General features: G+C 36.9%; 5 protein-coding genes across 10 annotated transcripts in view; 3 read left to right on the top strand and 2 right to left on the bottom strand.

Annotated features, from left to right (window-relative positions):
• Window positions 1-13,179: 13,179 nt before the first annotated feature.
• Window positions 13,180-13,686, bottom strand: LOC114294619 (disease resistance protein RPV1-like). Its single transcript, XM_028238743.2, has one exon. The coding sequence runs from the start codon at window positions 13,684-13,686 to the stop codon at window positions 13,180-13,182; it is 507 nt and encodes a 168-aa protein (XP_028094544.2).
• Window positions 13,687-15,235: 1,549 nt separating this feature from the next.
• On the bottom strand, window positions 15,236-19,102 carry LOC114294607 (disease resistance protein RUN1). 6 transcript variants are annotated; one of them, XR_003640505.2, is made up of 5 exons: window positions 18,358-19,102; window positions 17,647-18,061; window positions 17,177-17,520; window positions 16,178-16,283; window positions 15,236-15,963 (listed from the first exon to the last, which is right to left on the bottom strand). XR_003640505.2 is itself a non-coding variant. In XM_082914776.1 (3 exons), exons 1-3 carry the CDS (start codon window positions 18,544-18,546, stop codon window positions 17,240-17,242), a joined length of 879 nt encoding a protein of 292 aa, XP_082770902.1. In that variant the 5' UTR covers window positions 18,547-18,962; the 3' UTR covers window positions 15,547-17,239. The 6 variants fall into 6 exon arrangements, 2 of the variants coding, with proteins under 2 accessions (XP_082770902.1, XP_028094526.1); XR_003640506.2 differs by having other exon boundaries at window positions 16,063-16,283; XR_014361063.1 differs by having other exon boundaries at window positions 17,647-18,207.
• A 6,797-nt stretch (window positions 19,103-25,899) lies between these two features.
• On the top strand, window positions 25,900-29,264 carry LOC145820102 (uncharacterized). The gene is made up of 3 exons (XM_082914778.1): window positions 25,900-27,560; window positions 28,287-28,385; window positions 29,144-29,264. Exons 1-3 carry the CDS (start codon window positions 27,426-27,428, stop codon window positions 29,192-29,194), a joined length of 285 nt encoding a protein of 94 aa, XP_082770904.1. The 5' UTR covers window positions 25,900-27,425; the 3' UTR covers window positions 29,195-29,264.
• A 14,377-nt stretch (window positions 29,265-43,641) lies between these two features.
• Window positions 43,642-44,127, top strand: LOC145814147 (uncharacterized). Its single transcript, XM_082910673.1, has one exon. The coding sequence runs from the start codon at window positions 43,642-43,644 to the stop codon at window positions 44,125-44,127; it is 486 nt and encodes a 161-aa protein (XP_082766799.1).
• A 23,829-nt stretch (window positions 44,128-67,956) lies between these two features.
• LOC114268177 (Pyridoxal phosphate (PLP)-dependent transferases superfamily protein) overlaps window positions 67,957-72,089 on the top strand; it is a 4,935-nt gene continuing 802 nt past the window's right edge. Inside the window, exon 1 of the mRNA XM_028209292.2 lies at window positions 67,957-69,536. Within this exon, the coding sequence (XP_028065093.2) occupies window positions 68,138-69,532 (1,395 nt within the window). The 5' untranslated portion in view covers window positions 67,957-68,137 and the 3' untranslated portion in view covers window positions 69,533-69,536. The remainder of the gene's footprint in view (window positions 69,537-72,089) is intronic.

Here is a 72,089-nt window from a genome sequence, read left to right on the forward strand (position 1 = left end):
AGGTGGCTCGCAACACCTTCTAGGTCTCTAGACAAGGAAATACCTCAAACAGTATCTCTATGCTGAGGACCCATGCTTCAGCCTTTAATAAACCCAATCCCCCATGAAAATGTGGCAGTTTTATTTTCTTAAACTCTTTGGTGAGAGCTATTGTTCGGTCATCATTCTGTGGATCTTGTACAGGTGGCACTGGAGGCGGAGGCGGAGGGTGTGGCTATTGCCACTGTTACTGCCACTGTTGTTGTTGCCTCAATGTTTCTACCATATCCTGTATCAATCTTTCCATCCTATCCATTCTAGCAGTAGAAAACTCTTCTAACTTATCACCTCTTGTTATCACCATTACCTGATTAAACTTGCATTATTCCTTATACGAAAATGTTCACAAGTATGCATATACGAAAGAGTATACGTATTCAAATAATTTACAAAGCAAGTATCACAAAACATATAGCACATAGTCGTTCGTTTCAAGACATTTAAGCATATGTTCAATGCCTTCAAGTTCAAACTTATCACATAAATGCATCCTAGATCTTTTCTAGATGCTTATTGCTCATTTGGACAAATGTGTGAGTTATTAACTCGTGCTCTGATACCACTCTATCATGACCCAAACCCGCCCCTATGTATTAAGGTCATAACCGGCCAGTAATCATGAGATTACCTATGGCCTCAATCAAAATCAGACATATATTAGGGGCCAAACGGAAGCAGACTTAAAAATTTTGTCCAATGAGCTGTGCTTACATGATAACGTAAAACACTTCATTAACATTCCATAATAACTCGCACATGTAGTCGTCAAAATTAACATCTTATATGTCCAGGAACTTTCAAACATGCAGTCAGCCAAACAAAAAGCTTATATCCATGGTGATCCAATATATTCACCAAGTTAACAAAAAGAGAATCAAAGCAAAAGAAACGAAACAAAGTCTCATGCGTGAGAAGTTCGGGCTGACTCCACAAAACTCGACTTCTTTTATGTCTTTCACTAAGGCTGGCTTTGGACATCTCTTTGCTCACCTCCACACACATAAATGAGAGTGAGCGATAGCCCAATAAATAATATCAAAATAAAGGAGTACATGAATGAAATTTGTAGCAGTCATATCAAATGGCCATAGGTCCATTTATGTTTCTATCTAATACATCAGACGGCCTTAGGCCCAAATGTATCAAACGGCCTCAGGCCTAAATGTATCAAACGGCCTCAGGCCCAATTAGTTTGTGTCAAACGGCCTTTGGCCCCTTCATTCATGTCAAACGGCCTTTGGCCCAATCATTTATGTAAAACGGCCTTTGGCCCAATCATTCATGTCAAACGGCCTTTCGCCCAATCATTTATGTCAAACGGTCTTTGGCCCAATCATCTATATCAAACGGCCTTTGGCCCAATCATTCTCACATTCGTATTTGTGTGTGTCTTATATCCGTGATCATGATCACATTCATATTTAATTAGTCTTATGCAAAAGACTGACATCTTCATCCATAATTCAAAATACAAATCCATGAGGCTCATACAGAAGTAACGTTTGGAAAATAACATACTTGAACATACCTTTACTAAGATATTACTCACAGTGATCTGAAGGATGACTTGTCCTTGCACTTGACCCTACACATTTCATAACACATTGGGTCACAAGCGATTCATTCCATTCTTAATTTATTTATTTCTCTTAGGCCTCTTTCTTATCCTTTTAGGCCATTTATAATGCCCAATGCATGCCTAAGAGTGTTTAGAAATGAAAGAGAACAGAAAACAAAACACAAAATGACTTTTCAAAATTTCTGAAACAGGGCTCTCCGCTCGAGCGGACCCCTTTTGTCTGTAAAAGTACTGGTTGCTTGCAATTTACGCTCAAGCGAAGCTTCCGTCACTTGAGCGAGAAGCTTTGCAAAATGGGGTACGCTCGAGCGCAGCTTTGGCCGCTCGAGCCTCCATGTATTCTCTGTAAAACTTCTGGGAACTCGTTTTCTACGCTCGAGCGGCACTTTCCCCGCTCGAGCGAACAAGCCGAATTCTGGGTTTTCCAAAACTCTGTTTGAGCTTCAAACTTGGTTTTAATTGATATAACTTGCTTGTTATGACTCATAATTCACTCGCACATCATCTAACATGATACAAATACTAAATTTACAACATTATGAAGCTCAATTCCCATGAATTAACTAGATGCATACTCAATTTATACCAAACTTATTTCCAATACTTTAAATTCATGCAACCAAAACTTATACTTCCATGAATTGTGCTTGCATGTGGAATATAACTTTCATTCTCAACTTAAGTGATGCAAAAGATGATCAAAAGCATGAATCTTAATCAATATTCAACATGGATCATATGTTTCATACTCAAATACATAAATTCATGGCAATCTTTTACATGCATTTTTATAATGACTTCAAATTCATCAAATTCAACTTAATTCTTGTTCTCGATTACCATTTAACTTTGAATTCAAAAAATTACAAACTCAAACTCATGAATTTATTCTTAATTACTCACCTAGGAGCTTCAACCTTCACAATATTAGCTAGTTCTAAAGCCTAGCCTTCCAAAACTTGAGTTCTCTTGCAAAAATCTACAAGGATGGCTTCTCCCTCTCTCTAAACCGGCCCTCTCTCTCACTCTCTAGAATGTGATTTCAGCCAAGATGAGTTCAAAAGAGGGAATTTGAGTGTATGTAGGCCTATTTATAGGCTTGCCTAATCAAATTGAGTAAGGCTAAGTAATGGTGCTCTAATTTAATTATATTGAATCTAATTATTTTGATCTGAATCAAATTTTTTTAATTAATTTCACCATAGGTTCTAAAAATCATGCTAAACACAAAAATAAAGTCAATTTCACTTTCTGACGCCTCTACGGCCTTCAATTAAATTTGTATAGCAAGGAATCAAATAGATTTTCCTACGGTGAACAGATAAAAATTCAAAGACACACATAATCGTATAAGTAGCACTCAAAATCATATTAAGCACACAATCACAATCAAAATTAAGATTAATTAACATAATACGGGACAGGGTTATCACACCTTCGGTATCGGGTAACATATCTCATACATGGGCCACAGTATTGTTCCCTCGGGCAAGGGCCTAGGCCACGGTATTGTTTCCCCCAGAAGAGGGCCTCATAACTATAAGCCATAGTATTATGTCCCCTGGGCGAAAGCCTCTGCTAAGGATACCACAAATACATCTCAAAGAATTGAATCATCATTCAATCATACAAAACATAGCGTTTTAGAAAACTGATCATTTTATGTCATCAAAAAATAATTAGTGTCAAACATAACTTTACAGAGTTATTACTCATAGATGGCTCTAGAAACAGACAGATAGAGCAAGCAAATCAAATAGCTTATGGCGTGTGACCTACACAAACATAACAAATATTCATATTGAAGCACACACTTGGCTAGTACTTAACTTATTTCGTTTTGTTCTTAGTGTGTTTCTAAATTTTATCCTCATTGTTGTGTCCTAATCATGGCCTAGGAATGCCTAGGATGCAATGAGGATCCTAAAATGCACTTGAAAACACTTAGTCAAATATGCTGAAAACAGGGGCCTCGCTCGAGCGGACGTTCAAAAATATAAGAAGTCGTTCGAGCGCAATTATGGTCGCTCGAGCGATCTGTAAACTTTGCAAAAGTACTGGTTGCTTGATTTTTTCGCTCGATGCACGCTCGACAATCGCTCGAGCGTAAGACTAAAGTCTTCGCTAGCGTAACTGTAACAACCCTGACACATGATTAACATGTAATCCATGATTAAGCATGCCTAATAAGTAATCAGGATGAAATCTTGAGTTAATTACATGTGCATTGTATTATTTGAGTTTCTATATGTCCCTCGTAGGAATATCTGTTTGCGTTTCTATTTCGTTTTGTGAATTGAACGCCTTATCGGTATCCGATCGCGAAATTGATTCGGTATATGTGTAATTTGGAATTTTTAGAACTTTTCGATAGGTTTAATTGAAATTTGATTTGGAGTGAATTAAATTAAATTAAATTAATTAATGCCCATTTGCTTTGTTTAATTAATTAGCCACCACCAATGAAGCCTATATAAGGCTCCTTATGTTCCCCCACTCATTCCTTTCCTTATTTCAACACGTCTTTGAGCTTATACACATACCAAACGTGAGAGAGAGGGAGAGTGAGAAGAGGTTGTGCTCAAGCTTGAGTTGGAAGAAGATTGAAGAGAAATCAAAGGGATTGAACTCATTTTCTTGAAGGATTTGAGTCTTAGGTAAGAATTCAACTCATTCATGTAACCTTGAACTCATTTTCTTGAAAAATCAAAGAGAATTAAGTTATGTCAATCAAGAATTGAACTAGAAGTGTAGGAATTGAGCCATACCATGCATGCATGCATATTTCATAACATTTTGAAGTTGTTTTCCCAAGAACTTCCTCATGCATGTTACCAATTCACCTTATTTTTGGGAATTCATCGAGTTTCATATCATTTTGTGTCATTAGATCATGTTTTGAAAGTTATGAAGTCAAGGCAATACATGCTTGTCATGTTTTCTAATAATTGAGTTTTGTTTTGCACAATTGGCAAGTTTTTGGACTTTGATTTTGCGACATGACTTAGAATTTCCAATGTTTTCCAAGTTCACAGATGATTCCTCAAGTGTTTGGCCAGAATGATGAGTTTTGGTGTATTTGAATTGAGTTTGAAAGCTTGGAAGTGAGTATGAAAATTCCAGAATTTGACCTTTCTGCTCGAGCAACAGATCCTGGGCTCGAGCAGCCACCTTTGTTTTTGCCTCTCTGCTCGAGCGACCAGAAGTCCACTCAAGCGTGAAATACAAGCTCCTAGAAGATCACATGTTTTGCAAACTACTCGAGCGACAAGAGTTGCGCTCGAGCGAGGACTTGAGTCTCACGCTCGAGCGACCCTCGAGCGTCCGTTGAGCGTGAAAAGCACACAACCAGTACTTTTGCAGACTACTCGAGCGAAAAAATGTGTGCTTAAGCGACCACTCACATTTTGTATGTCCGCTCGAGCGAAGGAAATTACGCTCGAGCGGGACCCCTGTTTTGAGCAAGTTTTGTTAAATGTTTTTAAGTACATTTTAGCATCCTCATTGCATCCTAGGCATTCCTAGGCTAAGATTAATACATAATAATGAGGACAAAGGCTAGAAACACACTAAGAACGAAATGAGATAAGTCATGTGTGATCCAAACCTATGTTTCAGTATATGTATCTGTTATGTTTATGTAGGTCACGCGTCGTAAGCTGTTGATCCGTTGGTTGACTAGCGAGCTGTACAACAATCTGTGAGCAATAACTTAGTAAAGCTATATTTGATATGAAAATGCTTTCTGAATATTATGGAATGATGTGAAATGCTTCTGAAAAGGCTATTTCGGGAATCCATTAATGATGATCCATGTTTTTTAATAGCATTTGTGGTATCCTTGGCAGACGCCCTTGCCTAAGGGAAATAGTATTGTGGCATATGGTCATGAGGCCCTCGCCCGGAGGAATAATACCATGGCCTATGTATGAGATATGTTACTCGATACCGGAGGTTCCATTATAGAACTTGAAATGCTTGACCAAAGAGATATGTTAATGCTAATGGATGTACCATACATGAATTGAATACGAACATGAATATGACTCTGTTTTTTATACAAACATGACTATGTTACGATGTGATTACAGATTTGAAATCTATTCCAGACATCGTTCACTAAAACCTTTACTTTGTTATTATTCACTAGGCTTTCGCTTACTATTTATATTATGTATGTAGGTGAGCAAATGAGTGACTAGGCCTAAGATGCTGCTTGGAGTTTTGGGTCTGCCAGCCATTTGCCTCCCAGGGAGGTTCCCTTTTGAGATGTCAAGTTTGTAACTTTGCTATAGATGTTTTGTTTTGTTTTGTTCTGCTTATTTATTCATTGGGCTAAGTCCCTTTTTGGCTCTATCTGTGTAAATGGGTGACGTAAGACTAATGTATTTATGACGTCACATGTATATATAAGTTTGTTTGAAGATTTTTGTCTCATATACATCAACACAACTCTATGGAGACTGTATTTTTATATATTTGCTTCTGTAGCTCCTCGTATTTCATAATAATCAGGTCAAAGGCCTTTGGTAATCCAAGGATTACTGGAAGGTTATGACGCTAAACCTATAGGGGTGGGTTCGGGTCATGATAGCAACTCTTGTCGCTCGAGCGGTCTACAAAACATGGAAACTTCTGGGAGCATGCAATATACGCTAGAGCCAACTTTTGGTCGCTCGAGCGGAGATGCAAAAATAAAGGTCCTCTGTCGCTCGAGCAGAGGAGTAGAATTCTGGAATTTTCAGATTGCACTCCCAAGCTCAAAACTGGAATTTAACATATCAAAACTCATTTTCTTGGGCCAACACTCAACAAAAAATTTAGAAACATGTAGAATATCATGAATTGAAGATCATTTCACAAAAATCAAGGCCCAAAAGCATGTTAATTGAGTGAAATCAAACTTGATGTTCCATGAACATAACATGTATGAAGTTTCTTGGCTTCAAAGCATTCAAATCTTGTTCAAATGAGGTGTTAAGCACAAAAACATATTGAATTCTTAAAACAAAAGCAAGAGAAGCACATGCATGTGAGAATTCTTTGAAATCAAACTCAAATTGTGGTGAAATGAACATGCATGCATGATCTTACCAACTTATTAGCTCAATTCTTATATTACACAACTTAATTCTCTAGAATTTATGTCCTAAACATCATAATTATACAATCTAAGGGTTGAATTCTTACCTAGGCTTTCCAAAGTGAGAGCAAGAGGCTTTCTTGAGTCTCTAAGTCCAATGCCTTCACTTCCTAGCAATTCCCTTAGCTTGAGCTTAATTCCTCTTCAAAATGACTCTAAGTTCACTCTTCTCACTCTCCCTCATGTATGGAGCTCAAAGAGGATAAAATGAAGGTGCAAAATGAACTCATGGAGTCAAATTAGCCTTATATAGGCATAATTAATTTGTGTTAAAGATAACTAATTGGAGTCAGTTTATTCTAATTATTTGGTTTCGAATCGAATTTCAATTCAACCTACCATAAAATTTTAAAAATTCCAAGTAACACATAAATCAAGTCAATTTCATGATCGAATGCCGATAAGGCCTTCAATTCACAGAACCAAATAGAGACATAAACAGGTACTTCTACGGTAGACAGATATAAATGCAATTAACATATAATTCATGCACTTAACACATGATTTCCTCTTAATTACGTAGTAGGCATAATTAATCATGGATTAATAGTTAATCACAGGTCGAGGTTGTTACAGTCTCTAAGGTTCATTGGGCCTTGCGAGATATTGGAGCGAATTGGGGAAATGACATATCGGTTAGCCTTACCGCCACAACTTTCGGGGGTTCACAACGTGTTTCATGTATCCATGCTTAGGAAGTATGAACCCAACCTTTCTCATGTACTAGATTAGGTTGATTTGGGGGTAGATGAGAATGCTTCATATGAAGAGCGACCGGTTTAAATCTTAGACACCCCGGAACAAGTGTTAAGGGGAAAGACTATACTATTAGTAAAGGTGTTGTGGAGTCACCATGGAGTAGAGGAAGCGACTTGGGAGCAGGAGGCGGAGGTCCACTCCAAGTATCCGGATTTGTTTAAGAATGCTTAGTTGTTTTAATTTGTGATGTCCTCTAGTGTTTGAGGGGAAATGTGTTAAATTGCTAAACACTTGATATTGTGTATGTTGTTACTTCAAAGCATGAGATTGTTATGATTTATCATAATTGTTGTTGGAAAATTTCATACTTATGCTCACCACGAAATGTTGTTGTTAGTCTTGTGGCTAAGGCGCATGGAAACCATGTTGTTAATAGCGAATTTTGTTGAGAATTGAGATCTCTATACTAGTATGAGGGTTACTATTCCGTTGAATTGAAATTGTGTATAGCGTGGTTTTGATCACTTGAAGCCCTTATTTGTTTGGGTAGTTTGATTTAATTTCGGAGACGAAATTTCCTATGGTGGGGAGGTTATGATGATTGGGTACGTAACCCGTCTCGTTCTTCTTTTATTTGTGTTAGGAATTACTCATATTAGAGTGTCAGGGATTAACTTGAGACCTTGTCAACTGTTTGGGTTTATCGTTTTTGAAAACCTTTTTCAAAGTTCTCGTCCTTACTTTATTACAAAGTCAAGTTTCACTTGTTTTGGAAGGTGCGAGGTTGGATCCGAGGTGTCACGGGTCAAGCTGGTGAATTTTCTGGCTGGGAAGCAGAATCGCACGTGTGAGGGCTTGGGTCGTACATGCAGAAAAGGGACCGCACGTGCGGGAGGAGAGGCCGCACATGTGGAAAGGAAGGAGGGTCAATGGTGCAAGGCTGCTTTTATTACATGAGCAGAGGTTAGGTATGAAGGGATGAACCGCACGTGTAGGGTGAGTGCCGCACATGCGGGAATGGGTGCTGCACGTGCGGAAGAACGTTGAGTCCAAAAATCTGCCTTTTTCTTTCTTCTTGGGCTGAGTGTATCTCACTTTTTACACATCTCTCTCTCTCTTTCTAAAAATACATTTTCCTCTCCCTTCTTTCTAAAAACCTCCACCAAACACCATAAACTCTTGATTTCTTCCAATCCATTGGAGTTTTAACCCAACACCCTTCATTAAGTTTGGGTAGCTAACCAAGCGCTTCGTTTTGTGTGATGGAGATTGCTTTTCAACACCGTCAAATTTGGGGGGTTTTCCTCTTTTCTTCTCTAAAACTTGAGGTAGAGATCTTCTTGGAGTTATATATATTTGCAAAATTATGTTGATTTTGGGAACTCTCTTCGGTAGTATTGAAATTTGATTTTTGGCTCAAGAGTGTTGATGATTTTAAAAGTGGGTTTATACTTAGTTTTCGAAAAAATTCTTGGGAGTTTGAACTATATTGTGGAAAAAAAAATTCTTTGGAGAGATTTTTTTTTTTAATTTTAAAGATGAGGAAATGCCTAGTTTTGGTGAAAACCTAGAAATGGAGATTTTTTGGAAAAGATGTTGAGAATTCATGGGTTTTTACTTATTATAGTGTTAAATGAATGAATGATTGGGAATTTCATATTATTGCGTATAAATGAGAAATTCCATGGAATGTAAGAAAATGTTGGTTTTGAAGTTTATTGTTCAAAAATGTGGGCATAGTCATGAAATGACTAAATTGTTGTGAATGCATGAAATGTGGAAATGTTGCTACTCTTCGATAGATATAAATGAATATATGTTTATGTTGTGAAATTGCATTGGAAAGAGAAATGGAAATTGTGTGAAAGAATTGGAAAATGGAAGAATATTTTATTGAAATGATATATGTTGCATTCGCAATTCAATTCATTTGGTTGTTGCAAATTTTGAATTGAAATTTGAAAACTTTTGCATTGAGAAATATTTATGAAACAAGATCTCATTAAATTGTTTTTGGGGTAAATACATTGATAAGTTCGAATAAGAGGTGTAGATGAAATTGATTACGTTGGCATGAGTGTCTAGGGTGAAAGACCGAAAACAGGCACGGAGGAGGTATCATGTGTCTTCTGGTTAGCTATCGGTAAAGTGGGGATTTGGTAGTCCTAGTTATGTCTACTTGCAAACACCAACCTAGGAATTACCTGAGTCGTAACTTGATTTAAAATTTTTGAATTGTCGAAATTTCAAAATTTCATTGTGCATGATGGCTAACAAAAGATGAAAATGCGACTCTTTTTTTGGCATAGTTTCACATGTGCATTTCATCTCATGAGACTTATACTAAATGATATACTTTGTTAAGAATTTCCTACTGGGCTTTATGCTCACCCTATAGGATTTTGTGCAGGAAAAGATGCGGTGACTCCTCTAAACTAGGCGTTGATGTGTACGTTGAGAGCACAAGGCTCTTGTTTTTGTTGTGATTATATTTTTGCAAGCCAAGGGCTATGTTTGTGTAGGTTCGAGCAACCATTTTGTGTAACCGGGCTTAAGCCTTGGACTTTGTAGCCTTTGAGGGCATTTATTACTTTTGATTGGATGTTTTACATACTATAGATTCATGTACCAAAGTCATTGAATATATATATTTGCATGTGTAACTATTTTGTAAATCTCTTATGACCATGTATGCAAGTGTTGGAGATTCACTTCTGTCTACCGTAAGGAGCAGTAATTTGTGTACTTTTATTGTGTATATTTTGGGGTGTTACAACTAACTTAAACTAAATTACATTTTAGAACATATAACTATTAAATTAAATATATTAGCGCGGTGTTAAAATTAATTAAACATTTGGGGTGTCACATTTCTTCCCCTCTAAATAGAAGTTTGTTCCCAAACTTGACGTACCTTGGTTTCTGAAAAGGTATGGGTATTTGGCTCGCATTTGATTTTCAGCTCCCCATGTTGCTTCTTTGACCCGATGATTTCTCCACAAGACCTTTACAAGAGGCATGATCTTGTTTCGAAGAATCTGATCACACCGGTTGAGAATTTGCAATGGTCTTTCTTCATAAGAGAGATCTTCTTAAACTTTCAAGTTCTCATAATCGAAAACATACTCGAAATCTCAAAGATATCGTCGAAGCATCGAAACATGGAACACATTGTGGACATTGGACAATTCCGGTGGCAGTACAAGGCAATATGCCACAGGACTAATCCTTTCTACTATCTTGAATGACCCAATGTAATATGGGTTTAACTTTTCTCGCTGTCCAAATCGGATAACCACTCTTGTTGGTGAGATCTTTAGGAAAACATGATCTCCTATTTGAAATTCTAAGTCCTGTCTCTATGTGTCTACATAGTTTTTCTGGCAGCTTTGGATAGTACGAATTCGCTGTTGGATGAGTTGAATTTTATCATGCGTTATTTGTATGATTTCAGGGCCCAGTAACTTTCTGTCTCCAATTTCCATCCAATACAGAGGTGGTTGACACTTCCTTCCATATAGTGCTTCGTAGGGTGCCATTACAATGCTTGCTTGGTAACTGTTGTTATAGGCATATTCCACTAAAGGTAAGTGCTCATTCTAGTTACCTTTAAGGTCTAGTACATATACTCGTAACATGTCTTCCAAGGTCTGAATTTTCCTTTCGGATTGTCCATCAATTTGCGGATGATAGACGGTACTAAATTTTAGTGTAGTTCCCAAAGCTTTTTGCAATGTGTTCCAGAAGTGAGAGACGAATCGAAGGTCTCGGTCAAACACGATTGAAACTGGGGTGCCATACAATCAAATGATTTCCTTGATGTATAAGGTGGCGAACTTATTGAGAGAGTACGTGACTCTGACTGGTAGAAAATGCACCGACTTTGTCAATCAATCGACTATAACCCATATCGCATCATTCTTCGAGGCCAACTGTGGTAGCCCGATAACGAAATCAATAGTAATGTGTTCTCATTTTCATTCAGGAATGGGAAGTGGTTATAGTAATCCTGCTGGTTTCTGATGTTCCGCCTTAACTTGTTGACATCCCAAGCATTTGGAAACATGGCTCGCTATGTCCTTTTTCATTCATGTCCACCAATAGTGCTCCTTTAGATTGTGATATATCTTTGTATTGCCAGGGTGGACTGCAAACCTCGTGCTATGAGCTTCCACCAATAGTGCTCCTTTTTCATTCATGTCCACTAATTTAAACACATGTGTTTAAATTTTTAAAAAAAAAAATTACCTATAAACAATTTCCTGTTCCTGAATGGTTGTATCAGAAAACTTGTGAGAAACATGACCATGAGCCAAAATTCCAAGGGCCTAGCTTGAATGCGCTCAAATCCCCGCTTGAGTGGAGCATGAGTTGCAAAGGAGAAATCCAATTCAAGGCCTCATTCATTGTTGTAAAAGTATTTTGGATTGTTGCTAGTAACAAATTCTAACAGAAATTTGTTGGGTTTCTGTAGTGTGTGACAGAGTAAGTGGTGTAAGGGGTAGGAATGGTAACAGGGCGGGGCGGGGCAGGGCGGGACCAAGGATTACACTCCCCATCCCCGATCCCCGATGGTAAACATTTCCCTGTCCCTGGCCCCAATCCCCGATAAGGAACTTATCACCATCCCCGTCCCCTCTCCTTAACGAGGACCGGGTTTCCCCGACCCCGAAAATTCCCCAAACCAAAAAAAAAAAAAAACCTAAACAGCAACAGCAACGATTCAACATCCTCAACATCATCAATAACAAACATCATCAACATCCGATCAAAAAAATATATATATCATCAGCATCATCAACAACAACATCATTGACCAACATCAACAACATCACAGAGAGGGAGAGAGATCTTAGTAGAGAGAGAGAGAGAGAGATCTACTTAGATCTAAGTAGAGAAAGAGAGATTGATCTGTTCAGATCGACTTTGGCATCGCGGCACAGAGAGAGATCGATTTGGTGCTCTGGCATCACAGTAAAAAGAGAGAGATCAAATTCGATGCTCTGGCATCGTGGCATCGCAGCGACTCTGATTCGGTGCTCTCTCTCTCTCTAAGTGAGTAAGTGAGAGAGAGAGAAACGAGAGACGGTGAGGAAAAGAGAGAGAAGATATAAAATGAAAAAATAAATGAGAGAGAGAGAGAGAGAGAGAGAGAAACTAATCAAAAAGTGTATATATATATATGTACCATTTCGGGAACAAACGGGGCTGGGGCTTGGACACTTATCACTATCCCTGGCCCCAAATTGATCGACGATTGATTTTTGAATATCATCCCCATCTCGTCGGGGGTATTTTTCGGGGAAAAACCGTTCAAATCTGGGTCAGGGGATCGGGTCCTGTCGAGTCGGTTTCAAATTGCCATCCCTAGTGAGAGATAAGGAAGATGAGACGTAAAATACAATAGTGAGCGGGCATCTGTGGGGCTAGCGTTTAAAGACTCAATTACTCTTGCGCTGCGTAATGATGTCATGTTATGGGTACTTTCATCTCATCATTGTACTCTATTCTATATAGTGGATAATCTCGCTTCTTTGGATGTAGGCATTGAGCCAGAACCACGATAAATTGTGTTTCTTTTATGTGTGCACATATTTAATTTTGGTATGCTTCCACTGGCACATGAATTCATATTTCATCATGCAATATTAGAGTTTTTGAGAGATTCATTCTCAACAAGTAATATTAGAGCTTAAGATGGGATTTTTCCCAACAAAATTTACTCGTCAGCTTGATTTTGCAAGACCAAACCTCCGAGATCTACAACTTGTCCGAGTGCTTCTCTCCACCCTTTCACCTTCTTCATCCCTAGTTTTCTATTTCTTTCATCAATTTCCACCTCAAATTGAGCTTCATGCCCTGCAAATGCTTCTACAACATTGCCAGTTTGCTTCCTAACTTGGGGTGGATCCATGCCATAGAAAACTGGTAAAATTACATGTTTGAAGTTCCTCTTGCACTCAAGGATCATCACAAGTTCATCAAGGCACCTTCGCGAAGAAGCATAGTCTTTTAAGAATACAATTATGGAGCTCCTTGATTCCTTAATTACTTTTTCCAGTTCACCTCTCTCCATAGCATCATCATCATTTCTAAAAGTGCAAAAACCTACACCAATCAATGCTGTATAGAAGTGATCTGTAAAATTTTTGCAAGTGTCTTCGGAAAAACTCAAGTACACATGATAAGAACAACGAAATTTGGAAGAGAAGGCCTCAGCAGCCATTGAATGGAGCTTCAAGGGAAAAAAAATTAAGGGGAAATTTTTTGTTCTCAACTCTTGGCAAATGATATCAAGTGATCACTTCTGGAATGACTAACCACACTATACAAATAATGAAGAAGAAAAACAATTAATACTATACAGGACAGAAGAAAACTGTGACCACTTGGACAATGACAACCATCAGACTTTAGACCACAAAAATAGAGTTGAAAAACCTTGTAACACAACAACATGTAGCCATCTGCAAACAAAAAGCTCATTGCAAACAAAGATTAATTAATTATGTATAATTGCCATATTTTTCAAGGCCATTTCTTTCAGAATATATAAGCTTGAATCAGATGGAGCTGGTAACTTTTTTTTTTTTTTTTTTTGGATAAATAACGGAACGAGCATCAAACCGATGCTAATAAATACAACCAAGACTATCAACAAACCCAAACCTAAAAAACGAAGGCATCTATAAAATCCACAAAAGCAAACAAATTCGGAGACACAGTTCCCATCACCGAGCTATACAGAATCACTAGAAACTGAACCGTCATACAAACCACGGAGTCATCCACGCCCTAAAAATGCACCGATTCCGCTCCAACCACATCATCCACTTCAAACACAAAGGTGGCAAAATCCACTCCTTTTTATGCCTCTTCCCAACCCGACCTCCTCTCCAACCATGAAGTACACGCACAACACTCCCTGGCTGCACCCAAACCATGCTAAACACAGATGGAGCTAATAACTATAATTGCATTACAATCTATTTTTTAAAAAAAATATATACATATATATATATATATAATACAGGAGTACATTCGGGCTCAAAATCTGATGTCAAGATTTATTTTAGTATTTGTGTGTGCGTGTGTGTGTGTTGGGGGTGGGTTGAGGGGGAAATTTTTCTAATCTTAATAACTCACACACCACAACCACATGTTGCTAAAGAAGTCTAAACCCATTCAATACCTCCAAAGGGCCGCACCCAAAATTCAAAGCATCTCTCAACAGTAAGTAATGTATGTGAAAATGTAGATAGCCTGACCTTTCACCTGCACATACAATTAAAACTACAAACAGCCTAAGTTCCAAGTTAAACCTCTCAATATACTAGAAACAAGCTAACTATCTCAATTAGTTACAATAACCCACACGGTCGTGCAACGGGTAACAAACAAAACAACTCACTTAAAAAAAATTAGTCAGGATGATATTATTTGAATTCATCGATCCTACTTATATATTCAAGATCACCTATTCAAACTTCCGATATAGAATGGGATTGTTATACTTCCTCTAATTAGAAAGCCTAGAGAGCATATGCCCTAGAACCTTAGGCTGAGACTGAAGCTTACGAATGCTCTCTAAGACAAGATTATGGGCAAAATCTTTTGATCAAAATTTTGACCAATTCAAATTCAACTGACTTATTTGAATTCAAATTTTTGCCAAAATATTGGTTTACTTTAACACTGATGCTTTCTTTGTCATTTCTTTTTCTTGTTCTACAAAATAAACAAAAAAGTAAATAGTAGTGTGTTCATACCAAATAAACAAACAAATAAGTAACTAGTAGATGGAATATAACAACCAAATAAATACAAACAAATAAATATTCATGAATCGAACATTGAAATTTCTGCTCTTCACTCTCAAAACAAGATCATAATATGCCCCAATATGGCTGGGAATACATACCCTTCTTCAAAGAAGTTGAAAAAGCATCTATGCGCGGGTCGAAATGTCCTCAAAAATGAAAAAAAAAAATTCTTCTTTGCTCACCATAGTAGACAGATATCTAAAAATCACCAATCAAAAACCTTCGTCTCACACTAATGTTTGACACTTCCATTATGCCCATAGTTCTGCAGCAAGTGTAAAAGCCTGGCATTCATTTTGAAGGAAGGCAACTAACTAAACTTTTCATTACACCCTAAAATAGAGTCTAACCCTATGAAATCAATTGTGATTGCATAGGAAGTAGTCCTCTGTCCTCATCTGATATGCTGATAAATCAATGACATTTTGATGACAAGGATCATTGCTGTGGTATTGGCTGCCATTGCTTTTTAGGCTCACACAAGAACACGAATTCCAAGTTCCTTTACCCAAAAAGCTTTTCCTGCATCCACTTCATCATCATCTTCCATTAACTGATTCAAAATCTTTCCTATGAATGCTGGCATATACATCCATTGCAGTCCTTTGCTCTTCTCAACTACATCAGCATCACTCATACACTTCAAAAGGCCAGATGTTCACATCTTCAGTTCACATGACCTGCACATAGAAAACACAAACATTCAGATTAGCACAGAAGGAACAGTAAAAGACATTGAGGATTCCCTACTCTTCTTGTTAACCAACTGGGAATCTCACCTTGGGAAGAAATATGCTTAAATATCACATTGATACAATTCCTCTGCAATGGAATTGACAACTTTAACTTCTAACTGAAACAGACAACATAATGAGAGAGAGAGAGAGCACTTACTGTAGCTTTCTTTTTGTACATGTTACTTCAGTGAACAATTCCGATGCAATTATTGCCGTGGATTCCAACTCAGCCAAAATGAAATTTTGATAATTTTAGTACAGGTCTGCAATTAAGTTGAAAAATAGCCTCAACCACTTGGCTGCAATAATGTTTCACTTCCATATATAGACCATGTTAGGCATGGATTCAACTCAACCCTTTAGATTCAAATCTTGCAACAAGGATAGAATACCAAGAGCCCTCCAAGATAGCATGACTAGGGCTGAGCAAGGAATCCGTAAAATCCGTAATCCGATCCAGTCCAGTCCAATTCGATAGGTTTGGATTGGTTTTTTGAATCCGCGGTTTGGTTTCGGATTGAAAAATTAAAAATCCGTAGTCCACGGATTGGTTCCGGATTGAACCCCACGGTTCCGGATTGGAACCGATCCGGACCGTATACAAATAGTCTATATTTTTATTATACATCGTCCCCCATAGTATCTTCTCTTATTCTATATAAAATCTAAACTCAAACCTAAAACCGTATAATATCTTCTTTTATTACTTTTGTTTGTTAGCTTTTAGTTTTAATTTGTAATGGTCTAAATGCTTATGGTGAAACCAGTTTTCTTATGGTTATTTAAATTATAGAGCAGTATGTCGCTATTACAAAAAAAACATATTGCTATTTTGGAACTAATATAGCGCTATGCTTATATTTTTATGAAATTAAAGTGTTATATATATATTTTTGTTATTTAATTATGTGAATCCGTGATCCTAAACCGATCCAATCCGTATTTAAACGGATTGGTTCGGATTGGTTCCATGATTTAAACGGATTAGATTAGTTCCAATTTTTCAAAAACCGTAGATAACGGATTGGTCCTGATTTTATCCCAAATCTGATCCAATCAGGACCATGGTCACCCCTAAGCATGACAACATTATTTGCAGTTCACATGATGCATTCTTCCTAACCAGTATGATGAAGAAGGCCAATAAAGTTCATACCGCAGTTTAAACTATCGAATGATCGAGTGAGTAATCAATTTGTTCCATCTGCATGAAGCACGTTCAAAGATTCCATCTTGCCCAGGTCAAGGGGCAGCCCATCCAGCATTGAGCATCCACCAAGAATGAGTTCAAGGGATTTGACCAGAAAAACTTTCCTTGGAAGCTTAGATTTTTACAGCCTTCAAGATTCAACAAAACAAGGGCCCCTAATTCCCCAATTGATTCGTGAATCCCAACCAAATTTATGTAATATTTAAGGATCAGTCTCTCAAGATTAGGGAGCTGTGAGAAGTCAAGGGAATTGAATAACTGAGATAAAGGATTTTCAATGATCTGAGCAACTGTCATAAGAAAGTAAGAAATCGGTCACTACAAGAATTCATATGGATCCCAAAACAAAATAATAATAATAATAATAATAATAATAAAATCAACAAAAAACAGGATTAAAAAAAATTGAATCATACCTTGGTTCTCTTCCAGAGTTAAGCTACTATTTTGCATCTCAAGGGCAACCAGACTATCCAAAGTAAAATCATTTGGTATAGATTTTAAAGGGAATCCATGCCAACACAACCATCTTAACTTCTTAGGAAATTTTTGATATCTGCCACTGAGTCTTATATTATTAAGCTGAAGTAGTCTTAATTTGTGCATCTGTGAAAATGCATCAGTTTTCAAATCATCTTCATCTGATTCCGAAAATGATTCTGTGAAGGCAGGAATAACACGGAGAAAAGAGAATAAGCTTTGGCAACGTCCCTTCAATGAATTGCCTTCGTTAAAAATTGTATGTTTTGCAAGAAAATCTTCATTTTGGGATTGTGTACCGCTTGCACTCTTAGCTGGCATATCTTCTAAGGCCTTCAATTGTTGCTGTTCCTAGGTAAAGAAAAAATGAAAAAATAGTCACTACAATGAAGAGAGAGAGAGAAGCATAATTTTTACAGTTTTATCCCTCAACACATTGAAGGCATCCTCATCTGGGCTTTCCAGGTTCCTTTTGTGATTCCCGACGAACAATTTCCCTACCCAAGACACCCAAATTCAGCTTCATATTGCTACATTTCTACATGACTTCTTAGAACATTTGAAACAGACATTACCAGTTTGATCATACCAAAGAAAGAAATTAAAGGATAAAAATTACATGTCAGCTTGATTTTTCAAGACCATACCTCCCAAATCAGCAACTTCTCCAAGTGCTTTCCTCCACAATCCCATCCTCTCCATCCCTTGTTTCCTCTTTCTTTCATCAATTTCCGCCCTGAATTTTGCCTCATGCCTCTCAAATGCTTCAGCAAGAGTCCCACTTTGCTTCCGAACATTTGACGGATCGACATCATAAAAAACCGGTAAAATGACATGCCCAACGGTCCTCCTTCGTTCAACAATCATGACAAATTCATCGAGGCACTAGCCGGAAGAAGCAAGTCTTTGGACAACACAATGGCCGAACTCCTCGACTGTTTGATCGCTCTTTCGAGCTCTAATTTGATGTTTTCGCCTCTCTCGATCTCATCATCATCTCAAAAAGTGCGCAAACCAGCGCCGACTAAGGCAGTGTAGAGGTGATCGGTGAAGTTCTTGCGAGTGTCTTCGCCTCTGAAACTGATGAAAACGTGGAAAGCGTATTGGGAGATTGAAGAGGAGGGTTCGGAAGCCATTGAAGAGAGGTTTGGGAGATTAATGGAGGTGAATTACGAATTCCCAAATTGGAGTCTTTTGAGTTTGAGTGTAAAGCTTTGTCAAAGCCAGAGAAGTATGAGCACAGAATCAACATGGATTTACAGAGAAACAGAGGAGGAGATACAGGGAGAACAGTTGGAACAGCTTCGTAGAAAGGGCACATGACGCGTCGCAATGGGAGAGCGTTCTATAGACGCAAAATCAAGGGTGAGTATGGTCGGATTAATTTGGCTTGGGTTATGATTCTATTTACACACTATTTATATTCTTAAGATATATTATTAATAAATTAAATTTATATTTTAATAATATTTTTTAATAAAATAATTATTAAGGATGATATGAGATGTATTTTATTCATTTAAAAGTATAAAATTGTAGGAGGAAAAATATCCTAATTATAGGGATAAAATATCCTAAACAAATATCATCTATTCTAAGGAGGAAACCCCATACACAAGAGGTATGTTTTTTCCCTTGTACTTCACACACTACACTCTTTACAATTCTTGATCTATGATCTACATTCTTCATTCATGGATTCTAACTTCATCAATAGAGTGTCCCCGACCAGTAACTCCGGTTGGGTGGCATCAACCATATTTATCTCTTGCAGGTTCATGGGACTATCTTTGTTGAATCTCAACAACAGTCCATGTGAAGGATTATTCTGGAACTCACAAAAAAATTTTTTACTCACCATCATTCTTATAGGATTTAGAGTTTTAACATATAAACATTATTTTTTTTATTATCTTCACCATTAACATGCACTCATGATATCATTTATTATCAATTAGTTCACTTCATTTTTTTTCTCTATTATATTTATTTTTTTAACTCAAATATTTTCATCTTTGAAGATTTAGGGTATAAAATCAATTAGGTAGCATGTGGTAGAATTTTCTAAATTTGATTTGAGAATAGAGTTGTATTTTGAGTTTGTGAGTTTTGGAATTATGATTTGAGTGTAGAAAAATTGTTTGGTTATGAATTTTGAATTAAGTTTTGAATGTTTGATGTGACATGTAAAATAAAAAAATTTGTTTGGTTATGAGTTTTGAATTCAAAAAATTATAACTCGTAACCAAACACATAACTCAAAACTCTATTGAAATTTCTGATCAACACTTATAACCAAACTCTTTTTAAAATTCAATTCAAAAAATTAATTATTAACAAAAAATAACACTCATAATCAAATTATTTTTAAAATTCAATTTAAAAAATTAATTATTAACAAAAAATAGCATTCATAACAAAACTCTTTTTAAAATTCAATTCAAAAAATAACATAAATTTTTTTTTAATTGAAAATAACTGCTGAAACATGGAAGAATTGAAAACTTAGATCAAAACACTATGTATGGATGGTATGAACTGCCTAAACAAGAATTCTTGAACAACGAACAACCAGTTCAGATATTCACGACCAAGAAGTATTGGATTTTCTTTCGGATAGGCTCTAAAAGGAGAAGGAAGGCAGGAATGATCTTTTTGGTGCAATAAATGTTTTACTCAAATTATGTTGCATAATAGTTTTTACTATTGTATATTAGAATTGTTAGATGAGTCATACCTAATAAGAAGGGTCGCGTATCAAACCGTAGTTTAGTGGTGACGGTCCATACTAAGCGAAGATGATTCATGGCTTTTCAGTTTTGATATACAAATCCTCTTGACGATGTATTTTTGATCAACTTACATCACAGTATCCAAATCAATGATATTCTAAGGACTGAATACAATTACTCCTAATTATGAGGTTGGTGGTAGATTCAAAATTCTAAGATATTTATTTCATTTTGTTTATTTAATTGTTTAATCAATTAGTTTAATTTTCACTCCAATATTCACAAACAAATCTAAATTTCTAAATTAAATTATTCATCATTAGTTTCTATGGATGGGCACCTGATCTTAACCGCTATTTTACAAAGTAGTTATTTTTACTTGGTTTTAAATAAAATATTTTTATATGCAAACGACCATATTAATTTTTGGCGCCGTTGCATGGGACTAAAAATAGAATTATTTTATAATTTTGTGTGTTTTTATATATTTAAGTGTTTGTACATTAAATTAGTATAAATGCTATATTTTAAATATTTTATTATTATATTGTTCAGTACATAACAACTCACTATGCACTTTATGAAATTTGTAACCAAAAGAAAAGAAAAGACAAAGAAAATAAAGAAAAATAAAAGAAACAAGGCGGTGGTTGTTGACCATCCCGCCCCTCAATTATATATATAATATTTTATTTTATGATTTTATTATTTATATTATTATGTTTGTTTTATTTATTTGTTTTATGGTTTTCTTCTATAAAAGAAGAAGAAGAGGCGGAGGCGGAGGTGAAGGTCTTGGAAGCCAAGGGAAGAAAGAGAGAAAGGGAAAATGGGAGAGTGTAATGTGTATATATTAGAGTATGGTAGTTATATAGGTGTTAAAAACTAATTTTTTTGTTTTTAGGCTAGGGATGAAACTCTGACCAAGTAATTAGGGTTTATTGTATTTAGTATTTTTAGTTTTGACTTAATTTGGATAAATTTTATAACTTTCATATATTTTTGTGTAATAAATGATTTATTCAAATCATGTTATACAATTATTTTCACTGTTGTGTATCGAAATTGTTAGACGAGTCATACCTAGTAAGACAGATCGTGTATTAACCATAGTAAGTTTAGTTTAGTGGTAGCGATCCGTGCCAAGCAAAAATGATTTGTCACTTTCTAGTTTTAATATACAAATTTTCTTGACGATATATTTCTAATCTACTTACATCATTTTATCCAAATTAATGACTTTTTGAAAACTAATACAATAACCCTTGATTATAAGGTTAGTGGTGGATTCAAAACCCTCAAGTATTTCTTATTCTATTTTATTTATTTTATGTTTTATTGATTTTAGTTTTAATATTTTTAAAATCTATTGTTTTTAAATTATTTTAATTATTATTTTTGTATTAAAACAACTCTATTAGTCCTTGATGATTGACGCCTGGTCTTAACCGCTATACTCCAGAGTAATAATTATTACTTGGTTATAAATATAATATTTTGGTGTGCAAACGACCATATCAGAGCACACAAGATCTACGTGGTCTCCGTCAAGATCTACACCGTCAACTACATCAAGGTCTCTCTCTCACACCTCACCATATTCCAATTTCGTAGCTTGTTCTCTTTCTCGCGGCAATGATGAAGTTCTTCTCCTGCTCCGGCAACAATGCAAGGCTTATCTTCTATAAACCTTTGATTCCAGACTTTACATTTTTAGCTTCAGCCTCAAGGTTAGGTTTCAATCCCTCCTATCCATTCCAGGTTTCTTAATTTCTAGTTTCTTCATTCTGATTAAGAGGATTGATTGATTAACGATCATTTGATCTTTGGAATTTTAGGTATATTGTAATTTTGTAGCATTGGATCAAAGATGAGAAGTACAGTACAAGAGTAAATGATGAAGAGGGCTTTACCAGCTTTGCTCTATGTGAATTTGAGTGCAAAATGTATGAATATGTGTGTGAGTGTGTGTGTGTGTGTGTGTGTGTGTGTGTGTTTAGAGAAGATGGAAATGGATTGGGACTAGGACTGGCAGGATCTGAGGGAGGAAGAGTAGATTAGGAAAGTGTACAGTAAACCACTAGTGAATATATGTTTAACACTATTGATATCCATTTGCTGCTCATCATCATATTATCCTTCATCTCTCTTCTCTTAGGTTTACTTTTTACTATTTTTATCTCTTCTGTATTTTTAGAGAGAGAAACTGAGAAATGAGGAGAGTATAATGATGGATCTGCTAGTCTCTCTATCTGATGATGGATGAAAATGCAAGTTTCACTACAAGAAAATACACAATTGGCGACCACTTTTGTCGACTAAAAATATTTTGGTTGCCAAAAGTAATGGAATTGGCGACCAAAAATTATGTTAGTCGGTAAAAGTACAATATTTAGCTACTAAATTTTTTTAGTCGGGGTATATTAATTTTTGGCGACTAAAAAAAAAATTAGTTGCTAAAAATCTCACAATTGGCGACTAAAAAAAATTTAGTCGCTAAATTTGTCACAATTGGCGACTAAAAAAATATTTTGGTCGCGGTATATATAGTTTTGGCAACTAAAATATTTTAGTCACTGAAAGAAAAATAAAAAATTATTTTTTATCTTTCGCGACCAAAAGTTTGGTCGGCAAAACTTTAATTTCAGCGACTAAAAATTATTTTGGTCGCGGTATATATAGTTTTTGCAACTAAAATATTTTAGTCGCTGAAAGAAAAATAAAAAACTATTTTTTATCTTTCGCGACCAAAAGTTTGGTCGGCAAAACTTTAATTTCAGCGACTAAAAATTATTTTGGTCGCGGTATATATAGTTTTGGCAACTTAAATATTTTAGTCGCTGAAAGAAAAATAAAAAACTATTTTTTATCTTTCGCGACCAAAAGTTTGGTAAGCAAAACTTTAATTTCAGCGACTAAAAATTATTTTGGTCGCGGTATATATAGTTTTGGCAACTAAAATATTTTAGTCGCTGAAAGAAAAATAAAAAACTATTTTTTATCTTTCGCGACCAAAAGTTTGGTCGGCAAAACCTTAATTTCAGCGACTAAAAATTATTTTGGTCGCGATATATATAGTTTTGGCAACTAAAATATTTTCGTCGCTGAAAGAAATATAAAAAATTATTTTTTATCTTTCGCGACCAAAAGTTTGGTCGGCAAAACCTTAATTTCAGCGACTAAAAATTATTTTGGTCGCGGTATATATAGTTTTGACATAAAAAATATTTTCTTCGCTGAAAGAAAAATAAAAATTTACTTTCACTCATCACTCTTTCTCTCTCTTTCTATCTATCTGTCTCTCTTTTTCTCTCTGTGTCTCTATCTCTGTCTCTCTTCTCTTTCTCTCTCTTTCACTCATCACTTTTCTCGGTCTGTCTGTCTCTCTCTGTGTCTCTATTTTTGTCTCTGTCTCTCTCTCACTCGTCACTCTTCTATGTCTCTCCTTCTGTGTCTCTCGTTCATCTCTCTTTTCTCTATCTCTCTCATCTCTCGTCTCTCTCTGTCTCTCTTCTCTTTATCTCTCTCGCTCATCTCTCCCTGTATCTCTCTCGTTTATCTTTTTCACTTTTTTTTCTCTCTCTCTCTTTGTCTGTCTCTTTTCATCCATTTTTTCATCTTCCTCTCTCTATTCTCTTTCTCTCTCTTACTCATCACTCTTCTCTCTCTGTTAGTTTGTCTATCTGTCTGTCTCTCTCTTTCTGTGTCTCTCACTCATCTATCTCTTCTCTCCTTTCTGTATCTCTCTCTATCTCTTTCGTTCATCTCTCTTGTCTCTATCTCTCTTGTTCTTCTCTCTTCTCTCGCTCTCTCTCATCTCTCTTTTCTCTCTGTCTCTATTGCTCATCTCTCTCTTATTTCTATCTCTCTCTCTCGTTCATCTCTCTTCTCTCTATGTCTCTCTCACTCATCTCTCTTATCTCTATCTCTCTCTCTGTCTATCTCGTTCATCTCTCCTCTCTCTCTGTCTCTTTTTATGACTCCCACTCTCTATCCCTTTCTCTCTTTGTCTCTCTCTCTTTGTCTCTCTTCTTTTTCTCTCTCTCACTCATCACTCTTCTCTATCTGTCTGTCTTTGTCTCTTTTTCTCTTTGTCTCTCGCTCATCTCTCTTCTCTCTATCTCTCTCATCTTTTTTCTTTCTTTATCTCTCTCACTCATCTCCCTTCTCTTTATCTCTCTCTCTGTCTCTCTCACTCATCTTTCTTCTCTCTCTATCTCTCTCTTTTTCTATGTTTTTCTCTCGATCATCTCTTTTCGCTCTCTTTCTCTTTCTTTCTTTGTCTATTTGTTACTCATCTTTTGTTTCTCTCTGTCTCTGTCTCTATCTCTTTCTTTCCATGTCTCTCTCTCTCTCTCTTTCTCTCTCTGTCTCTCTCTTACTCATCACTCTTCTCTCTCTCTTTCTCTCTATATTATTTATTATTATAATTTTACTTTTTATTTATTATCATTTTGGAGGGATTTTTAAATTAATTTGGCGAGGAACTCTAGAGGGATTTCAAACACACTAAAATGAGTTAGGGCTTAAACACGTCTCTCTCTCTGCCATCGATTCTCTCGCGCCTCTGTCTCTCTCATTCCATCACTCTCTCTTTCTTTTCACCCATTTTGTCATCTTCCTCTCTCTCTTCTATTTCTCTCTCTTACTCATCACTCTTCTCTGTCTGTCTCTCTCTCTCTCTCTCTCTCCCTGTGTCTCTCACTTATCTATGTCTTTTCTCATATATTTTCTCTCTCTGTCTGTTTTGTTCATCTCTCTTCTCTCTATCTCTCTTGTTCATCTCTCTCCTCTCGCTCTCTCTTATCTCTCTTTCTCTCTCTGTCTCTCTCGCTCGCTCATCTCACTTCTCTCTATCTCTCTCTCTCTATCTCTCTCGTTCATCTCTCTTCTTTCTATGTCTCTCTCGCTCATCTCTCTTCTCTCTATCTGTCTCTCTCGTTCATCTCTCATCTCTCTATGTCTCTCTCGCTCATCTCTCTTCTCTCGATCTCTCTCTCTGTCTCTCTCATTCATCTCTCCTCTCTCTTTGTCTCTTTTTCTGTCTCTCACTCTCTATCTCACTCTCTACTACTACTATTACCTCTCATCTACCACCGCCACTCTATCTCCTTTACCACTACCACAACTTTACCACTAATCTCCTTCGCCATCACCACTACCACCACCAGCACCTCATATCCACCACCTTCACCACTACTGTCGCTTTCTCTCATCTACCACAAAAAATTAGTTCTTGATTTTTAGTATAAAAAAAAAAATCGGCCACAAAAAAATATTTTTAATTGACCATAAAAAATAATTTTATTTTAACAAAAAATATTTTTCATTGAAATATTACCCCTACTTCTACCAAATAAAAAAAAAATAAAGTTTCCCCCTTTTTTTCACTGACCCGCCTGCCCAAACTAATTTCCCCCCTTTTTACCGTCTTTCCCCCCCCTTTTTTTCATTTCCTTTCAGGTTTGCAGAGCCCCTGTTTCGAAACAACACGTCTCTCTCTCTCTCTATCTCTCTCACGGAGGCGAGCGACGAGCGGCGAATTTTGGTTCGAGTTATGAGCTCCGAAGCTGCTTCTTCAAAGCTTCTTCACCAATTGCTGGGACCAGAAAATGTGCAGCGTTGGTGTCTGGGTTGTCCTCTGTTACTTCACCAACGATTTCATCGTTCAACGAGGTTCCAATCAGCTCAATCTCTGTTTTTCTTTGTTAAAAAATGGTTTTGATTTTTCGGTTTTTGTTTTTTTGTGCGATTCTAATTTCTATCTATGTGGGTTTTGACTGTTACTTTGTTGGGTATGGTTGGGTTTGGCTGATCATCACTGGCCGAGCTCCTGCTTTGCCTTTGTGGGCTGTGAGTATCATCATCCATTCGATTCGGTTCTATCTTTGCATCTATCTTCTTTCTTTTTTGATGACTTTTTTTTTTGTTCTTCTTTTCACTTTTCACTTCACTTTTCCTATTTGTCTTCTTTCAGATCATGTTAGGTAGAATAGCGATTTGGGTTGTTGCTAGTCTTGCAAGATTCAATATTGTTATTTATTTTTTTATCTGAATCTTCAAAGCACGTTTTGTGATTACTGTGTGGAATATTCATGTTCATGATTCCTAGTTATCCCAACTATTTGGAATTGATCATGGTCTAGTGATCTGTTCTGAATTGAATCAGATTCTGTAATTGATCTTAATTTTTGAATCTATGCATTTGTTGCACAAGTTGCTGTATTTATTGATTCAGATTCAGATTCCTAGTTATCCCAAAATTGTAATATTGTAGAGAGTTTCACAAATGATTCAACATTAGGGTGAAAAGGGTTTAACAATTTATTGGTAAACTTTTTTCTGTATTTTCTGAGGTGAGCTAGCTTGCCACATCATGAACCTATTGGTTGTTCTGTTGGCTTGTCTATTCATCATGATCTGAACTTGCTGATTGCAAGACTAAGTGAGTTTAATTTGCAGGACCACGTGATTCTGCTATATCAATGTGTTCCACATGTATATGTATCTTTTCTACCTCTTTTGTATTTTTGTGTTAATTCAATATATATATGTAATATGCACCTCAATTAGGAGAACAGATGCGCAAGCTTTTTTTTTTGTGTGTGTGATAGTACTGTACTTACTGTTTTGGATTTTCACTATCAAAAACTCAGATTTTCCCCAAGAGTACTGGATGCAAATATGATATCACAGGTTTGTTTGTTATCTCTCTTGACATTTTGTTCTCATTTTTTTTTTTTTTTCGTGCTGGACGAAACTAAAATATTATATATATATATATATTTTTTTTTTCCTTCTCTCTAGGTCCTAGAAACCCTTCTCACATTGCTTTTACCCTTCCATTGTGTTATGAGAGTGTTTACTTAGGCACTTCATTCTTAATTTTCTTAACATACAGAATCATTCTTGTAATGGTATGATACAAGAGTACTGCAGCTCCCTTGAGGTGTTTTTCCGTTAAATAATTCTTTGAATTTGTTATGTCAGTGTGCATTTGCATTGATAATTTGGCTACTTGTTATTTCAAGCACATAGCAGTTAGAGAGTCCCCCACTACACCAGCTGCTCTTAATCTTGCTCGGCATGTTGCAGGTCGCCCTGGTGTGTTTCCTGAAGTAAGTTGCTTCTTCTTTTTCTTCTTTTTTTATAAGTAGTTAACTGATTTCTCTTCATTTGAAATGCATATTATCAGCTTAAATATTCTAATGACAATTGAGAACCATAGGGTTTGGTTTGTCATAATGCCGACAGTGAATGGTGTCATATCAAATATAATTATGATAAATGATAATAAATTGGAGGTGATGCAATATTGTTTACATTGGTGACATTTTATTTATAATTTTCAATACCTTTGTATAATGTGCTTGGCTCACTTTATGCGAGATGATCCTTTGTGAAATGAGAAATTGTTCTTATTTTTCCTTCTCTTTTTCTTGGCACAATAATTTTCAGAACAATATCATGAGGGATTACACACATCATTTTGACCTTTGGTAGAATGCATTAGATGGGCATTCTTTATGGAGGAACGATATTTTATGGTTTTTAAATGTAACAAAAAACCATTGATTCATCTCATCTAATCACACAAATTTCTTTCATAAATGTGTGATTTGGATCCAAATTTCCTTTGATACATCTCATCTGATCACACAAAAATTTAGAAGCACTTCATTTTGTTCACTGATGAGTGAAAAATTGTATGTGTCTTGCTTTTAATATTTTTTGTTCTTCTTTGTTAATATTCATGCCATATTTATCTAAATTCTTGATATACATGCCATCTCTCTCTCTCTCCTTTTTGTTATTGCTGATTATTTATTTTGTTACTTAACTAGATATTGAAAACCCTCTTTGAGATTGTCCTATTTGAGGACTGTGGCAACCAGTGGAGCCTTAGCAGACCAATGTTGAGCTTGATACTTATAAGTGAAGAGGTAATAGTTGAAACTGCAAATTTTGAACAAACTAAACAGTAGTCTTAAAAGGGGTTGGAATCTAAATTGTGGGATTTGTCAAACTGCAAATTTTGGAGCTGATTTTATGTGAGTTTGAAATATAGAATGAGATCATGTAGAAGCAAGATGAACCTGACATCATCAATTGAGTATATTGGAAGCACACCCATTTGACTGGCACAGCAACTATGTGTGACTAAATATATGCTCTCATGTGCACAAAAACTTGTGGAAAGGTTACCTACTTTTGCTGCTAAAAAGTGTATAATTGATGTGTGAAGCCATAATGAACATTGAATTTAAATTATGCTTTGAACATAACTTCACGCCTCTATCATCAGTCGTGCATGAAGTGTTTATGTTCATAGTGCAATGAACCATTTGGTTTGGACGAGAATCAACGTGTAACCTTTCCTCTAGTGATTTGACTGGGGAAATAGCTCCTGCTCTGTTTGGTCTCAAATCATTGAAGTATTTGTAAGTATTTTCTTCTTCACCAATGCAACTCTAACTATCTAAGCATTTTAAAATTACATGTTCCAGTTTTGGCAACAACAGGAGGAAAACTTATGGCATTCCCTAAAAGAAAAAATAAATTAACTTCTACTTTATTTCTCATTTCTCTTTCATTTTCTTTGCCCTCTACAAAAACATCCCAATAGGAGCAAAAAGATTTATATGGGAAGGATTCCCTCTCATGATACTGGTAACCAGCAGTATAGCTTGTTTGTTTGCAGGGATTTATCATACAAGACCTCAAACAAGTCATTCTTGGAAACAAATGCTAATGGGGGCGATGAGGCCGGAACAGAGGAAGAGCAAGCAGCATTCATGAAGGAGCTGGAAACTTTCCACAAAGAGAGGTGCTTGGAATTCAAACCCCCAAGATTTTATGGAGAGCCATTAAATTGCCTCAAGTGAGTTATGAGTGACCCTAATTATCAAATTTGCTTGCTTTAATTTTTTGGGTGCTTCCTGATTTGCACTAATGTTTCTTGTATATGTGAGTTAGGTTATGGAGAGCAGTCATCAGACTTGGTGGCTATGAACAGGTTTCCCAGAAATTTTAGTTTGACGAACTTATTTCCATTTTATCATGTGCATTATCTTTTACTATGGTCTGGTCTATCCCTTGTAGTTTATCTACTAGTTACATACATTAACCCTGATGCTGAATGGAATCTTAGAATATTATAACTACTGGCTCCATTTCATAAATTTATTGGGAAAAATTCCAAGTACTTGGATTTGTGCACTTATTTTTGATGGGGGGAATAAACTATTATTTTATTGACACATTTTGCCTATAGTATCAAGTTTGATGAAGTCAATAATATTAACAACTTTCATTTTATCATTTGCATTATCTTTTACCATGGCGTGGAATGAGAGTAGTTTTTGTTTTATTACATCAATTGATTGGTCCATGGACATGAGCAGTATAATTTTGTCATCTAAGCTTCTCCACTATCAAAAATTTATTTGTAAATGATATGGAGCATGATTTGTTGTCATCTGGCCTGCTTTGGTATCGCACACTTGTTGAGATATTTCTCTCAATATCAAATCTGTGACAATCTAAATTGAACTGATGGTAAAAACAATAGTAACCAATGTTTTATTGGTCAATACTTCAAGTAAGGATATTGTGGTGCATGGTAAACTAGGAAATCTGCTAATATGCAGTAGCGAGATGGTGCATTTAACACTAAAATTTGCTTCATCAATTTCTGTAAGTCAATGGATAAGTGTGCTTTTGTGACCTAATTTGATGGCAAAATCTTTTTAGGTTGACATTTTTATAGGACCTGCAGATGTGCATGTGATAGCATATTTTTAATAGAAAAAAATTGTATGATAGAACAAATCCACATATACATGGCATAAATATGATTGTCCGACCAACTTTCTTTTTGTTCTGTGCTCAGGGTCAAATATTTTGGATTCTATTGTTAATTCAATAGTAACTTTGCTTTTTATTTATTTATTTATTTATTATTAATTTTTAATACACTCTTCCCCACTGCATGCACACACAACATATAAAAAAGGACAAAAGTCAGCAATCCTAATTGTTGAGAAGGAACTAAAAGGACAGAGTAACATATTAGGGCTTGTTTTTTGTTGGTAAATATGTAATATATTGTTTGAGAAGGAACTAAAAGGACAGAGTAACGTAAAAGGACAGAGTAACGAATCATCACAGTTAATTAGGTGGTAGTAAACATATATTGTTGACAAGAAACACATTGAAAACATAATGAGAAACAAGATCTTGAAAACTATATATGTTTCTCATTATGTTTTCAATGTGTTTCTGAATTTGAAGGCAATCACCTAATTAACTGTGATGATTCAAATTTGTTCATTTCAGCTTTAGCTTTCTTTTTATTCCCACTTCTTTTTTCCTACTTTTCTTAGGTGTTATATCTTTGTTGGAGGTTATAATAGTAAAGTGATGATATTGTTTTAAGTTGTGTGTAATGTTGGTTATCTCACCAAACAAATCAATGTTCAGTGTCCACAGCATTAAGGGAACAATATGGTGAAGGGTCATGTTGTGCATTTATTTTATATATAGGATCTGAATTGCCTCTAGTTTAGATTTGAATTGGAGGATATTAATTGTGGTATAGTCATCATCAAATGTTTGTAATGTAATCATATAAATTTTTTGCCATATGGTTAATTTTTTTTATGAGAATACTTCATTTTGGATATGTTTCTAGATTCTAACTTTTCTTATTTTATTTGTAGGTGACTTCCAAAAACGATCAAGCACAAGGTTGATGCTTCAAAACCATATATATTCCTTCATGTTGTAGAATTTTTTTTTGGATTCCTTCATTGATTTTCCTTTTAATTTTTGTTCAATTACTTACTGGTTTTCAATGGATGGATGTTTAAAACTTGTCTCAATTAATGTTTTGAATGGAATGATTGTAAAGTTTGGGATTGAGCAGGAAAATATAATGAATTTTAATGTTATATTTAGGTTGGGTTGAATGAATTTTGTTCAATATTGGATTGAATGTTTATAAACAAAAATTGATTGTTCAAAAAAAAAAAATTGGATTGAATGTTGGATTGTGTCGAATGTTAATGAATTATGTATTGTGTCGAATGTTAATGATTCAGTTGATTTGTATGATGCTTTAAAATTATAGGTTTATTATGGATTGAATGAATTATTAGGAATTACAGGTGTATTATTTTCTTGCTTTTGGCGACCAATTTATTAGTCGTGACAAATAAATAATTTTTTTTCGTAAAAAATGACAATTGCCGACCAAAAGTTTTGGTCGCAAAAAATACATCTATTGCCGACCAAAACAACACTTGGTCGTGGAATCTCACTTTTGCCGACCAAAAGTTTTGGTCGCGAAAAGTAACAAATAGCGACCAAATTTTTTGATCGTAGAAACTATTATTTAGCGACGAAGAAGTTTTGGTCGTGGAATGTAATTTTTGCCGACCAATTTTGTTGGTCGTTGAAAGTAATTTTTGCCGACCAATTTTGTTGGTCGTTGAAAGTAATTTTTGCCGACCAAATTAGCGACTAACATGTATGGTCGTTGAATGTAATTTTTGCCGACCAAAGTCTTTTCGCGACTAAATAGGTTAGTCGCGATAATTATATGTTTAGCGACCAACAATTTAGTCGCCAAATAGAACGTTTTGCCGACTAAAAATCTTTTTAGTCGCTAAGTACTTTCCGCGACCCTCAATTGCCGACCAACTTGGCGACCAAAAAAATTGGTCGGGAATATGTTTTGCCGACCAAAAATGGACTTTTAGCGACCAATTTTTTGGTCGGCAAATGTGTTAATTCTTGTAGTGTTTGTGAAGAATTTCGACAAGAAAGTAGAAGAAAAAAATAATTTTATCTATTAAACAGAAGAAAATTCAACATAAGTTTCAACAGATAAAAATTAAACAGAAGGAAAAAATGTTGGCATTGTTATTGTTTGTAGATCTTAGAGAAAAAAAGAAAAGAATATAGAAAAGATAAGAAGAAAAAAAGAATTAAATTCTTAGCTTATTTGGTTTTGGATATGCACAAATGTTGAAGAGATATTGTAAAAAATTGAACAGATGTTGCCCAGATGGGGTTTTGTTTGGCTTGGTAACATATATTTGCAACAACTTAAAAAATCTAAACAGATAGAAAAATTAAACATATAGGGTTTTGTTTGGCTTTGTATTGCGACAAATAGGGATTGGTTTGTATTTCAACAAATAAGATTTGGTTTGGCTTGCTATTTCACAAATAAGGTTTGGTAAAAAAAAAAAAATTGAACAAATAGAATTTTGGAAAATAAAATTCAGAGAAAAAATTGAACCAATAATAAAATTTGGATAGATATTTGAACAGATAGAAAAAAAATTTAAACAGATAGACAAAAAAAATTTGAACATGTAGCTATAAATTTGAACAGATAGTCAACGAAAAGTTAAACAAATAAAAAAAAAGTCAAGGGGAAAATTGGAAACAAAATGTTCTTTAGGATTTCTTATCAAATTATTTCATGAAGTGTGGATCTTCCAATTAAAAAAAAAAATGGACTTAGGGGTTGTTTAGGATGACCTAAATAAGTGCAATTTTTGTCTTTTTACGAAAACATGTACAGAAAAATAAAGAGATGGTGTGATGGAAAAAAGATAAAAAGATAAAAAGATGGATTATTTTTAAGTTGCCAAACTTGACCTTAATGTCTTAGACAGGTAGAGTGCATTTTTCACCAATTTTTTTAAAATGTTAAATATATTATCCATTGAATGAATAAAATTATTTGCATTTTTAAATCATATTTACTATATATATCACATACATAATTAATACAACACAAAATTTTATAAATCCCTTTTTTCCAGTAAAAAATGGTAAAGATTATTGTTGCAACTGATCAAATTTCTAGATTCTCATCTCGCTTCTATCTCCCTCTCATTATATAAGTTATTTATTTTGATGATTTTATCAAAAAATATATATATATTTGCAAGTCGAACTATAATAAATTGATCAACTTATTAATCTTCTATAATAAACAACTCAATTTTGTGCGAGATTGAAAGCCTAGTCCGAATTTAACAGCTTGGATCGGGCTTACACAGCCGAATTGCAACTTTGATTAGCAGATTCTTAATCTTCTATGATTAATGTACTCTCATTCAAGCCTACAATAATAGTGAATCGGAAATGTCAAAATAGGACAAAAGTGTTCATAATAAAGGGAAACAAAATATTTTGTGTAATGGGGATCCTGTGTCCATTTTCTTATCTACTAAATAAATAAAAATCTATCATCCTAAAAAATTAAGGGTTAAGTACTAATAAATTTTAAAAAGTGATTTTATAAATTGTTTGGTCCTGCATTTTTTCTTCTAAATCCAAATATCTCATTCTCTTGTGAATTATATAAAGGGTCAAGTATAAGCGCGCGTGTGTTATATGTTGAGGGATAAATGTAGGTTTTTTCATAATATTAAAATTATTAAACGTAACACATCAAAAAAATTCCTTACTGTTTTTTTTTTCTAAATATAACACTCTAATGTAACACTAAAAAAACATAACACTCCAATGTAACACACTAAAAAATTATTTAGCGTACTTTTCTCAAACATAATAACATAGCATTCCAAAAACAAATTTTAGTATATTTTTCCAGACATAACACTCCAATCAATGTAACGTACAAAACTCATACTTTTTTCAAACGTAACACTCTAATGTAATTTACTAAAAAATTTCTTAGTGTACTTTTTTCAAATATAATAACGTAACATTTCAAAAAAAAAAAACTCCTTATTATATTTTTTCCAAATGTAACACTCCAATATAATACACTAAAAAATTTCTTAATGTACTTTTCTCAAACGTAATAACGTAACATTCTAAAAAAATTGCTTAGTGTATTTTTTTAAAAAAATATAATATTCCAATCAATGTAAAACACAAAAACTGTTTAGTGTACTTTTTTCAAACGTAGCACTCAAAAGTAGCACTCCAATGTAACACCAGAAAATCACACTAACAGAAATATAGATTTCAATACTCTACAATCGACACTTCAGTCACCAATCCTGTCAAAAAGAATATTCCACACCTCACATTTACATTCCCATCCCAAAAACGAATCAGGAAAAAAAAAAAAAAAAAAAATCACAAAAGGGTATTCACTTAAACTCAAATGGCACCAAATCAAATAAATACAACTTTTCAAAACATAAGGAGTAATTGGTTCACAAGAAACTTTTTAGACTAAATGCATCAACATTCCCCATATGAGATTTATGGATAAATTTTTCTAAATTCTAATTAATTTTTTGATCAATATTGAAATATTTATCAATAAATTCTATCTCACAAGCAAGTACTCCAATTAGTCTCAAATTTTTTCTATTGATCTATTAAGTCCTATTAATGAAGAGTTTCTTTCCATGTAATCTTATTTTTTATTTTGGTAGTGTTTTGGTGGACAACTATGCCTTGTATCAATGTGACAAGCATGATGTGATACTCCAATGTAGTAGGTATTAATGTAGCATTCCAATGATGTGTCACTCCAAAAAAACTAAAAACTCCTTAGTATATTTTTCTCAAATATGACAACATGATGGGTATGATGTGACACTCTAAGATTTTTACTCCAAAAAAATTAAAAACTCCTTAGTATATATTCTCCAAATGTGAAAACGTGACGGGTATGAAATGACACTCCAAAAAAACTAAAAACTCCTTAGTGTACTTTTTCCAAATGTGACAACGTTGTGAGTATGATGTGACACTCCAAAAAAATTAAAAACTCCTTAGTGTATTTTTGTCAAATGTGACAACGTAGAGGGTATAATGTGATACTAAAAACAAAATAAAAACTCTTTAGTTATTTTTTCCAAATGTGACATGTGACACTCAACGTGACAGATATGATGTGACATTCTAAAAAAAATTAAAAACTCTTTAGTGTATTTGGGACACTCCAATGTAGCGGGTATGATGTGACACTAAAAAACTCTTTAGTATATTTTTTCCAAATGTGACACTCCAATGTGGCGGACAAATGACTCATTATACATCCAAAAAGACTAAATATATCACAAGAAAAAAATATGAGACTATACGAATTACAAGTCCAAAATATAGGATTTATTTATCAATGTCCCTTTAAAAAAAAATAGTGCCCACGACCCAAAAAAAAAATGAAAACCAAAAAATTTAAAACAAAAGTTAAAAAAAAAAAACCAAATCAAACACTATAAAATTTTCTTTTTTTTATATATTTCTTCACTGATCTCTAATTTTACACAAATTATTCACAAATTCCTTTCAATTTTTATTTGAATTTAATAATGTAATTAAAAAATGATGTATACACATAAAAATATAACACTAAACATTTACATTATGATCGACTATTTAATTATGAATAATTAACTTTTCATTGTTACCTGTATTATATTGTTACAAAATATTTTACATATTACTTTTGTGATATCTTATATATTGTAGACACCCCATTTTTGACCGTCCTCAAGACTTGGACGTCATCGTTTGTGCACTCGATGATTGCCCTTGTTTGTGTTCGTTTTGAGCGCCCGAAGTCCTCGGCGGAACGCCTTGTCTTTGAGCCTATAAACCTTATCTATTTTGTGCATGTTTTTGGACCAAGAGCTTATTGCCTCTAGCTTGGAAGAGAGGGTAACCTGTCAGCCAGCCCTAGGATCTGTCGGCCATGGCTTGTGCTTGTCGGCTACCAGTGGTGGTCGACGGCCACCAGTGGTGGCCGACGGCCATTGGTCCCTTTTTACAGATATTTGTTTGCCAGCTATTGCTCACTGAGCTGCATTTTCATACACATGTATGGTAGGATGTATACAAGCTCAAGACTTGATTTTCTATATATAAGGGGTGTCCTCCCCCATTTTGGAGGGTTAGAAGATTTGGACCAAAAATTCCCCTCTCTCTTTAGCTTTCTCTCTCTCACTTGATATTTTGTACTTGATTGCCTAGTTCCTCCACACTTTTGCACGCCAACCCTTAATCAAACTTGACCACCTTGGAGCTGAGGACCCTTGGAGCCTAGTTGGAGCTCTAAAAGAAGGTTTGAGATTGAATTTGCGGCTGTTTTGTGCAGTGCTTCAAAGCAAAAGGAAGGAGTGGCCGACGGTCACCAGCAATAGCCGATTGGCCATCAATGAAGAAAGTTGCTCAGTGTGATGGAAAAGGGGAACAGAGGTTTTCTGGAAGTTGGTACACTCTTCGGGTGGAAACTAACCGAGCATGCATGCATCCCTCGCTTCCCGGGGCCATTTAATTGCTTTGTTTAGTTAATTAGTGGTAGCTAATTAATTAGTTTAATTGCTTTGTATCTAATTAGCTTAGTATTTAGCTAATTAATTTGATTTGTCATATTTAATTAGTTTAGAATAAGTTAGTTAATTAGTTTCATTTTGTAATAGTTAACTTAATTAGCGTAGCTAGTTAGCTTATTCATTCAGACCCTCCTTTGTGAGGGCGTAATGTTGTAATAAGTGTGCGTGCGTGTGTGTATGTCTTTCAACCCCACGTCTTTCTCCCTTTTATTTAATCACTTTTAATAGTTAGATTAGGGACATTTTCAATTAGTATACCCTATACTCATATGTTTGCATCCATTCATTTGTCTTGCATGCACCGAGGCTCGGCGCATCATTCAAACTGCATTGCAATTTCAATATAATTCTTTGAATACGTGTTTATCGCATGTTGTTCAAATCGATTCATATGCCATATTAGTAGCCGAGCCTATTAATTGCATTATTTCATGTGTTGCATTAAGCATCTCACATAGTTAGGATATCTTTCTAACTAGTTTTTGTTTTGGCTTGGAGAACTCGGTAAGTCTTTATGCTTTAGCATACTTGCATGAGTGTGATTGCCACGTTTCCATGTTTCACATGCTTTCCATGAGGCTATGTGCTTAAATGCTAAACTGCATGAATGCATGTGGATGAAGGCTTGTTGTTTGAATTGGAATGATTCAACGAATGTAAGTTTTAAGCCCACTTTGTTGTGGCAAATCATGTTTTAAGCCCACTATGCTTGGTGGCAAATCCGCATCTTTAAGCCCACTTGAGGGTGGCAAATTCAAACCATTTTCGCAAACAAACGTGAGTTGAGTTGTTCCAATTCTTGCAATTTTAGTCTATACTTGGTTGTGTGCGTCACATAGTCAAGTTAGCTAATAAATCAGAACAAGAATACATAATGTTTATAAAATAGCATATCATGATTAGTAGAGGCCGATCTTTGATCGGGTGAGCGGAGGTGCTCATTTCAGGACCTTCCCCTTTCGTTTCCAAGTTCTTGAGCCGAGGCAACTTTGGTGATGATGGACATGTGGCCTTTGGCACGAGTCAGGGTTTCCTAAATTTTTCCAAAACAAAATATTTAGGTGGTGACTTTGTATCTGGTAAAGCAGTCCAATTTTGGCATTATTTGATTTAAAATTAATTTTCCAAAAAGATTTGCCGGATTTGGACTCTTTAGTGTTTATCAGTTTCACATTGCACTTGTGAAACTAAATTCAGAACCGCAGGAGTCCACTGTGAGGCCTTCTTCTCAAACCCTTTTCGAAAGGCGGGTAGTAGAAAAAGGCGAGTCCACAGTTTCTGGCGACTCTGCTAGAGACTTAGAGAACTTGACTCGAACTCATGATATGTTATTTTATCTACACTTATGTGTTTCTTTGTATTTGTATTTGCATCAATGCGCTTAAGTCACAGTGTTTGCCATCTGCTATTCCTGAACGGTTTGCCGAAGACTTGCTTGGAAAAGCATGTCAAAAGGCTGACCGGTTGCGGGCTCTCCCACGATGGGAACACAATCCTTGGATCTGGATTACCGCTGTACCATTTGATCCTTCTTTCACTTATTGGTGTTAGGTGTGAGAGGTATATTAGGTAGTCTTGCTGAGGTACCCTTTTTGACCAATCGACCTAGTTGCATATCGGATACCATAGAGACTGTTCTAAACTAGGACAGATTGCTCACCCGAATGCAGGAATTGTTTGAAACTACTTGTTTGCGTAGTGAACCCCTGGCTCTTGATGAAATTAGGACAGGGTAACCCTACCCTATCATAGGGGTGTTTTGGCTCTCACTTGCTTGATACATGCTTTTAGAGTGAAACTCTACAAGAATGTATGTATCAGTTGCCAGTCTGGGTATTAGTTTTGGGACAGAAATCAATGTTTGAGTAGAGTTGTCCAGCTTATGATTGCAACTGCGTATTGTTCTTGTCTGAGCCAAGGTGCTATGTGGTTTCTGATTTTTGTTTCTTTTTTGCTTTATTTTCTTTTTACAAGGTAGTTTTACACCATTGTTTCAGACGAGTCTGTTAACCCCCCAAGCACTCTAGACCCGAGTAAGGGGACTTTACCGATCCGAGGATCTTGTAAGGGGACAACCAGTGTTTGTTTCACTTCCGCCAATTATTAGACGGAGGAGGATTCGACAGAACTCGCCAATTCAGTAGTCACCATTTACCTCGTTTGTGCCCAGTTAGGCCCAATCATCTATTTCTACTCCAGACAGAGAGTATTCGCCGGTTCCGGTTGTTCAAAGTCCTCCAGCCAACATGAAAGACATGTTTCATCAACTCTAGCAGAATATTGAGAACATGCAGCTAGATACTGCCCGACGAGCTGAGACCATAGCTCGCCAAGCCGAGGTTGTAGCCCGCCAAGCAGAGGTAATAGAAAGGCTTCAACAACAGCAGCCACAACCTGCAGTAGCCTCAGCATCCCATGCACCTCCCAGTGGGAATCCTGGCACCCGGGGTCACAATCAATGTCCAGGAAAATGCAAGCATTCAGGCAGATCCTATCCCGCCTCAGACCTCCAAGGCACCAATTTACCCGACAGAGGCACTGTTTGAATTCGAGGTCGACCTTACTACACTGAAAGTGAGCAAGCTGGAGAAGCTCTTTAAATGAGCACAGGGCGTGAATTCGATCCCTGATATTGATGATGGTTATACTGATTCGGCAGTGACTTTGCCAGACAGATTCAAGATGCCGCATATAGACCAGTTTGACAGTTCTGGGGATCATATTGTCCATCTACGGCTATTCTTTGACATCCTACGACCCATGGGTCTCACCAGATTATAGAAGCTGTCGCTTTTTGGCTGGACCCTATCGTGTGTTGCGACCATCTGGTATGCCAAACTTGAAGACTCTGTGAAGAGAAACTAGGAAGAAATAGTCGAGGCCTTCATAGCGCGGTACTCCTATAACACCTAGATCGAGTTCACAACTCGTGATCTCGAAGCAACTCACCAGGAGGCGAAGGAGGGCTTCTCAAATTTTGTCACCCGATGGAGGACCAAGGCCTTTATGATGACTGTCCGACTAGCTAAAAAGGACCAGATCAGAATGGTGGTTCGTAATCTGCAACCAAGACTATTACAGAAAACGATAGTCTTGCCTTTGTCTATTTTTGCTGACCTCCATGAAATATAGGTACAAATTGAGGATACAATAAAGTTGTAGCAATCCCAGTTTTGACCCGTCACTTTGTGGTGTTCCAGGCTCAGGTTGGTATGGTTTTGAACGGTGTTACGTATCTTAGTTCCCTGTATTCCCCTTATTTTGGTTATCAGGTTGTAACGGTGTGTTTGGAACAGGTAATGTCTCATGTTTGCATTGGTTTGTAGCGTATCTTTCATGTTTTGCCACTTCGCTGACTATGTAGGGATCGAGTTGCCCGGTCGGCTCGCAGGGGTCCAGGGGGCAACGCCCCTTAGTGGGTCCGAGGGCAGCGCCCCGGCAGGGTTAAGAGGCAGCGCACCCGAAGCAAAAATGCAAAATGCATTAGAAGTTGCTTGTCTGCTCGAGCGGCCGTTTATGCGATCGAACGGATGTTTGGTTCTAGAAGTTTGACCTGTCTGCAAAAGTACTGGGAATGTGTATTCAACGCTCAAGCAGGACTTTCCACGCTCAAACGGACCATGTTATATCAGTTTGTGAATCTGATATTTCAGATCACTTTTGTATATCTCTCTCTCTCTCTAAAAAACCCTTTTCTCTCCCTTCTCTTTATATTTCCCTATGCCAAATTGGATCAAAACCTTGATTTTTCAAGATCCATTAGAGTTCTGCCATAGGTTCTTCATCAAAATTGGTTAACTTCTCGAGGGCTTCATTGTGTACGGTGAAGATTGAGTTTCGACACCGTTGATTTTGGGAGTTTCATCTCATTTCTTCTTCAAAACTTGAGGTAGGGATTTTCTTAGAGTTATATATATATATATATATATATGCAAGATTTATATGATTTTCGAAATCATCTTTCGATAGCTTTGAAAATTGATTATTGAGTCAAGAAGTTGAGTGATTTTGAAAGTGGGTTTGTCTCTTGTTCTTTTAAAATGATCTTATGGGTTTTGATCTTCGTTGATTGAAGAAAAGATGATTTTGGAAAGTTTTCTTTCAAAAGATTTGAGTTGTATAGTTTTAATGAGAAAACCTAGAATTTGGGAATTTTTTTTTAAGGAAACTGAAAATCCATGAATAATATTATTATATTTATTTTGTGTGCCAAAATAAATGGATGTTTGGAAAATTTCTTATTTGTATTTATATAAATAATGAATTTTAAGGAATATGAGAATTGTTATTCATTTTGGAAATTATTGTTCAAAACGTTAAATTAGTCTTGAAATGACTAATTGTTGAGGATACTTGAGAAGAGGGAATTGTGTTATTTCTTGGATGATGAATTGGAATAAAAGTATTTATATTCATCTTGTGAAATTGGCATATCAATTCATTTGATTATATTAAACTTTGAAAGTTGATTTGAAAACTTGCATTGAGAAAATAATGTTGAGAAACAAGTTTTCATGGAATGGTTTTGGGGTAAATACGTTGGTAAGTCTTGACAGGTGGTGTGGATGATATTGAATAAGTTAGCCTGAGAGTCTGGGGTGAAAGACCAAAAACCCGCACGGATAGGTGTCGAGCCTTCTAGTTAATACCGATAAAAATGACAATTTGGTAGTACTTGTATAGTCTACTTGCAGACACCGACCAAGGGATTGCCAGAGTCGTATTTACTGCCCTTGAAATAAATTGTTAAGTTTTGAACAATTGAAATTGCATAACATCATTGAGCATGATGGTTTTCCAAAGATGAAAATGTGATTTATCTTCAAAAAAGACACAGCATGGCATGTGCATTTCATCTCTTGAGACTTATATAAAATGTATATACTTTGTTAAGAATTTCATACTGAGCTTTATGTTCACCCTACGGGATTTTTGTGCAAGAAAAGATGTGGTGATCCCACCAAACTAGAGGCGTGGAAGTATATGTGTTGGGAGTACAATGCTCTCATTTTGTTGTGACTCTATGTGTAAGCCAAGGGCTGTCTTTGTGTGGGTTTGAATAACCGTTTTGTGTAACCAGGCTCAAGTCTTGGAAACTTGTAAACCCTTGGGGGTATTTATTTGTTTATTTACTTGTTGTTGGATTAATGTATTGTTGCACGAAGAACTATTGTATCATGTAATGTAAGTTTGGAGATTTATATTCAGTTTTCCTTGAAAGAGCCATGATTGTTGTATTATCATTTAGGCTAGAAATTTGGGGCATTACAAAAGCAAGGTCTGATAAACCACGAGAAAGAGCAGCCCAAGAGGGCTTTCACACGCAGTTCCAATGTGATTACGAGTGGTAGTGCAGCTGCAAGGCCTTCTGATGTGGGTATGGTCACCACCACACCTAAAACTGTCAACCCCTTTACCAGTACATCCAATACAACCTCACAAACCTTGAAGCACCAACCCGGGGGCCAAAGGGTCTTCACCCCACTATACATGTCCTTATCCAAAGCCTTAGGGGTACTAATCAAAAAGAGGCATCTTAAACCACTAGAGCCTCGCCCCCTACCCGATCATCTTCTTCCGAAACACAACTCGGCCAAATACTACGCTTTTCACCAACAACATGGTCATGACACTGACCTACGCTTCAGATTACGTTATGAGATTCAAGATCTCATTGACAATAAAGTGATGGCGCCTCCTCAAAAGCCTAACGTCACTACAAATCCTCTCTCACCACATAACCAGGTCCCTTCACCCCCAACAAATAAACCTCATCCATACACAGGCCGTCCCTTACGACCCCAGTATATACATCACCCCCTCCCACCTACCTAAGCCAGCGTTGTTCATCCCTGAGAGCACAGCCTTGTGCATGATAAACGCGTCCACATTTCAACCCAAACCTGTGGTGGTGACTGTGGTAGATGAAGGCAAGCTAGCCTTGGTGGAGAATGAGAATACCAGTCCAGTGCCTGAGGGCTCCGTTGATTTTTTTGAGGAGGAATACAACACGTGCCGCTACATTGTGCCAACCAATCAGGCCAGACCAAATGTAGAGTTGCCAATAGGAATGGGAGCCAATGTAGTCCGAGAGGATGGCCCAAGCTAAAGTCTGGATGATCTAGCTGATCTAGAAGATGACTTGGACAATCTACAATTCTACGATGAACATGATTCGGGGAATGTACAGATTGATTGGTTCGATCTGAACGGGTTGACAGACAATTCGGAGTGGCTCAGTGATGAACCTAATGTGGATGAGGGACTTCAACCAAAGCTAGAACAGCCAGAAATAGGAATTGCTACAAGGGTCAGAATGGATGAGGACAAGGAAAAATTGCCGGAGGGCACCGATATTAAGAATTCAGCTCAGAAATCGGGCATTGTTAGTACTGCCGATACAGAGCAAGAAGCCGCACTAAAGCGGTTTGAACAGGTAAGTGACGAGAATGATCAGAAGGCTGGAAAAGCCTAACGCCCTACGAGGAATGATTGTAATATTGACGTGGGAGTACTTACAACGAAACCGGACAATTGCCTGTCAGTTGCCAGAGGAATATGGTGAGAAGATGATGATCTGCATCTTGCCCACAATAATGAGGGTTGAGGTCAGGACTTGCCAGACGACACTTGGTACTCTGAGGAGGTGGATCACATGACTAGAAGTGGGTAGTACTTCAAGCCCCCACACTTAGACCAACCCGAAGCATCTGGAAATGATAAGGAAGCTGAAAAACAGGGGGAGAAACTATTAGAGAAGGAGGCTGTATTGAAATAGTTAAAGAAGATTCAAGCAGACATATCTATCTAGGGGTTACTTATGGCCTCGCGCGTGCACTGGCAAGCTGTATTGTCGGCAATGGATCAGGCCAAACTATCTATCGACACAACTCCAGAGCCACTAGTGGGACTTGTCTTCCCAGGAGGTGTCGTGCCAACTTTAACTTTTTTCGACAAAGAACTACTACTGAAGGGTTCTGTGGATAACAGACCTTTATACATCTCTATTGAATGTAGAGAGAAGTGGGTACCGGTTGTATTGGTTGGCATTGGGTCTGCGATTAATGTTTGTCCGTCGCGCATGGCCTATGCTATTGGCTTAAAGCCAGCGGATTTTATGCCAACGGCCCATGTGATTCAAGATTACGACAACACAAGCAGAGAGATTATGGGAACAATTCAAATTAGAACACAGGTAGGGCCAGCCCAACAGGATATTGAGTTTCACGTCCTGGATGTTTCGGCTACCTTCAACTTGTTACTTAGGCGATCCTGGTTGTACCAAGCAAAAGCTGTTTCTTCCACCTTGCATCAGATGCTGAAGTACCCTCTCGGAAAGGGGTAGCCATTGTTTTTAGGAATTCTTCTATACATCCTCCGCCGAAGGTCACTACACCAGTATTGGAGATTGTACATGGCGACGAGGATGTTTTCTTGTCGGGTTTTACCTTAGCTGAGGCCCAGGTGGTGCAAGATATCTTGGCTATTGATGAGAGGTTGTACGTCAGTGCTCAATCAGTCCACCTCATGAACAAGCTACAGCATATACCCGGGATAGGATTAGGAAAAAGTGGCCGGAAGGGCGTTACTGCACTGGCCGAAGTACCACATAACCCTCATGCCTTTGGCTTAGGACACATGCCTACCAAGGAGAACTGGGTGAGAAAAGGGAAAAAATGGATGGAAGAGCCAAAGCAAAGCAAAGTGGGACGCATTATGAGTTTGTACATAGACCAATTCAAGGAACTCTGAATAGTCATTTTGTCTGGGAGGGATAAGACTTCCCATTTTGCGGCTTTCCTGAGCCATAGTTGAACTCTGAAAAGCGGCGTCTACCTAGCTTTGAGATTTTGTTCGACCTACAGCTGCAAGAGGATGAAGCCACAGAGGAACAAATTGAATTAACAGCTTAGGCTGAACAGAGTACAGGGGATGAGTCCAACAGTAGTGAACTTGAGATAGGTGCAGCACTGGCTTGTCTCTTTTCGAATCCTCTGATCGATCTAGAGAGCTTGGGGGATGACTTCACCGTTTCCATGATCGGAGACCAATCAGGTGTGGACCCTTCCGGTGGTATTCTGGATGCATCTAACGCACCCTCTCTCATTTGGTAGCTAGAGAAGGGCTTTCTATCCAGCAGTTCTGAATCAGGCAGTGAGCCAGAATTTGATTCCACAGAGTCTGTAGAGTCAGAATCAAATTCCAATTCTTCTGAGTTGGAGTCCGGTATTCCTAGGGTTGATAACCTGGATGTCGTAGTTTTGTCAAGGTCATCTTTTTCCTTTTCTTTTGCGTCGGTTGTAACCAAGGAATTGGATGAGCTGGAACCTTTGAATGAGAATGATACCACCGTTGTTTCTGAGTACTTCTCTGTACCACTTATATATTGCATTGATCATGACTTTCAAAATTTTGATAAAAACGATGAGGAAGGAATTCCTCTGGTTTTGAAACATTTGACTGATCGAGAGGATGAGAGGTTTGCAAAACCCCTTGTTGATGAAATCACTCCAATTAATGTAGGTACTGAGAAGGATTCACATCTGGTCCAAATCGGGTCCACGTTGTCTTCGGAGAAACGTGAGCGCTTAGTCGCTTTATTAAAAGATTTCAAAGATGTTTTCGCGTGGTCCTACGAAGACATGCCTGGAATCAATATTGAGATTGTACAGCATCGGATCCCTCTTGACCCCGAGGCCTAACCCGTCAAGCAGAAGCTTCGAAGAATACGCCTGGATTGGGCTTTGAAAATCAATGAGGAGGTCACCAAGCAAATAGACGCAGGGTTTTTGCTAGTGTCTGAGTATCCGACTTGGTTGGCCAACATTGTTTCGGTGCCAAAGAAAGATGGCAAAATTCGGGTGTGTGTGGATTTTAGAGATCTGAACAAAGCTAGTCCGAATGAAGACTTTTCTCTACAACACATCGATGAATTGGTGGACTTCACCACAGACCATGCGTTGGTCCCTTTTATGGATGGATTTTCCGAGTACAACCAGATTCTAATGGCACCTGAGGATAAAGAGAAAACTTTCTTCACCACGCCGTGGGAAACCTAATGCTACAGGGTGATGCCGTTCGGTCTGAAAAATGCTGAGGCTACTTATCAATGAGCTACAACCACTATCTTACATGATATGATCCACAAAGAGGTTGAAATGTATGTGGACGGCATCATTGTCAAGTCCAAGGAAAGAGAGGGCCACTACACCGCCTTGAAGAAATTCTTTCAACGGATCAGAGAGTATCGGTTGAGGCTAAATCCATAGAAATGCACTTTTGGTGTCACAGCAGGGAAAATGCTGCGATTCTTGATCACACAAAGGGGAATCGAGGTTGATCCTTCCAAAATCAAGGCCATCCTAGAAATGTCACCACCAAGGACTGAAAAGGATATGCAAGGCTTTCTAAGTAAAATGCAATTCATAAGACGATTTATTACAAAATTAACCTTGACTTGTGAACCACTATTTGGTCTCCTGAAGAAATGAAAGAAATTCTAATGGGATGACTGATGTCAGATTGCTTTTGACCAAATCAAGCAGTACCTCCAGAACCTGCCCGTGTTGTCACCACCAAAGCCGAGGAAGCCGTTGATTTTGTATCTATCAGTAACCGACAAGACTATAGGCTGCATGCTTGCGTAGGAATCTGAGGATAGAATGGAGAAAGCCACCTATTACCTGAGCAAGAAGATGCTGGAATATGAGACCCGTTATACCCCACTAGAGAAAGCTTCCTTAGCCTTGGTATGGGCCACCAGGAAGTTGAGGCACTACCTGTTAGCTCATTCTGTAATTCTGGTTTCGAGATTAGATCCCATCAAATATCTCTTTGAGAAACCAGCGCTTACGGGTAGGCTAGCCCGTTGGTTGCTTCTTCTTCCCGAATTTGATTTGAAGTATGTGACTCGCACGTCTGTTAAGGAGAGAGCAGTAGCTGAGTTCCTGGTAGATCACCCAGCAGAAGGGGACGAAGTAGTAGAATACCTATTCCTAGATGAAGCTATTCTGCAGGTCGAGGAAAAGATTTGGACAATGTACTTTGACGGAGCGTCTAACCAGTATGGTTATGGGATAGGGGTGCTGCTGATAACACCCGACAATTCTTATATACCTTTAGCCTTCAAACTCCGGTTTAAGGTATCCAACAATGAAGCAGAATACGAGGCGTGTATCGCTGGTTTGGAAGCCGCCCTGGAACTAGGGGCAAAAAGGTTGGACGTCATTGGGGACTCGAACCTGGTTGTGTCTCAAGCAAAAGAAGACTGGAAGGTTAAGAAAGAAATGATGAAAATCTATCACTAAACCCTGGATATTCTGATTCCTAGGTTTGAGAAACTAACCTTCACGCATCTGTTAAGAGAGAACAACAGATTCACTGACGCCTTATCAACTCTATCTTCTATGATAGACATCCCGTTGGGAGTCTGGATGCATCCAATCATTATTGAACAGAGGTATGTGCCGGCCTACGAGTTAATCGTCGCGATAAATGAAGTACAAGATCAGAACCCTTGGTATTATGATATCTGGAACTTCTTGGAAAATGAGGCTTATCCACTAGGGGCAAATGCCAAAGATAAAAGGGCAATATGGCGAATGGCTGCTCAGTTTATCATCTGTGAGAGTAAGTTGTACAAACGTGGTCATCTGGGAATACACAAGTTGTGTGTTGATGTGGAAGAGTTGAAGCGCCTAACGGAGGCCATCCACAGGGAGGAGTGCGGATCGCACATGAGTGGAGTAATGCTAACCCGGAAGATTCTCAGGCAAAGCTACTACTGGTTAACCATGGAGGAGGATTGTATTGGTTTTGTTCAGCGATGCCACAAATGCCAAATTCATGCAAATCGCATGAATATCCCGCCGTCGAAGCTATACAATATAACTTCACCATGGCCTTTTTCAGTCTACGGAATTGATGTTATTGGGGTAGTTACGCCAAAAGGCATGAATGAGCATAAGTATATCTTGGTGGCAATTAACTACTTCACAAAGTGGGTCGAAGCCCAATCCTACGCAGTGCTGAAAGCGTCGCATGTAGCCAAGTTCATTAGGAATAACATCATTTGTCGTTGTAACAAGCCCGCGGGGGACCTCGCTACAGCTCGGACTCGATTTGTAGTCACGGTTCTTAATCTGAACCAAAGAGTCCAAATCCGGCAAATCGTTTTGAGAAAACAGATTTTTGAAAGAAGTGCCAAACATGGACTGCTTTGCCAGATACAGAGTCGCCACCTAAATATTTTATTTTGGGAAATTTAGGAACCCTGACTCGGTGCCAAAAGGCCACGTGTCCGTCATCACCAAAGTTGCCTCGGCTCGGGAACTTGGGTACGATTAGGGAAGGTCACTTCGTGAGCACCCCCGCTCGCCCGATCAAAGATCGGCCTCTACTAACCATGATATCTATTTTTGAAAACATTGTGCGTTCTTATTCCGGTTTATTAGCCTAGGTTACTATGTGATGCGCACAGCATACAAGTATAGACTGGGTTGCCTGAATTGGAACAAAACATTTCATGTTTGTTTTTGAAAGATGGTTTGCTACTCGCAAGTAGGCTTAAAATGCAGATTTTGCCACTCGCAGGTGGGCTTAGAAAACAATGGTTTTGCCACTATCTAGTGGGCTTAAAACTAACAGTTGATGATTTATTCCAATCCAAGTAACCCAACCTTCACCCACAGGCATTCAGGCAATTATATCACATAAGCATATTGCCTCATAGTAAGCATGCTATTCATGGCAGTCACTCACACGCATGCAAGGATGCTAAAGCATAAAGCTTACCGAGTACTCCAAGCCAAAACAGAAACTCATTAGAAATCATGCATGAATCCTAAGTATACAGAAATGCCTAATGCAACACATGCAAAAATGCAAACTATAACAGGCTCGGCTATTCTAAACATGGCATATGTAATGCTACAGCTAACACGTATTCAATTTAGAATTGAAAAATACAATGCAGTTAGTATGGTGCGCCGAGCCCGGTGCATGCAAAACAGATGAATGATGCAAACATGCTGTCATACTGTATGCTAACTGAAATATGCCCTAATCTAACCATCATAAGCAGGTAAATAAAAGGGAAGAAAGACGTGGGGTTGGAAGACATACATCACACTCACGTACACTTATTACAGTTTTGCCCCCGCGCAGAGGGTCCGAATAAATATACAGTCCCGAATAAAAGAATAGTACAGTCCAAATATTACAGTCCAAATAATATACAAATTCCTAATTAATTAATCAAATTAACTAAGAAAGCTGTAAAACTGGCGTGCAAGCCAGGGACTGCCTTGCTTCTGATGAATGCTGTATGTTTGGGCTGCCTTGCGCGGAAATCCACTGGGATGCCCCAATTAGCCTCTGTTTAGCAGTTATTCTTGAAACACGTGCCAAGTCCCGAAAAGTTGCTGATTCTTCATTTTGCTGTAACGGAGAGCAAGAAAGGGGCACAGCAATGTATTTTCACAAATATATGCATGTCTCGATCCTCGTGCCACCAATCACGCATACCGAGACATGATGGCCGAGGAGTCGAAATGCACAATTCAATATAGGATGAATGCACATGAAAACACAATAAAACCTAACTCCATCATGGATAATCCGGAGTGTCGATAACTGAGGAATTGAGAAGCGTTCCGTCACTCGGAGTACGAAACGCACCTCGTTTCCCGTGCCCGGGCTAACTCCTATCCCGAACATGACGCAATATGCATGATATGCATGAATGCAACTAAGATACAGTCCTAACATACACAATGCTATGAAAATGAGATGCCTCGAAATGCGTGCATACGGGCACGCAAACCGAGAAAATGACAGAATGCGATCTAAGATACAACCTAGTATGCACTATGCTGTAAAAATGAGATGCCTCGAAATGCGTGCACACGGGCACGCAAACTGAGAAAATGACAGAACGCGATCTAAGATACAACCTAGTATGCACTATGCTGTAAAAAAGAGATGCCTCAAAATGCGTGCACACGGGCACGCAAACCGAGAAAATGACATACGCAATGCAAATGACATGAAAATATGATATGGGCTTACACTAACATGAGAGAGCCTCAGCCACACTCACATAGGATGCCGGTAGATGAAAATGAAGTGCCTCGAAATGCGTGCACACGGGTACACAAACCGAGGCGATGGTATATGCAATGCAACGGCATGGAAATGGCATATGGAATGCAACATGGACTTATACTAACATGAGAGAGCCTCAGCCACACTCACATAAGAGGCCGATGGATGAAAATGAAGTGCCTCAAAATGCGTGCACACGGGCACACAAACCGAGGCGATGGCATACGCAATGCAAATGACATGGAAATATGATATGGGCTTACACTAACATGAGAGAGCCTCAGCCACACTCACATAGGATGCCGGTGGGTGAAAATGAAGTGCCTCGAAATGCGTGCACACGGGCACGCAAACTGAGGCAATGGCATACGCAATGCAATGGCATGAAAACATGATATGGGCTTATACCAACATGAGAGAGCCTCAGCCACACTCACACAGGATGCCTGTGGGTGAAAATAAAGTGCCTCGAATTGCGTGCACACGGGCACGCAAACCGAGACAATGGCATACGCAATGCAATGGCATGGAAATGACATGCAAACATGTTAATGGATTTTCAGCAATGAAATGTGGGGGGAAACAGCCCCGAAATGAGGCGAAAACACACCCGATGCATGGAATCTCTCCCGAAATGCAAAATTAAGTACGTGAAATGGCTTACAGCTATACAAAGCATGCATAATTGGTACATGAGATGAAAAGACAGAAGCAAGGCAACCTCAAAATAAGCATTTTTACAGTACAAATCATGGCCAAACAGCAAGCAAAGATAGGGCAACAATGGTATGCAAAAATGGCCCTAAACATGAGATTATGAAGCAACTCACAGCTGCTATCTCCAAATAGGTTAGGGCCCTTCAACAACATTGAAGAGGGGCCAAAAATAAGCCACTTTACAGAACTATAAAAACCCTAAAAACAAACATAGATATGGCTAAGCTCTTATGCAAGAAAAGGGGCCAAAAGGTGGCCAAAGAGGCAAGTGGTATATGCAAAGCCCAAACTGAAAAATTCTCTTCTACAACATTGAAGAGGGGCCAAAAATATGCATATTTACAGAACTGTAAAAACTCCAAAACAGTATACAAACATGCTAGAAATGCAATGCAAAATGAGGCTCAAAAGAGGCTATAACATGAGGTATACAAAATATTCATCAAACAGCCAAAGACCCTTAATGAAACATGTTAAGAAGGTCAAAATAAGACTATTTCTAGGCCTGCAAAAAGACCAAAAACAGAAGCATGATAGGCTGCCAAAGCATGCAAGAAAATGGCATTCAAGGAGGATATTGAAGCAAGTGCAATATGGAGGGCTCAAACCGGGTTGAGCCCTTAATGAAACAATAAAATGAGCTCAAAAAAATGACCTTTTCAGTTTTGGTCGGAGCTTAAATCAATAAGCATGTATGGCTTATAAACGGTGCAAGAAATGGACCAAAAAGGGGGAAATGCTACTCACCTTTGAAGACCAATGTTTTTGTTGCTTCTTGGACCAAATTTGATGATTCTAGGCTGATGAAATTCCTCCCCTTTGCTGCTGGTATGGAGTGGTGGTGGTGGAGCTTGAAGATGATGAAGAAATGGAGCCCAAAACTTGAAGGAAATGGGGTGATATGTATGTATATGCTCCAACCAATCCTTGTAACCCCTTTTCTTGAGTTGGGAGGCCAGCAAAAAATGCAAGAGAGGGAGAGAAGACTCTAGGCCAAAGTGGAGCCAAAATGAGCCTCTTGTTCCCCCACAAAATATCCCCCGGATATAGATATTTTCTGGGGGAAACAGCTGTACAGCTGTAAAGTGTGCACTGCAAGGAATATGGCCGGCCAAGTATTTTTGTTGCAGGTGGCCGGCCGGCCACCCCCCCTAGCCGGCCGGCCAAGGGTCACCCCCCCGAGCCGGCCGGCCAAGGGTCAAAAAGGCCAAGTGGCTTTAGTGGCCGGCCACCACATATTGGTGGCCTCCCAGGTCTCCTCTTCACAACCCTGTGGTTCGAATTTGGAAACTCTAAAACAGGAGAGAGAACAAGCCATTTTCGGAAGGGTTCAAAAGGGTCAAAAGGGAATTAATGGCCGGCCATAAACTTTTAGGGTCCTCCCATGTGTGTACAACACAAATATGTGGTTCAAAGTTCAAGAAAGTGGCACAAGGGTGTTCAACATTGGCTCGGAAGGAGGGGTTCAAAAGGGTCAAGAAACATTAGTGGCCGGCCATGAAATTTTAGGGTCCTCCCATGTGTGTACATCACAAATATGTGGTTTGGGTTTGAAGAAAAAGGCTCCAAGGTGTTCAACATTGGCCCGGAAGTGCGAAAAACGGGTGTCGGAGGGCGAAAATGGAACATAACTGGTTGCCAAGATAATTGCTGGCCTCCCACCCTCCAGTGACCTTCCTGGTGATGAAACAGAGGCACCTGCCAAAAATGAACGAAAACCGATGCAAAACGAATGCTCGGGGGCCAAAACACACAGTTCGGGGTCCCGAAAATGGGCTGCCAAGCACCGACAGTGGCGTTCGGCCACGAAGTGGATTTCTCAGACCCCAGTGTCCCTTGAAAGGGAGAAAATAAGATGTATGCCAAAATTCAGAACAAACGGAGATGGTTAGGCGGTCCCGAACCGAGGCACACGGCCAACGGTCCCGAAAAACTGGAAACCGGACTCCGAAATGGGCAAAATGGCCTGCGGCCACAAAATGTAGCCCACGGCCACTGAGAGATGGTCTACGGGACCTCTCCCTCCCCTTAGGAAAAGAAACAGAGAAAATCGAGCCTGGTTCGCAAACCGAGGCAAAGCACAAAAGAGTCCGGAAGTCCGGAGGCAGGGCTCACGGCCGCGACTCTGAGACTTCTGAACGAGCGCGATATGCAACATCACCAAGTGCTCAATTGGTGACGTCTGAGTCTTAAGGTCGGTCAAAAATGGGGTGTCTACAGTCGTTATGGGGTCCCGAATGAGATTATTTTAGACAATGGCTCCCATTTTAAGAGAGAAGTGATCGACTTGTTGGAGAAATACAACATGGCTTTTCATAAGTCATCCACCTATCGGCCGCAAACCAATAGAGCTATTGAGGCCGCCAACAAGAACATCAAGCACATTTTGCAGAAAATGGTTGAGACTTACAGGGACTGGCCAAACAAATTGTCATTTGCTTTCTGGGCTACAGAACATCAATTCGAACATCTATTGGAGCAACTCCGTATTCTTTGGTTTGTGGAATGAAAGTTGTTCTGCCGGTTGAAATAGAGGTTCCATCGCTGCGGGTTATGGCTGAGTGCTAGATAGCAAAAGCGGATTTGCAGCAAAGCAGGTTCGTAGAACTAATGTTGTTCAATGAGAGGAGGTTGAAAGCACTATATCATGTTCAAGGATATCAGCACAGAATCGCCAAGGCTTTCAACAAGAAAGTAAAATCCAAGAATCTTAAGGAAGGGGATTTGGTGCTGAAAGACAACCGAGCTCCCATCAACAACCTTAGGGGCAAGTTCAGACCTAATTGGACTAGTCCTTACATCATCAAGACTATTTGGTCGGGTGGAGCTATTATTCTTATGGACCTGGATGGCCTAGAATTTTCCCAACCAATCAACATGGACAACTTGAAGAAATACTATCCTTGAGCGGCTCGCTAGGCCGAAAACCCGAAAGGGCGACCTAGGCAAAAGTTAGAGCACAAAAAATTAGAAAAAAGAAAAACTGAGCTCGCAAGGTTGAAAACCTAGAAAATGCGGCCTTGGCAAAAGTTAGAGCGTAAAAGGAGAGTGTTAATACCCGAGTGAACCTGAACCAAACTACGTAAGGTCTGATTCCCATCTTCGGGATACGTAGGCAACTTTATTCTGAAGTTCGACTGTAAACATCTCCAAATCAACTATGTCCATGTGTTTGATCAAGGAATCTTTGTCCACTCATTATCTAAAAGATCGGTTGTGATCCTTATCCTGAGAGAAAAACTGGTTACAGTGCAATGCTATTTAGTCTAGGGGTAATTTTCTATTTCTGGATTCGGGGTTATACATCTTGAGGATAGATTCCATGTGTGTCAAGTTGTGATCCTTATCGAAAATGGTTTTGAAAAGTTTTGATAAAGTTGATTTTGTTCAAATTAATCATTTTACAACTTAGATCATTTTTTGACCAAAAAGAAAATTTTCAGTACCCACAACCCCAATTTCATTGATTTCAATACAAAGTTCTCTAACTCTCGATGCACATCAAAGTTACTTTTTTATTACATTCAAAAGGAAAACTTGAAAGTTAGATCAAAGCAAAAAACTTGGGGCATGGGTGAATCAGGTGTTCCTGCGTCCCCTCCCAGAGCATGTGGAAGCTTCAGATGCTAAAGTAGGCCTGATTTGCGCCTTATCTTCAAGCCAAGCCAGACATTCGCCAAAAAGGGCACAACTGAAATTGGGAGCAGGGGCTAGAAGTTCTCTTGTCCTTCAAGGATTGGAGTATCAAGCTAATTATGAGCCTCGGACGAAGAATGGAGCCAGGTACTCGACCCCCTCTTCTATACAAGTCTGGTCATGCCCAAACTAGCGCCTGAATCGAAATGGAAAGTAAAACACACAATGTGTCAAGCCAATCAAATGAATGCCAGGTTGCCGAGCCATGCTGTAGCTTATCTCGGGCAGATCAAACCAGGGATAACGCCAGGCAATGTCAGCAGCAGACCTGATGCATATCCAATGGCACCACCTTTTGTTCGGGAAATCAACTAGCCGTTGGCGAAAGAAACTGCCTTGTGCTGAATATGCAGGACAGGAGTCCACTGCCTTCAACCTGTCCATGAGCCATATCTGGGGAGGAATGAAAAATAAGATAGAGTAAAGAATAGAGAGACGTACGGTGAGAGGAAAAAGTGAGGAAAGGCTTTGAGAGAAAAACAGAGCATGAGTGCTGAGTGATGTGAGAAACACATATGAGATAGAGTGGAAAACATTACCTGCAAAAGTAGTGGATTTCCTGCGAATTTAGTCGTCTCCCACCGATGGAAGGCATCCAAGCCCATCAAAGTCTCGGCCAATGCGGCTCTTCTCTTCTTTCAAGCCTTGAGCTACTTCGATCAAGCGAATGCTAGACCCTCCAAAACTAGAGGCAAGCAGGAAATGAGCTAACATACACAAACAAAGGGCATGTTGCCAAAAACTCTGCCAAAGACGATTGCCGCAGTCACCGGCGTCAGAAAATCGATGAATGAGGCTAGGAATATCCAGCTCTCTATAGTGAACCAAAGATCGAACCTCGTGTAGAGTAAGCCCACACATCCGTCCTAAAGCTTGGATATGACCAAAACGGGACTGAGGCAAGATTTCCTCGTTACGCCTGGATTCTACCAGAACTTAGAATTCTTCAATTGTAAGGCATATCTCTTGTCTCCCAAAGCTAAAAACATGTGTGATCGGGTTCCAACATCTAGCCACAGCGTGAAGGAACAGAAAAAACAGCGGATAACAACTTAGTGAGAATAGTGCATTTATCCCGAAACCCTGGAAATTCACTTTTTTCGAGCCATCTAAAGTTGCAATCCAATCTGAGAGTTTTTCGGCGAAGAATGGTTCCATTTGTGGAAAAAATAGAGCTGGAATGAAGAAACTACGAAGTCCTAGCTTTTGTAGAAGATAAGGCACTGAGTGGAAGACAGGTAGCAACAATCTAGAGGTCCCTTGCACTGATGGCCGACCGGCCAGTGCTAGTAGCCGCCCGGCCACCTTTTATAGCCAACCGACCACCACTGGTGGTCGATGGCCTCCTGGTTTGTCCTCTGGTCAATCTATATGTCGAGAATGCTAAGAACCTGTGTCTTGTTCTGCTCTTTGTGCGTTGTGTTGTCTTGTTTTGGTTAGTTTTGTTGAGCTGTTTTATTTCAATTTGCTTATCGAGTTGTATTTGTTTCGCTTATGGACTTGTATTTGTATTGTTTTGATTATCGAGTTGTTATTATTAGTTGTTCATCGAGTTGTTTCACTCTGTTTGTTAAGTGTTGGTCGGTTCATTACTTGATTAAGAAGGTTGTGCCAATACGATGTTCAATTTCCCTCAATCTTGTTTTTATGCAATGCGGTGCTCAACAAGATGCAAAATACAACACTTTTTCATACAAAAAACTGGTTTTCATTCTGATCATGGTTACTTTTTTACAAAAGTGCGGTACAAGTTTTTATAGAAAATAAAACTCGTCTGAGGTTGTACAATGTGCTAACACTACTAGCAAAAAGAAACTAAGCAAAAACATATGAATTAGCGCCACCTATCTCAGTCTCGAGAGGCCCTCTTTGTCCTCTTCTTGGGCACGAACTCAGAGCTGTCTCTGTCAGCGCCGCTGTATGTACCTCCCTCGAAACCAGAATCTGAACCAGAGTCATCACCATTCTCTGCTTCAGAGCCTGGCTAAGCATCATCTCCACTAGCAGAACCCGAGCCAACATCATTGTCTCCGCTTTCGGATGACTCGGCGTACTCACCCACAGCCTCCTCGATCTCGCTGGTCTCATCGTCGTCATCGTTTATGATAGGCTCTGAAGGGCTCCTATGATCTCGACCATGACGTCACCCTTGGCCGCGTGTCGGAGCCTGTCTCTCTCTCTCCTCTCTGCCGCTGAAGGGGGCACCGCTGGTACTGGTGCTGCTGGTCCCATCGGTACGGGTGAAACCTGAAAGGATGGTTCATATTAGTAACAATAGGTATATCAGATGTGATGCAGAGGTCAGATACAGTGTATAAATGTAGTGTGTCAGATGTGATCTATAGATGCAGTGTATCAGTATAGTGTGAGGAAGTGTTCAGTTGAAATGTCAGTTTCAGTGTGTCAGTAGAAATTTGATGACTGGAATGTAAGAAAACTGAAGAAAGTACCTGAATGCTGTAGAAGCCGAGCAGTGTCTCTCTTCTCAATATCATGCTCTCGAATGAAGCTACTAGCTCGAGCAATCCCTCGACGTACCCTGCAAGTGCCTACAAATGTATTTGGAATGATCAATATCCGGAAGGAATGAATATCTAAGTATCTGAGCGAGAATGGAAAAAATGAGAACTGTAGTGCATACCGGAGGTGAATCAGGCGCTCTAACATATCTGTGCCCGGCAGGTGCAGGCTCAATAGGAACCTAATAGGCCTCTCCAGTGTGTCATCAACATGTCAACTCGGTTAGAAGCGCAGGCCAACCGAAGCCCTATCTGACGGAGGACACTCCTCTAGCCCTGCCTCTCGGCGCTCGAGCCCTGCTCGTCGAAGGGGCGTCTACTGCTCTCCCTACACGAGCACGAGTACTCGTCAAGTGAGGAATAAGCACAACTGTCGAGTGCACCTGAGGTGTCAAACAAGATCCTAACGCGTTGCACATGGAAGAAGAGAAGGGATCGTGTGAACACCAGAACGTACCTGACTGTTCTTAACCAAAAGGAGCGGTGATAAACATCAGAACGCATCCAAATGTTTGTAACCAAAACAAGGAGTGGTGATAAACATCAGAACACATCCGAATGTTTTTAACCAACATAGGGAGTGTTGATAAACATCGGAACCCGTCCAAATGCTTCTAACCAAAACACGGTGTGGTGATAAACATCGGAACATGTCCAAATGCTTTTAACCAAAATAGGGTGTGGTGATAAACTTCGGAACACATCCAAATGCTTCTAACCAAAACAGGGAGTGGTGATAAACATCAAAACACGTCCAATAGCCTTTCCTGCATGATGCATAGTTAAGCTTGCATAATTTGCTTACATCATTTCTGCATGAAATGTGGTTTGGTTTATGTTTACTTATTTATGTTTATATTTGAGTTTGTTATACCTTGATTCGGTTTCAATGTAGCATTTCTTTGCATAACATTTGCATCTAGATGTTTCATTACAGCCTCATTGCATGATCATAAGTTATGTTTTCGCATCGTGCATATCATTTACATTTTGTCGCAGAACTACGCTAGTTTGATTCCTTGCAAAGGGATACGTAGGTAGCCTGCAGGCGCAACCATTTGCTTTGTTTTGCTTGTATGTTTGTCCAAGTCATCATCCTTGTCAAAAATGAGTCGTCTCTGGGCTTTGACATTCACTCCCGTCATTTCATGACTTCTGAGTTTTGTGAAAGAGGGGCAACTATAGACACCCCATTTTTTATCGTCCTCAAGACTTGGACGTCATCATTTGTGCACTCAATGATTGCGCTTGTTTGTGTTCGTTTTGAATGCCCGAAGTCCTCGGCGGAATGCCTTATCTTTGAGCCTCTAAACCTTATCTGTTTTGTGCATGTTTTTGGACCAAGAGCTTGTTGCCTCTAGCCTGGAAGAGAGGGTGACCTGTCAGCCAGCCTTGGGATTTGTCGGCCATAGCTTGTGCTTGTCGACTACTAGTGGTGGTCGACGGCCATTGGTCCCTTTTTCCAGATATTTGTTTGCCAGTTGTTGCTCACTGAGCTGCATCTTCATACACGTGTATGGTAGGATGTATACAAGCTCAAGAGTTGATTTTCTATATATAGGGGGTGTCTTCCCCCATTTTGGAGGGTCAGAAGATTTGGACCAAAAATTCCCCTCTCTCTTTAGCTTTCTCTCTCTCACTTGATATTTTGTGCTTGATTGCCTAGTTCCTCCACACTTTTGCACACTAACCCTTAACCAAACTTGACCACCTTGGAGCTGAGGTCCCTTGGAGCCTAATTGGAGCTCTAGAAGAAGGTTTGAGCTTGAATTTGCGACTGTTTTGTGCTGTGCTTCAAAGCAAAAGGAAGTTCTGGACAGGGGTGGCCGACCGGCCACCAGTAGTAACCGACTGGCCACCAATGGTAGCCGACCGGCCATCAATGAAGAAAGTTGCTCAGTGTGATAGAAAAGGGGAACAACGGTGTTCTGGAAGTTGGTAGCTTCTTTGGTGTTCAAGTGTGCAAACAGAGGCGTTCGGTGGCAAGGCAGTGGCCTCTTCGGGTGGAAACTAACCGAGCATGCATGCATCCCTCGCTTCCCGGGGCCATTTAATTGCTTTGTTTAGTTAATTAGTGGTAGCTAATTAATTAGTTTAATTGCTTTGTATCTAATTAGCTTAGTATTTAGCTAATTAATTTGATTTGTAATATTTAATTAGCTTAGAATAAGTTAGTTAATTAGTTTCGTTTTGTAATAGTTAGCTTAATTAGCGTATTTAGTTAGCTTATTGATTCGGACCCTCCTTCGCGCGGGTGTAATGTTGTAATAAGTGTGTGTACGTATGTGTATAACTTCCAACCCCACGTCTTTCTCCCTTTTATTTAATTGCTTTTGATGGTTAGATTAGGGACATTTTCAATTAGCTTATGCTCGCATGTTTGCACCCATTCATTTGTCTTGCATGCACCGAGGCTCGGCGCATCATTCAAACTGCATTGCAATTTCAATATAATTCTTTGAATACGTGTTTATCGCATGTTGTTCAAATCGATTCATATACCATATTAGTAGTTGAGCCTATTAATTGCATTATTGCATGTGTTGCATTAGACATCTCACATAGTTAGGATCATACATATTTCTAACTAGTTTTTTGTTTTGGCTTGAAGTACTCGGTAAGTCTTTATGCTTTAGCATACTTGCATGAGTGTGATTGCCATGTTGCCATATTTTACATGCTTGCCATGAGGCTATGTGCTTAAATGCTAAACTGCGTGAATGCCTGTGGATGAAGATTTGTTGTTTGAATTGGAACGATTCAACGAATGTAAATTTTAAGCCCACTTTGTTGTGGCAATTCATGTTTTAAGCCCACTGTGTTTGGTGGCAATTCCACATCTTTAAGCCCACTTGAGGGTAGCAAATTCAAACCATTTTCGCAAACAAACATGAGTTAAGTTGTTCCAATTCTTGTAATTTTAGTCTATACTTGGTTGTGTGCGTCACATAGTCAAGTTAACTAATCAGAACAAGAGCACATAATGTTTATAACATAGCATATCATGATTAGTAAATGCCGATCTTTGATTGGGCGAACGGGGGTGCTCATTTCAAGACCTTCCCCTCTCGTACCCAAGTTTCCGAGCCAAGGCAACTTTGGTGATGACGGACACGTGGCCTTTGGCACAAGTCAGGGTTTCCTAAATTTTTCCATTACAAAATATTTAGGTAGCGACTCTGTATCTGGCAAAGCAGTCCAATTTTGGCATTATTTGATTTAAAATCAATTTTCCAAAAAGATTTTTCGAATTTGGACTCATTGGTGTTTATTAGTTTCACATTGCACTTGTGAGACTAGATTCAAAACTGCGGGAGTCCGAACTGTGAGGCCTTCTTCTCAAACCCTTTCCGAAAGGCGGGGCGCGGAAAAAGGCAAGTCCACATATATGTTAATGTCTTCATATATAAAAAAATATATAAATGTAAATTTATATATGTTACTGTATTTATACATCATTAATCTGTAATACTATATTACCATCAAATACTTTAATTTCTAACATGTATCGCTTTAGTAATATAGTTTTATTTGTTAGGAAAAAACTGAATTGTGTATTGCCTGCCATGTTTTCTACTTTTTTTTAAATTTCAATTTTAGCATATCAAATCTATTATATTTTATAAAAGTCATGAAAAGTCTTATATAAATCAACTATCTCTTTATTTTTAGAGTTGAACATTCAAAAATAATATATCTACTTTGAAGAGTCCTATATAAATACAAACAAATAGTCTCTATTCTTATTATAAAAAATAAAAAATTAAAAATCTGTCTTCATATTTTTTACATTGATGATGATTGAAAAACAAAAACAATTACTCTTTTTCATTCTCTATGACTGTTTCTATACGAATATACATAATATTTATAATTGTCAATCATTGATCAAATCACTGTGAATAATTTTGGTTGAATATTAAAGTTGCATACATTCGTTTGAATTTAGACAGAGAAAAACGCATGCCTTTTTAAAATAAAGATTTGTGCTACATCTCAAAAATTCACAAGTTATCTTATACACTATAATATTTTGCATGATACTTTAATAATCAGGGTACGATGTCAAAATTCTAAACAATAGCCACTTTCATTGGTTTTATTTTTTAAATCTGTTTTTCAGTTTTTTATTTTCATATTTTTCAATTTTGGTGATTAAAGATATTAGAATTTCCTCATATTTTATATTTAAATTTACATGAAAATCTAACATCTAATACTAATTTAAATATAATTAAAAAGTAAAATATTGGTAAAAAAATTTATAAATTCAAACATGTATTGATTTTATTATTATTATTATTATTATGCTTTTTTCAAAAAGAATGCACAACAAATTTTTTTGCTAAGTGTGTTTAGATTTAAGTGAATCTAAATCTAAAAGTAAAATTAAAAAATATTAAATTAAGTGAATCTAAAAAGAAAATAAAAAGAGTTATTAAAAAAAAAAACAGTGTCAAAGATTAAAAAAAAAATTATGAAAACAAAAATATTCAAAATAAAAGTTTGAAAAAACAACCAAATTTTAAATCTTTCTTCACTAATTTCTAATTTTATTTAAATTATTGACAAATTCCTTTTAGTTTTTACTTGAAATTTAATAATCTAATCAAAAAATAGCGCATACACACAAAAATATAACACTAAATATCTACATTATAACCAACTATTTAATTATGAATAATTAATTTATCATTATTACCTATATTATATTGTTGCAAAACATTTTACATATTATTTTTGTAGTATCTTATATATGTCCATGTCTACATATATAAATATAAAAAAATATTTAAATTTAAATTGGGTCCAGCTTGTCTCAAGTTGAGATCAAGACTGGACCCGTCCAGTTCGGCCCATGGGGCCCATTTTTTGGGCCCGTTTTGATAATCCAAACCGTTAAATGTATAGAACTCGTCGAGTACTAAATGTTTATAAAAAATCACATTGATCGGATATCAATAACTATGTGATCAAATCAGTTTTGTATAAAAAATGGACGGTGAAACAATTAACGGTTGATAAAAAAATTATTTTGTTCACATAGCTATCGATATCCGATCAATGTGATTTTTTACAGACATATAGTACTCGACGAGTTCTACACATTGAACGGTTCGGATTATCAAAACGAGACCCGTGGTGAGCCCCCACGGGCCTAACAGCACAGTCCAATCCGATCTTGGACTGGACCAATGCCACTGCCATTTAAATTTGTATATGTTACTGTATTCATATATCGCCAATTTGTAATGCTATATTACCATCGAATACTTTAATTTTCTAACATGTATCGATTTAGTAATATAGTTATATTTGCTAGAAAAAAACTGTAGAATTGTGTATTATTCTCCTATCAGCTTATGTTCAATACATATATATACATATATGTCATATAAATAAATGTCTACAACAAACACTTTCAATAACAAATCAAGATTTTGCAAAACACCTACATCACGACAATAATTGTACTTTTTATATTTATTTTTTTAACGACAATTGTATAGCAATTGAATACTAATTATAACAACTAATATTATTTTTTTTATCATACAAGATATTCATAGTACAACAAACGAGACTCAACAACTCTTATATTACATATTGATATTAATGCATTCTTACACAAATAGTATGCAAATAAAATGCAATAACGGGTTCAATGAATTTGTATTATAAGATAAACTATTAAACAAAATTGTGTAAGTTTGTAATTAATTTCATACCTTCAATTGTACTATAGGCACGGATTATGAAAAATTGAAGTGAGAAATTGATAGAAAAATATTTGGGTAATATTATATATTTAAAGGACTTGTTTATTATTTGTTGTTTAAGATAAGATTGTGATCTCAGCAATCTAGTTATAAATTAATGTTTAGAGTTATAAAATTTATCGTTTAACATTTAAATTTTTTAACCGAGTATGTATTCATTTCTTACTTAATTGTAATTTTGGATACAAATTAATTACCCATACAAGTCTCCATACTTTTTTGTATATATCACATACCAATTTAAGAAATATGTATAATTACAATACTAACAATTGATAAAAAAAATCATGTGTCACGTGCAACGCACGTGCATAACCACTAGTTACAATTAAAAGTGAAGAGACTAGACTTAGATTTTAGTGAAAGTGCAGAGATAAAGATGACAACGAGTAGAACAAGATCGTCGCACCCTAGTCCTATTTTCATTGCTAGGCCTTCACTTCGACCTGACCCTTCTACAACTCTCCCTCGCCTCTATCCCACCCCTAACTAGCAAATGTAACCCCACCTCGACCCTACCCAACCCACAATGCAATAAATTTTTTTAATAATAATAGGGCGAATTACACTAACAGTCACTGTAGTTTGAGACTTATGTCACTTTGGTTCCTTATTTTTCAATTGTAATATATTTGACCATAAATTTTAAACCTTATTTCAAATAGGGAACAATCAAAGATGTTTCTATTGCAAAAAATTCATTTCAAAGGCAAAGTCGTCACACAATTTATTTTGTGTTGATTAATTTGTATGTTGGTTGAATTGTAGCAGTTTTTTTTTTTTTAAATGAATAATACTAAAACTTTTTTGGTTATAAAGTTTTGTTTGGTTTGGTTTTTAGAATCTATTCTCAATTTTTTTTTTCTAATATAATTTTATCTTTTGGGAGGGTAGAAATAATTTTTTAAAATATTTTTTTTCATTAAATTAGTTTCAAGTTTTCCAAAAGTCAAACATACCAACAATTTCGATATCATTATTAAACTAATCCATTAAATCAAAAAATCCAAAACTAAAAACATTTCATATATTAAACATATCGATTACACATTAAAAGCCTACTAATCATCCATTACATGATAATCATAAAAAAATATCTATTACATTGTAACCATAAAAGATATCAACAAAAAACAACTATCCATTACGTGATCATCATCCAAACACATACTTAAAATTAATTTGACAAAAAAATAAAATGTAAAAAATTTATCATTTTTATATAATTTTATTTTTAGAGGGTATAAATAATTTTTAAAAATTCAAAAATAATTTTTTGACATTTATTTTTGTCAAATTAATTTATATTTTATCAAATTAACGAATTTGCCCTTGAAATGGAGTAATAATATATTCAATCGTCCTTATTCGAAACGAGATTCAAAATTCAAGATCAAAGTATCACAATTAAAAGGTTAGGGATTAAAATGACACAAATATCAAACTATATGGATCATTAGTTTAATTTGTCCATAATAATATTGAAACTCAGAAATTAAAAGGGCAAATTACATATACCCCTCGAGGTTTGGCTAAATTACAGATACCCCCTGAGGTTTCGAAAATTACATCCCGCCCCCTGAGGTTTGTATTTTCATAACAATTTGCCCCCTGAGGTTTATATTTCATAACAAATTACCCCCTAATTTCTTATGCAAATATAGCATTCAGGGAGGAATTCATAATTTTCGAAACCTCAGGGGTATCTGTAATTTAGCCAATCCTCGAGGAGATATATGTAATTTGCCCTAAAACTAAAAGATGATATTTATAGTTAAAAATATATATTATATATTGTACGTATATTAAAATTATTTTATATATAATATAATAGAAACTCAACAATATATTATACAGATATTATAGATATTTAATAAAAAAACTTAATAATATAGTATGCACATTTTACACATAATATTATTATTTTATCTATGGAATTAGGTAGGATATAAATAAAAGGCTAAATTACACTGACATCTCTTGAGCTTTATGTTTATTACAGTTTTTCTTTACTTTTTGGAAATTACATCCCCTCTCTTGAGGTTTAAAGTTTCATTACAGATTCTCCCCTCAGCAATTTAATTTTTTTAAATAGCAATTTTGCCCTCACTGAATAAATTACATTGATACCCCTCACATTTTAGAAATTACAATCCCCTCCTTAAGTTTAAAGTAGTATTACCAATTGCCCCCTCGGTTAGTATTAGTTAGAAAAAAATTCATTGAAAAAAAAATTAATTGGAAAAAAAATTATTTGGAAAAAAAATTTGTTAGTAAAATTTTAAATTTCTGTTCAAAAACCAACGTAAGTTCATTTTCTGAATTTACATTTTTTTCTCAAATTTACAAACTGAGACAACCATTGATAAACCAAAAAAATTATCATACAAGTTTTTATGACAGTTTTTTAAATTTTTATAAATATAAATTGAAAACTGAAAACGAAATGGTTACCAAACAGGATTCAGATGATAAAAATGTCGTAAAATTAACAAATAATTAAATAAGTTACCAACGTAAGAAATGACTTATCAAAAGATTTTTAAACTATGTATGGTTTGATTTTTAGAATTTTTTTTAAAATTAAAAATTAATTTGGTTAAGAAATAAAAAATAAAAAATAATTATCATTTTTATGTAATTTTTTATCTTTCGAGTGGTTAGAAATAATTTTTTAAAAATTAAATTGAAACAGCCATATATATATATACATATAACATGCCTAAAAGTTAAAATGATAATTATTTTTTACTCTTAAATGATAATTGTTTTTTACTTTTTTATTTCTTAACCAAATTAATTTTTAATTTTTAAAAAAAATTAAAAATCAAACCATACATAGCCTAAGAATCTTTTAATAAGTTATTTCTTACATTGGTAATTTATTTAATTATTTGTTAATTTTACAACATTTTTACCATCTGAGGCTTGTTTGATAACCATTTCGTTTTCAATTTTCAATTTATATTTACAAAAATTTTAAAAAATATCATAAAAACTTGTTTGATAAATTTTTTAGTTTATAAATAGTTGTCTCAGTTTGTAAATTTGAGAAAAAAATATAAATTTAAATTAACTAATTTACGTTAGTTTTTAAACAAAAATTTAAAAATTTTACTAACAAAAAAAGTTTTTAATTAATTTTTTTTTTCCAATTAATACTAACCAAGGGAGCAATTGGTTATACTATTTTAAACTTTATGGAGGGAATTGTAATTTCTAAAATGTGAGGGGTGTCAATGTAATTTACCCAGTGAAGGCAAAATTGGTATTTAAAAAATTAAATTGCTGAGGGAGGAATCTGTAATAAAACTTTAAACCTCAGGGGAGAGATGTAATTTCTAAAAAATGAAGAGAGAAACTTTAATAAACATAAATCTCAAGAAATGCCAGTATAATTTATCTTAAATATAAAAAAAAATATTCTTTCGCGCCTTCCACTCGAACCCAATCAAATTGTTTAAAAGTTTTTTTAAATTCAATCCTACCCTATTCCAATTTGATTGAAGAGAGAGTCAACTATTTTGCCATAAATGCAATTTATCCAAGTTTTTTTTTTTATTCTAAACAAATAAAATTAGACGGGAATATTCCGACAGAAATCTCCAAGTCCCACTTTCAATTTCCATTTTAACGTATATATGAAATGGCTTTCCATGTTTTTGATGCCCATCCTTTTTTGTGCATGTTCAAGAATTTTGATTACAACATAAAACAACCACAGTTTCTCAGATCAGTAAAATATTCTCCTTTCTCTAGATTTCCCAGAATAACCAAACCAATTGGCTTTCAGCAGTGGTACATAGGGGTGAACAGCGGATATATTGATCTATCAAAATTGACCGAACAGAATTGATCCGTTGCATCTTAAACGAATGCGTGATGACGAACGGACGGTTGCAGATTGATTTTCTCCAATTCCCTAATCTTGAGGACGGATGACGAATTTGAGATTCCTTTGGTCGCAACCGAACCGCCAAACTGCGACCATCCCTAGTAATTTATCAGACTTTGTGTTTTCAGTTTGTTTAAATATTATGTTTGTGTTTTCAATTAAAAAAGAGTTTAAATATTCTGTTAAAAAAAAAATTTCAACTTGAATATCTTTTTTGAATTGAAAAAAATAAATGTATTATTTATCTATATTTTTTAGTTTTTAAATCTATCTCTAAAAATAATAAATAAAAAATATGATATATGCTAGTTGGTTTTTGTTTTCAAAAACAGATATAGATGTAACAATACAGAGACATACAATCTCTACTACTGCTTTGTTCATGGTTTTGGTGGTTTGAATTGTTTTTATATTTTAAGAACCACAGATTGTAATACTTTATGTGGATGAGGCATGCTGTGATTGTAGCATGTGGATGAGATATGCAGTAATTATGATATTCTAAAGTTTCAAACTTTCTTACTTTGGATGAGGCATATAATGATTCTAATATTTTTTTAAGTCATTGACTGTAGTACTTTCTTCTCTCTTTTTTTTGAGAAAATGCACAAGTTGAATTATGTTGAAAATTTATAAAATTTTAAACCGTCAAATCGATTCGCATCCATCCGCCAAACCGCCAATCCGCTCAATCCACATTCGCCAGATTGACGGACGGATGCGAATTAATTTTCTCCAATCTGCCAATCTGACAGACGGATGGCAAATTGGAGGTTCCGTAACCGCAACCTACACGCGCCCACCCCTAATACATAATACTAGTAGAGCTGCTTTAAAAGAAGTTTTACTGAGTTGACACTACATTTTTAAAAAATAAACAAAAAAAAAAAAAAGTTAAAAGACAAAACAAGAAAAAGAAAAAGACAATTTAGACCTTGTTTGGAAACATATTTTTTTAGTAATTTTTTGACTAAAATATAATTAAAAAAAACTAATATGTTTGAGATAACTTTTTGACTTTTTACGAAAAGATATGTAAAAAAATAAAAAGAAAATAGAATCTTTAAATTTTTAGGCTGAATTATTAACTTTTTAATTTTTTTAATAATTTTTTAATTTTTTAACTAAAATAAACACTTACCAAACGAGACCTTAATACTCATTTAGAGCTCTCTTTTACCAGTGTAAACCATCTTTGATTGGCTTTTCAACTTGCTGTCCTTTTATCCAAACCCATCAAGATATCACGCACTCGGCACGTGACTACTACACTCGCCCTTATAATTATGAACATAAGTTAATTTTTGATTTATAAATTAAGTTTTTCCTGCCTCACTAAAAGAATAAGCTGATTTTTGACTTACAAAAAATTATAAACTGCATTATTAAACTAAATCAAACACATCAAAATAACTTAAATTAAATTAAAAATTAAAATAAACTTAAAAAAACTGTATCAAACAGGGCATAATCACATTTGTAGCAATCTATATATCGTTTATTCTGGTATTGGACCTTCCCTTGTCATTATCCACCTGTCACCAAACCCCCATTTTCTCTCTCGTCCCTCTCTCTCTCTCCATGTTACTGTCTCGATATCTCTGAGACTCCTCTCAAACCCTATCTCCCACCACCACCTCTCTGATGGCCTCCGACGACCACGACCACCGCCACCACCACAACAACCACCGCCACCACTTCGACCTCAACGAAAACGGCGACACCACCACCACCAACAACCACCATGTCCAACCCAACAAAAAGCCAAAGCTCTCTCTCATCTCCGACGCCGACCTCCGATCCGAGTTCGCTCACCACGACTCCTCCGTCGCACGAATCAACAACGGCAGCTTCGGATCGTGTCCGGCCTCAATCATCGCCGCACAGCAACAATGGCAGCTCAAGTTCCTCCAACAACCCGACGATTTCTACTTCAACAAGCTCAAACCCTCGATCCTCAAAACTCGAACCCTAATCAAGGACCTAATCAACGCCGACGATGTGGAGGAAGTCTCGATCGTCGACAACGCCACCACCGCCGCCGCCATCGTCCTCCAGCAGACCAGCTGGGCCTTCGCCGAGGGCAAATTCGACGCCGGCGACACCGCCGTCATGCTTCACTACGCCTACGGAGCCGTCAAGAAGTCGGTTCAGGCCTACGTGACCCGCGCTGGAGGCCGAGTCATCGAGGTCCAATTACCTTTCCCTGTGAACTCTAATGATGAAATTATTTGTGAATTTCGTAAAGCCCTAGAGAAAGGAAAATCGGATGGTCATAAAGTTAGATTAGCTGTTATAGATCATATTACTTCTATGCCTTGTGTTGTGATTCCTGTTAAAGAATTGGTTAAGATTTGTAGAGATGAAGGTGTTGATCAAATTTTTGTTGATGCCGCGCACTCAATTGGGTCTACTGAAGTAGATATGAAGGAAATTGGGGCTGATTTTTATACTAGTAATCTGCATAAATGGTTTTTTTGTCCACCTTCTGTTGCGTTTTTGTACTGTCGAAAATCGGATAAGGCTTTGGCTTTGCATCATCCTGTTGTTTCGCATGAATATGGGAATGGGTTGGCAATCGAGAGTTCGTGGATTGGGACGAGGGATTATAGCGCCCAGCTCGTAGTTCCAGAGGTGGTGGAGTTTTTGGATAGATTTGAAGGTGGGATTGAGGGGATAAGGAAGAGGAATCATGAGAAGGTTGTTGAGATGGGTGAAATGTTGGCAAAAGCATGGGGGACAAATCTTGGGTCCCCACCGGAGATGTGTTCGAGCATGGTTATGGTTGGGTTGCCAGCTTGTTTTGGGATTTCGAGTGATTTGGATGCATTGAAGTTCAGAACCCATTTGAGGGATTGTTTTGGGGTTGAAGTGCCAATATATTATAGAGCACCGAAAGATGGGGAGGTTAATCCAATAACGGGGTATGCACGGATATCTCATCAAGTTTACAACATAATCGATGATTATTACAAGTTCAGGGATGCTGTTAACAATCTCGTTAACAATGGGGTTACTTGTGCCAGTCTCTCGGATTGAAAAGGTATGGTTTTCATTCATAGAAGTGGTTTAAATGCTATATATGCTATGGAAGACATTTACAATTGCTTGTTACTTTTCATCCACTTGTTGGACGACAAAGTTGAATTGATAGCTTGTCAGCAGCCGATGTACAAATTCCCCTTTGGAATTACTTTGTCTTTTAGTGCTTGTGTTGTGACTACAAATGATATTGTCGCTTTTGAAAGATGCTTGCTTTAATTTAATAAATTTTCCAGAGATTAGCTGCTTTTAAAGTCAACTCATTATTCCCTAGGCAATCATTTGTGAATTTAATAGTTGGCCTATCATCCTTATTGTAAGTTTTTCGATGGATTTTTGCTAATTCCTTGAAAATTCTACTTGTGTTCAAGACATTGATTCAATTATTTCTGTGTGCCTTCTTTCCTAAACCTTGGCCTAATGGTTCAAAATGTGCTTTATACAAAATGCTATCTATCGAAATAGTACATCTAAACTGACATTTTAAAACATATTACTCAAAATAATGTTGTAAGGCACATAAATAATTAGCAGACTGAATCTCTAGCATCGTTGTCTTATGAATCATGACCATCAATAACTACCCATTTTTCTTCCTGAGGCTGTAGGAGAACTATCTTTGCATAAAAATCATTTGTTGAAAAAATTGAGGATACCCATCATCACTCAGTGATATTCAGTTGTCACAAATTTGCATTCACAGCTCTCTAATATACTTTAAACTCGTTGTTTTACAACCTGGTGAAGTAAATTGTGGTTATGAAGGGAAGAAATATGAGTTGCCTATAGCATGTACGATGTTTCCATATAAAGGTACTAGTACATTTTTAAGAAACGGAATGGACTCTATGTTTGGAAGCACCATAATCTGCCGAAAAGGTTGTGATTAAGGGGCAAAGTTTGGGAATTGATGTTTCTTCCCTGCCTAAAATAGTTAGGGTTATTGAGAAATGCATGCTGTGTTGTTTCACATACATAAATTAACACCTTTTCCCCACCCAATTGTTAGTATTCATTCTTATATTACGTTTTTTGGGGTTAAGATGTCATTATTCTTTTTAGTGTGGAGACTTTCATGCTCTTTTCACATTTGAAAAAAGCATATCATAGAATTCTTAGTTATTGTTGCCTTTGAGTAGTAATGGTTTATGGTTCATTGAAAAAAAAAATTAAAATGTCTCCTTTTATTGTGTTTTAGATCCCACTTTTTTGAGAAACTGGGTTGGAAATGTCAGCTTCATTTACTTCAGTATGTGTAGATTCTGACTATTCACTGAACCATTTTCATAATCTCTAGGATGAGCAGCCTCATCTCTTACCATAAGCATTTTTTTCCCCTCTTGTTTCCACTGACAGCATAACATGTAAAAGTTCTAAATTGTGGTTTTAAGTAGTGGCAATGAAACATGATATATGGATAATAAAGGATGAAACAAAAACAAAATCTCAAAATATTGGGCTGAAATATATTGGTGAGGTATTGGAAAATATTGGCAATGTATTGAAAAATGGTGGTAAAATAAAGGGAAAAAAATTCAAACATATGTAAAATACTTAAAATAAGAAAAAATAAATATTGGATGTCAGAGATATCTGAAATATTGGGCTATTGCCTGCACCAAATAAGATAACTTAAGGGATTGTTTGGGATGTTCTAAATAAGTGCACTTTTTGACTTTTTATAAAATATGGGTTGGGTTTGAAGTGATGTGGTGGAGAGGTGATGTGACTTAAATGAGATGATATGACTTAAATAGGATAGTGATTTTTTGACTTTTTGGCTTTTATTAAAGATGTCAAACGTGGCCTTAGTTGGTTTAGGATTCATGATGATCTGGAACATTGGTTCCAGTATGTCAGAAACTTTTATAAACTTAATGAAAAAAGTGAATGATTAAAAAGTTCAAATAATGGCCACAGAGAAAAATAGTGGCCAATATATCGGTTTGGTTGGGAAAGTCTGAAATTATGAAAAATTTTGTTCTTTAATCCCTTTGTCTAAATGATTCATTTGTCGTGCATGCCTATGACATGGTTTTGATCAATCTCTTGTGTATGACTTGTCATTCGAATTATGGTTAAGCTTAGGTTTAATATTTAAAATATTTTTCCAAGTCTTCAGGTTAAGCTTCAAGAATCCTGGTCTAACATCCCTGTCAAGTTTAAAATTTCAATTAGATGGTGTGACAAGAAACAAATGAATTTAGGATACCATCTATACTATTATATATGTGAGCACTAACTTGTCTTCTATATTATTATATATGTGAGTACTGACTTGATGTCCAAGAGTGTGATGGCTTCTCGGTCTGCCACGTGATAAATTTTTCTATCCTAAAATATAAAAAAAAATTATTCAAAGGTGTGAACCCAAGACCTTGGATTTCATTAAGAATACTTTTATTACTTAGACAACATACATATTATGATATTGGTTTCTTTATTATTTATTTTTATGCTTACTTATTTGAATTGCACATATATCGCGTGTACCACCCGTTAGCTAGAACAAAGGTTAGGCTCAGGACTCCCGTCTGGATTCAGTTGTTAAAAA

Source organism: Camellia sinensis, chromosome 2 (assembly GCF_055761805.1).
Source record: "Camellia sinensis isolate YWXY chromosome 2, ASM5576180v1, whole genome shotgun sequence".
Lineage (NCBI taxonomy): Eukaryota > Viridiplantae > Streptophyta > Magnoliopsida > Ericales > Theaceae > Camellia > Camellia sinensis.

What these genes read in the sequence shown, in the direction of transcription:
- LOC114294619 (XM_028238743.2), bottom strand. Translation starts at nt 13,686, where the DNA reads ATGGCTGCTGAGGCCTTCTCTTCCAAATTTCGTTGTTCTTATCATGTG.
- LOC114294607 (XM_028238725.2), bottom strand. Translation starts at nt 18,546, where the DNA reads ATGTCATTTTACCGGTTTTTTATGATGTCGATCCGTCAAATGTTCGGA. An exon ending in AGAAGTTGCTGATTTGGGAG is followed by an intron (nt 18,062 to 18,357) that starts GTATGGTCTTGA and finishes TTCTTTACCTAG; the next exon opens with GAACAGCAACAATTGAAGGC. An exon ending in AACTCTGGAAGAGAACCAAG is followed by an intron (nt 17,521 to 17,646) that starts GTATGATTCAAT and finishes TTCTTATGACAG; the next exon opens with TTGCTCAGATCATTGAAAAT.
- LOC145820102 (XM_082914778.1), top strand. Translation starts at nt 27,426, where the DNA reads ATGTCAGTGTGCATTTGCATTGATAATTTGGCTACTTGTTATTTCAAG. An exon ending in GCCCTGGTGTGTTTCCTGAA is followed by an intron (nt 27,561 to 28,286) that starts GTAAGTTGCTTC and finishes TTACTTAACTAG; the next exon opens with ATATTGAAAACCCTCTTTGA. An exon ending in TGATACTTATAAGTGAAGAG is followed by an intron (nt 28,386 to 29,143) that starts GTAATAGTTGAA and finishes GTTTGTTTGCAG; the next exon opens with GGATTTATCATACAAGACCT.
- LOC145814147 (XM_082910673.1), top strand. Translation starts at nt 43,642, where the DNA reads ATGGATCAGGCCAAACTATCTATCGACACAACTCCAGAGCCACTAGTG.